Source organism: Saccostrea echinata, unplaced genomic scaffold (genome assembly GCF_033153115.1).
Source record: "Saccostrea echinata isolate AGI-Se365-2 ecotype Australia unplaced genomic scaffold, CSIRO_AGI_Sech_v1 ptg000022l, whole genome shotgun sequence".
Classification (NCBI taxonomy): Eukaryota; Metazoa; Mollusca; class Bivalvia; order Ostreida; family Ostreidae; genus Saccostrea; species Saccostrea echinata.
The window spans coordinates 10,424,604-10,496,692 of NW_026889771.1; the positions used below are offsets into that span (position 1 = coordinate 10,424,604).

Sequence of the window (72,089 nt, forward strand, 5' to 3'; positions counted from 1 at the left end):
ACTTGAAATATGGTGGAATACAAGACTGGATCCTTTTGTGATTAAGAATATTACTTATATTAACCGCGTCAATTTCTTTGTTGGCATATTGAAGTTTAAGGAAAAAACGGACTGTTTTAGCTGCTTCTTCTTCAGTAAAACGTGGGGGTTTAAAAAGCCTATGATTTGCAATATCCATAATCACAGATCCGAGCCTATATTCTGGTGTCGAGGAATAAAAAAAATGGACTTTCCTTGACCTTTTCAAGAAGACTATGTAAAAGTTTCAAAGGGACAGAGTAAAGTTTGGTGCGAATATGATGCAGACCTAACTGTTGATTTACGTAATGAATCAAAAGAGACATCGTATATTAAAGGTTTATTGTAAGACCGATGTCCATGACTACGCTTACGTCTCTGTGTATGGTTAAAAAGTCCCATCACATTTACATTGTTACACTGTGGACTGGAAAGATTTCCAACACTTTCGACATTGTCATTACATCCATAGGGAAAGGCTGTCCCTAGTTTTCTAATCCAAAATTATTCTCGTTGTCTACGGAAAGGTGTACCGCGAAGCGGTTTATAAAAAAGCGTAAACTGTCCCAAGTTATGTTATATCGTATAACATAGGTTAAAATAAGCTTTTTTTGTTTGTTTGTTGTTTAACGTCCATCTCGAGAATTTTTCACTCATATGGAGACGCCACCACTTGCCGGTGGAGAGCTGCAAATTTTGTCCTATGCTCGGCACTTACGGCCATTGAGCAGTGAGGGGTCTTTTTCGTGCCAACACCTACTGCGACACGGGACCTCGGTTTATACGGTCTCATCCGAACGACCGGTCTCCACGTCCCACAGTGGGATTCGAACCCGCGACGTAAGGATCAACTCCTTACCTCGCGACTCTAGAACAGACGCTCTAACCACTGCGCCACGCGGGCGACTTTAAAATAAGCTTCATAACTTATAATTTAATTTCAGTGTAGACAATGAGACATTTTTCCTCCAATAATGGCTTCAAATTGAGCATATTTTAAAAGTAACGTCGAGCGGAGTAATACGTTTTTGACTTAACTCATTGTGACGTAGGCAACTTATGTTATATGGTATAAACGAAATCTTTTATCCAATCAAATGACGTGTTACAACTAAAATTAAATTATTTTGATTTAATAATGAATTCCTTTGTAGCAACTTGGATTAATTTCTACCTATGAGAATAACTTTTAACTTTACAAACTACTTATTTCCTCAAATAGAAAAAGGAACGAGCTTTATATTTTTAATGTTTTTTTTTAAATATATATATATTCTCTTGTCGATGATTTTAATCTATACACAATTGTTATGGAGAGAAGGAGTCTACGTTATACATGTAGTTATCAAACATCCTCAAATCACATTATGTGCCTACCAATTAAATGGGAATATTTTAACTGAAAACCTTGCATAAAGACATGTTCCTTGTATACTTTTTTTTTTACTTTTAGAAGATATTATCCTTATACACCACATGAGACTTCGAACAGTTGTTTTGACCCCAAACCGTTTTCTAAAATGAAAAGATATGAAACTTTTCAAGATATTTTTTTGTATTATCTCACAGTTCATTTTGTTTAATGGTCCGGTGTCAGTTTTTGTTTAGTATCATATCACAGAATTTAGCGAAAGTATATATATACAAGTTACATTTCAGCTTTTAGAAAAGTATCATAAATGGATTGCTCATGATTCATCTGCTTAAAAAAATATCCATTTCACAATATATATATATATATATATATATATATATATATATATATATATATATATATATATATATATATATATATATATATATATATATATATATATATCCAAAATTGAAATAAAGTCTCAGTAATCGGATTACAATATTAAACAAATATAAAAAGAAAACACAAGAATCCTCCGTAAAGCTTTAGCGCTTTCATTAAAAATCTTCAGAAGCTTTACATTATATATACTTATATATATATAATCTTTATATATATATATATATATATATATATATATATATATATATATATATATATATATATATATATATATATATATATATATATATATATATATATATATATAAGCTTTACATTATATATACTTATATATTATAAGTATTATATAGTATTATTATATATTATATATACTTATATATATATATGTAATCCGTATCTGTAACTTCATTTTTGGAAATGATATAGAGTTGCCTAAATAAAAATCGCTAAATTTAAAACTTTTTGTTTTCACTTAGTTACACCACAGGTATGATCATTAAAGTATCGTACGTGATGCCTTAGATGGATATGTGGTTTATCTGTGAAGATACTCATTCATTTGTCAATATTTGATAAAGGCATTTACTTGTGTACTTTAAATATTATTTTTCGCTGATTAAGAAAATATTACATGTACAATAACAATTCATTCCAAGATTCACCGATGTTGACTTTTTATGCGAGTTGTCCTTCTTTACTTACGATCAGATAGACGGCTATCAACAACAAGGAATATGACTTTCTCTTTTAGCAAGGTGGGTCTTGTAGTTTTATTAAGTTTTTTTTTACTTAAGTAAAATAACTTATGTAATGGAAGGTCAGAATCACACTTGATGACCGATGTGGACATTTATTTTTTTCCAGTACATTGTTGATGGAAAAAAATATTTTTGTTTTTTTAACATAACAATACATGTTTTCATTGTTAGAATCTAACTCCAATGTTCTCTCTACACTTCAGGATATTTTTTTTCTTTGGGTTGACTTAACATTAAAATTGGAACTATCTGATTATTTAATTAAATACCTACAAAATAAAACGAAAGTAGACTGAACTATATTTTATAATCCAGGTGTTATGACAGTATGGCTTCTTCCTCCATTTCAAAGTTGAACACCCCGTCAAAGCCCCAGCACTTGTTCGTTGCAGCTATTGACTTTGGGACGACATACTCGGGGTATGCGTTCTCTTCAACGGCTGAATGGGAGAAGGTACATACAAATAGATGGAGGGGAGATAAATTAACGTCTCCTAAAGCCCCAACAGTTGTTCTCTTAAACCCAGACCAATCCTTCAACTCATTCGGATACACTGCAGAGAAAGCCTATAGTGAACTTGTCAACGAAGGACCAGAAGATCCAGAAAAACCAACATACAAGGATTATTATTATTTTCAGAACTTTAAAATGAAGCTTCACAATACAAAAGTAAGTTCTTGATTCTAACCATTGAATAAATATTGAAGCCCCTTAAGTGAGAAGAAAAATTTTTTAACATGCAATAATTATGTATACCCTTTTACCTTCGTATAATGAAATATGGAGATAACGAACAGTAATCAAGCTCAAAAGTCCATTGAAACAACACAAACCGGGAGCAGAGCAGACACTGACCCCCCCCCCCCCCCCACACACACACACACACCAGAGGCAGGATCAGGTGACATGGAGTGTATTAGCATCCTCTGTCGACCGGTCACTCCCGCCGTGTGCTCCTTGTCATGATCGAGCAAACGAAAAAATCCGAAGACAATTCAGTGTGTAAATAATGGCCTTACATAAGTATGAAAATCGTCAGTCAACACTCGACTCATTGATAGATTGTATTTGCAGACAAAGTCAATGTATTGACTATAAAACTTGCAAAATGATGACATTAAACAAGACTGTTGATATCCTTGTTTCGTCAACTTGTTTGTCAATAGTTTGCCTCGTATTGGAAATTGTTTGTTCATGCTCTTGCATATCTAATCAACTGGGAGACATAAACCCAATGTGCTGGTGATAAAGGTATATTGCTACATAAGTAAAGGAAGTTGACGATAGAAAAGTTGAAGTCATCACGTTTATCATAAAGTTTTATTGTTATGTTACCATTATTTTTATCTAGTAAAATATCCAAATATGAAACAGATGTGTCAGACTGAGGTATCTTTTATTTCATGTTCACTGGGATATATCAAGTTGACATATCAATGGAAGTAAATATTGTTAATTGATAATACGTCGTCGATACATCTAAATGTCGAGTTGAAGGCCACGGCAAGTGTTTCTTTTTCTTATGTTTAAGTTGCTGAATAAATTCTGCTTCATATGAATACAAAATAGGTCTGCTAATACTGGGGCGCAAGTGGTACCCATGGGTATTCCGACAGATTATAACTGTTATTAAAGCTGGTGTTGTAAAATTGTACATTTTTCTCCATTCAGCTTTATGAGGGTCACGCTTTATGGAGATGACTACAATGTAGTATAAATGGAAGAATTTTGCAAATTGTAATTAACTCAGACAATTCAATCATACTGTTCTTTTAGAACGTGACTGAAGGTACAATTATTGAGGACATTAGAGGGAAACCTATGCAAGCATTAATTATATTTGCTTACGCCATACGTGAACTGAAAAACAATTTGTTGGAACAATTACGGAACGCTATCACCGATGCCAAGGAAAAAGATATTTTGTATGTTTTGACTGTTCCTGCAATTTGGGACGAAAGGGCCAAATTGTTTATGCGAAAGGCAGCAATGAAGGTACATGTTACTTACTTTATACACGTATTAGGATTTACAGTCAGGTTCATTTGATTTATCGGTAATAATATTTTTACAATTCAGTCAAATTCAGTCTGTTGCTGTTTTGGGGTCAAATTATAATAATGAATACGCTGTATTGTATTCGTAATTCAACGAAGAAATTAATAAATTTATCTTGATTTATCTTGAAAAAAAAGGCAGGTATAGATGAAGAAATGCTGTTTATAGCACTTGAGCCAGAGGCGGCGTCCGTATTTTGTCAAACACTTCCCTTCCACGTTGAAGATGTTGGCCAAAAGCAACTGGTAAAACCAGGCACTCAGTACATGGTAGCTGATTTAGGAGGTAATGACTTATTTGAAGAAAAATTGTTAAGGCCGTCATTTAACCAACAAATTTATATAGCAAATCACATTGCTTGAATCACATAAACTTTAAAAAAAAATTGAATAAAGTTTCTTTACAAAGAAGAAGGTACGGTTTGGGCTTTATTGTGCCTATTATTATTTTGAAAATTATCATTGTTATTGTTTTGATAAAGTTGTGAAATTGGCTTAAATAAGAGTTGAGTAGATGAATTAGATAAATCATGAAAGAATATATATGGCTTAAAGGAAGACCATTATGGAAATATGACGTCATTAATTTGTTACATTTCTAAGTTTTAAACAGAAAAAGCCTCAAAATGACTCATTTCTGGGGTTATTTTCCTTAAGGAAATGGTGTCCACAGCCGTCGCCCACTTCAAATTTTGGATAATGATTATGTTTGTATATTATCCTTTAAAAGAATCACATTTATCAAAATCTTGGTGGACGATGCAAGTGCTCAATATTATTTTATAGAAAATTCCACTAAAAATTGATGTCTTCTGCTACTTTGTAAGAAAATACGGAAAAATGCACAAGTTCATGACGTCACAATTAGCATTTAGGAGGTCATATGAGAAAAACGATTTGTATGTTCTTTCTGCATGGAATTTCAATAATTTAGAAAGTATGCATTTTAATTTCTTGCACTACTTTCATATTTTAGAAAAATACTGGGTCAGATTTGTATTGAAACCGTGCCTTGTTCTTAATACAAAAAAAAATAATTTTGAACTTCGACTGCATAAAAAATCTTAGATCAAGAAAAAAATATTGGGAATATGTAACTTAATACGCACACCCTTGAACGCATACAGTAGCATTACTCTCTGTCTATCTATCTGACTTTCAAATTCATTTTGAACGATTCTTTACCAGAAAATAAATTAAAAAATATAAAATACTGAAACATAAAATTTAATCATTTAAGGAGGAACTGCTGATTTAACAGTTCACAAAAGAACAGAGAATGGTAAACTAAGAGAACTATGGAGAGCGTCTGGGGGTCCGTGGGGAGGGAAAAATGTAAATGAAAATTTTCTTCAGTGCATCACAACCATTGTCACTCCCAAAGCAATGGAGAAGCTCAGGAAAACAGAAATGGACGATTACTTGGATCTATTGCAGGAGATTGAAAGTAAAAAGAAACACGTCAATGTTAAGAAAAAGTCTTTGATCATCATTGTGCCGTTATCTCTCATTGACTGTACTAGTGAAGAGACAAATTACAAGACTTTAGAAGAAGCAGTCGCAGCTTCCATGTATGCTTCTTCCATAACAGTTAAGAAAAATAAGTTGACATTCAAGAAAAATGTATTAAATGAGCTCTTTGAGCCCATTGTTGAAGAAATTATAAACAAAATGATGAATGTTTTCAGTCATATTACATCGGATATCCCGTACATTCTTTTGGTAGGTGGGTTTTCTGAATGTGACATTGTAAGAGAAAAAATACGGGAACAGTTTCCTTCAAAGACGGTCATAGCTCCCTTGGAGTCGGGGCTTATTGTCTTGAAGGGCGCGGTGTATTATGGTCATCTTCCTGAGCCGATCTCCGTCCGCTGTGCTCCCTATACGTATGGCATCCAATCATGGCCTCCGTTTGACCCCCTCCAACATCCAAGAAACAAAAGGGTCATCATTAACGGCGAGGAACGTTGCAAAGACGTCTTTTTCAAATTTGTTACCATAGGAGACGCCATAGAACCAGGATGCACTAAATCTCAGAATTTTCAGATTTTGGACACGAAGCAGACATCCCTGGAATGCATTGTTTATGTTTCAGAAGAGGAAGATCCAGAATTTGTAGATACGTGTACACCCCTACTAAAATTAAGTATACCTTTGAAAGATTTCAGAGGCAGAGGAATTGTAGAAATAGAAGAGGCGTTGATCTTTGGTGAGACTGAACTGAGAATAAAAGCAAGAGACCACTGGTCAGGAGTGGAATATGCAGTTTCCAAGGAATTGGCCACGAGAGTCTAAAAGATGTATACATTTCAAACTATGTTCAATAAAATCAGGAATTATTTCAGTTTTCAATGCACAGTATATTCTGTTGTTATTTATTTATGATCCATTACACTTGAAATTATTAAGTTCTGTCATTAATTATAACCAAACAAAAACATTGTACAGATGCAAAGCAATACTTGCTTTCTTCAATGTGTTTTTGTTATCTTTAGCATGTATGAAAGTGCATAAAAGCATGATTTTATTTAAAATTTTACAAATTAAAAACACTCTTTGATTCAGTCCTTTTTTATTGGCTGTTTTCAATATCAAGACGATATGTTTGTGAATCAATCCTTGCTTTTCTAAAGGAGCGAGAATATTTAGTGTAGCTTTCTCTTCTGGCAGTTTCTTTTGCCTGTCCTCTAGTAATTTTCTTTATTCTTTTATCTCCGTCCAAAAACTCACTGAAAAGGTTGGATAAGTATGGATTATAATATTTCTGAATATTATGTAATCAAATCTTAATATATTTTGTAAAACATTGTTAAATATGATTAGAATTAAATTTCACCTTAAATCAATATTTCCATCTTTGTTTTTATCCAGGAAGTCTATTATTTTATCCAGAACTAGCTGGGATACTGGAATACCGGCTTTCTACAGAGAAAATATATACTAGCATATTCTAGTTTTAAAACATGTGCATAGTAAAGTAGTATACAATGAATTCCAACAACTTATAGTAGAAAAATCTAATTTAGTTTATGATCAATACAGATTACTTCACGAAAACAATATTTAAAGCTGAAAATCCTATGTTGGCTAACTTATACATCACGTTTGTCCCCCTACCCCATTTTTTAAAGGATGTCTTATATAGTGTCATTATGCTTATATTTGTGATTTTTTTCCATTTTAATAAAGATCTTATTTGACCATAACTGCTTGTAATGCTTCAGTCTTTCTGCACATCTTTATATATTTTCATTTAATTTTATTTCTCCAACAAGTGAAACATATTTGTTAACTTGCCTTGAAGAGCTCTCTGAATTCCTGATAAGACAAAACATCATCCCCGTCCCTATTAATCTTGTTGAAGAAGTCTTGGGCTCTGTTTTTTTCCTTTAACATGAACAGAAGGTTTAGTGGGTCAAGGTTAAACAGCCAGGGCGCTCTGACCTCTTCAGACATTGTTTGCTGATCTAAAGAGGGAACGGAGAGACACCTTTCGTACTCCACGTGGACATGCCTTGTCTTCTGGACGCTTCTTACAATGTCCAAAAAATCATCATTTACAACTATTCTCTAAAATGGAAACATATCTGTGATATTATTTTGTTCTTTTTCAATCATGTTAATATTAAAACAATTGCTGGTCATTGTTAAAAGATATTTTCTACGTATATACTTTATTCAGTTTATTTGTCATAATATCAGAATTCGAACAGCCATGTCAGCACACACACACACACACACACACACTTAGAAACAAATGAAACTGTAAAATAACGTTATCTTGTACCTTTAATATCAGTTCCTGGATAGACGAATTCTTTAAGACACTGCCCAGAAGGAAGCACGTGTAAGATACAGGAATTGGATTCATGCTCAACTTGTACAAAAGTAAATAGTAATTTTAAAAAAATGTATTATTCTTAAAGCTATGCCGCTATGTTATCAACAAATTTCAGAGCAATAGTATCACGATTTATCAAAAAAAGAATCCATTTGAACAACAATGGATTTTATATATCAACTTGATGTGAAGACAACTCTAATAATGTATTCAAATAGTATTTGCTGTAAATAATGTGTATTAATTAATATTCTGGGACATCACAATTGTGAGAAAAAAGCTTATGCATACGTTCAGTACTTTTAGGGCACTATTTCTTGTTATTCCGCGGATGAGTGCTATAAGTGCTGGCGGATGAATCCTGTTGTTTGTAAGGTCAAGCTCTGTCAGTACATTGTTTGCTTCTAACATTTCCGAAAGTGCAACACATCCTTCAAACCCAAAACCATTCCATGATAAATTCAGCCTTCGCAAGTTTGTGTTTCGCTGTAAAGGGATTGAAAAATAATTGTATTTAAAGCAAAAGGGTATCCATAGTAAATATGATGTTTCACATTGTTATCATGATCCAAAATCTTACCGAGATTCCTCTGGCTATTTCTATGGCTCCTGTAAAGCGGATACGATTCCATGACAGATCCAGCATTTCCAGTCGACTCTTCGCTGTTCAGAACAGCGATTTGAGAACAAAAAAAAAAAAACAAGACATACGTGTATGTAAACTCAAGTGGTGTATCCGTTGCACGGGGACTAACGTTAAGATATTATTAGTAAAATCTGTCATTATGATATAAATTATCCTATCTTGATATAAAAACTGCGGCTTAAAATGTTTTAAATTCCAGAAAAAAAAAGCACTGATATTCGGAAATCGCTTTAACAAACAAATTGAGGTTTTGTTTAGAAAAAAAGTCTTCCTCACCTAAAGAAATTCCTACGTGTCTTAAATTTCTTGTTTCTAGTCTGTTGTGGCTTAAATAAAGTTCTTTTAATGTTTTCGTGGTCTGAAATAAAATAATTACTAGTGTTTTGAGGAATTCGAAATACGTCCATATATGTTAAAAGAAGCAGTAACCATGTTGCTTGATAAAATGTATATAAGATGAGAGCTTACCAGTAATTTGGACAACGTTTCACAATCGCTATCATTTACGCCATTATCTGGAGAGAAAGAGAAAAAATACATTCTACTACAATGGCATTAAAGATTGATCATTCCATGTTAATTCCTTGGAAATTATATTAATCTGAAAGACGTTTTTTAAATTATTGGTAAAACTTTTGTCACATTTCAGTATACAACTTACTTCCTAAATCCAGGAACTCAACTTTGGACGTCTGTAGACTTGCTGTTAAAGCGTGTAAGATTTCTCCTTGAATGAAACAATTTCGGAGCTTCTGTGAAAAATAAATAAATTTAAAAAAAAAACAATCGGTGTTAATTATAAATGTCTTGAATTATGTCTTGAATTACGAATTATTTTCTGATTGAATTTTACATGTTTTTTAAAAGAATACTAAAACGCGGGAAAATACGTTTGAGACGGTACACAGTGTCGTCCTGTTCATATTGTCATCGGCTACACAGCTACCTCACTGAACATTCTGTCGTCCATTGGCACATACTGTCGCCGACTGAAAAATTATACATGTACATACTGTCGCCGGCGACAATATGCGCCTACCCCACTACATATATAGTTGCCCCACAATCTGGGTTGCTTACGGTTTTTTAAAATACTTTTATGAATGTAATTGGTGTGTAAAAACAGAAATTTGTCAGGTAGATTTATTTCGTAAAGCATGATATTGCGCAAAAGTCTGAGTTTCCCTGTATAAATTGATATGAGTGAGTTAACACAAAAATTATATTCATTTCGAAAATTATATTTTCAGTTATCTTGAGGTTGCATGTTCAATGTTTTGAACACGCGAATTTCATATATAGTATATTCATGATACTGAAATGAAATACTATATTTTTATTCAAAAAATACAAGATGCACTTTAAGGAGGGAAAATAGTGGAATTAACATGTAACCAAGTACCAAAAATCTCTCTCAATCTCCCCCTCTCTCTCCCCGACCCAAGTAAAACATTCTGCAAGCAATGCTTTTGGCGACAAAATATGCACTTCTTCGCACCATACATCGTTGCCGACCATAATATGTGCCAATATATGAGGAACACTTTGTCGCTCATTCTGCAGGGGAAAAAAGCTCATCTTGGCACATATTGTTGCCGGTGTCTATACCGATGGACGACAGAATTTGATAGATAACACACCCAGACCAACATTACCAGGATTGATAAAGAGCGGTTATTTCTCAGGAATTTGCAGAGATGTTTGTAGGACTTGACACACATTGTTGATCCAGATAGATCCAGATGTCCCACTTTGTGGTCAGACTGAAATTAAGAACTTTAATCAATCTCCTCTGCAACACATATTTCAAAATTTAAAAAAAAAGATAACTTAATCCACTTGTATTTATCATTTGGAATTAATTGCATTACAAAAATTTCTGTTGCAATTACTTTCAAATCGCTGGGCATTTGTACCGTAGGTGTTGAAATAATAGTTATTATAGTTATGTTTTCTTTTAATTTCATAATGTATCCTTACCCCTTTCTGACAATGAAAATACCTTGACTGTGTTGAGTATAGTTAAAAGCTCCAGACTGTTAAGGCATGCATTAGACATATCAATGTCGGAAGTTCCAATCTGGCGACTAAATCGAGAAAGACAGGAAACTCCATTTTGATGACAATCCTCCTCATAAGTCTGAATCCTCCTTTCCTTCTCTGTCTTTTTCTCGAGTTCTCAGATTTCAAACAAGAGAAAAATAATTAAAAATGAATACTTTATCACCTATATTCTTGATACGTATACATTTTTGTTTCCAGTATATTGGAATTATAAATTAAATCAGTAAAATGAGCAATATTGATAATACAAAATAAAGATTTCACTGTATGAATGGTAGAATCTTACCTTCTTTATTGGGTTGATTCTTCTGTTGATGAAGGTACAAAAGGTACGCAGTGTCACTTCGAAACAGCCGACATCCTTTCCTCTCCATCTTGATACCATATTGTTGTAGTACCGATTTTTCTTACCTTGAGATTTTTGGTGTATTGATTTTGAATTACCGATAGATATTTCTACCAAATGTCATCCGATTAGTACAAATATTAATTTGGCTTCTGACACGGAATGAAATGCTGAAGTGACAAGTTTAGCCGATTACCGTACGAAAATAGTATTAGCCTAGTTATTCTTCTTTGCATTCCTACATTCCAGTTGATAAATCTTCATCTGTGAATAGCATTTAACGTTGATATTAAACAAGTAAAAGAATAATTTGAGAGAAAATATAGTATAAAACAATGTAAATTCCTTACGTTTGTATTGAGCATACACTATTGTAAAACTGAATTCTCCTTACATTTGTATTTTCTTTACGTTGATAAATCAAGACAACAGATATATCTGAAACAACTAGTAGAATTAAGTAATCAGTGGGGCCACGATATGGCTTAAAGTTTTTTTCATAAAAATATTAGTAAGGTCGTTAAATTTTATTCGAAAGAATAAATGCAATAAGGCCACAGTTTGAAGAAGAAGCTTCGTCAGTGTACATTCGTTTTTTAAAAATCATGGCTCCTGACATAAAAAGGGGCCAGAATTGGAGGTCAAAAGTTTTTCAATGTAATTTCTGAGCTCCACAGTTACTGTTGTATAAAGGAATGAGGGGAAAGAAACCCCAATAGCATGTCTCAGATTAGAAAAAAGTTGCCATATGAGATACATAGGTGACAAAGAAACTCTATAGAAATACAAGAAGGTATAGATATATAGAAGTTGATGTCTTCTGTAATCAGAACTTATCTTTATATTAATAAACACGTGTGTGCCTCACTTACCGAAAACTTCCCTTCCAGATTTCCAGATATATATATATATATATATATATATATATATATATATATATAAAGCACTAAAAATGACCAACGACACGAACAATAGAAATTGTCAAATTTTCGGGACGCCCTGTCCCTTCCTTAGGATAAAGAAAAAAGTTGAGAAGTCATAAAAACAAAGGAAATAGAAAAACATGAATTTGGAAAAAGTAGTCAAACTATAGCTGTGGATGAAAGGGGTCATATATATATAGCTGTGGATGAAAGGGGTCATATATATATATAAAGCACTAAAAATGACCAACGACACGAACAATAGAAATTGTCAAATTTTCGGGACACCCTGTCCCTTCCTTAGAACAAAGAAAAAAGTTGAGAAGTCATAAAAACAAAGGAAATAGAAAAACAAAAACGGCTAGCACTACTACTAAACTACCAAACACTATTTATTTACAATGTTACATGTTGAATTTGAATTTTATAATCAGTTGTAAAGAAATAAATCCGGACCGCTATGAAATACGTCCGGTCTCTCGGGTGTACTCTGGTGAAGTCGGACCTTGTATCTATTTAGTAGATCCGACATTTAGGATATACAGTGTTGTTGGTTTTTGTAGTGCTTTCTCTCTCTCTCTATATATATATATATATAAATTATATATATATATATATATATATATATATATATATATATATATATATATATATGACCCCTTTCATCCACAGCTATATATATATGACCCCTTTCATCCACAGCTATAGTTTGACTACTTTTTTCCAAATTCATCGCTCCATCAGTTCTAAATAGAAACTAACCCTTATTTTGGAATCAACCAGCTTGTTTTATATAGTTGCTTCGATTAAAAAAACAACCTTTATTTTTCATATGTTAAATATAATTATATGTTCAGTTTACATGAATTAGTACAAAAACATATTATAAATACCTGATTTTAATATTCATGGAGTAATAAATACATGCACATAATATGAATTTCAGGCCCTCGCCTTTTCAGAATAATTTTTTTCATCGAAAGTTTGTCTGGTAATCAAATGCCTCTTTGACTTCATTAATCTACCTCCTCCACCTTTGGTCCGCCTGCGGCACCTTCTCCTTTCTGACCGACATGGAGTTTTGTCATAATCGGACTACAAGTATCTTGCATCATTTTCAATTTACCTTCGAATTCCGACTTTTCTGAGTTTGCGTTTAGATCAAGCCATTTTAGGGCCTCCTCGCATGCATTCAACGCTTCTGTTTTTTCTGAGGGCTGAAGTTTTTCCTTTTCCTCCTCCACTGCATTACGAACACTGTACACGTAGTTTTCCAGTTGGTTCTTGCTTTGTACACAATCCCTCTGCTTTTCGTCCTCTTCCCTGTATTTTTCTGCGTCTGAAACCATTTTGTCAATATCAGCCTTACTTAATCGACCTTTGTCGTTTGTAATGGTCACCTTATTCGTTTGACCAGTGCTTTTGTCCACTGCAGAAACATTCAAAATGCAGTTGGCATCTAAATCAAATTCAACATCGATTTGCGGGATACCTCTAGGCGCAGGTGGAATACCAGCGAGGTCAAAGTTTCCAAGTTTGTGATTGTCCTTCGTCATGGCACGCTCTCCTTCGAAAACCTGGATATGGACACTTGGTTGATTATCGGAGTATGTCGTAAATGTTTTACTTGTCTTGCACGGAATTCGGCTGTTTCTTTCAATGAGATTCGTCATAACACCGCCTGCTGTCTCTATTCCAAGTGAAAGCGGTGCAACATCGATGAGAAGCACGTCTTTGATGGCATCACTCGAATCGCCAGACAAAACAGCAGCCTGAACGGCAGCTCCGTACGCTACCGCCTCGTCCGGATTGATAGAACGATTTAGTTCTTTTCCTCCCATAAAATCTGTGAGCAGTTTTTGAATCTTTGGTATTCGTGTTGATCCACCAACCAGAACTATGTCGTGGATTTTAGACTTGTCTAATTTGGCATCCTTTAATGCTCTTTCGACAGGTTCCATTGTGCTCTTGAATAAGTCGGAGCACAGTTCCTCGAATCTTGCTCGCGTTATTTTAGTATAGAAATCTACTCCGTCGCATAGGGAATCTATTTCTATACTAGCTTCTGTGCTGCTGGACAAAGTTCTTTTGGCTCTCTCACATGCCGTTCTTAGTCTTCGAAGAGCCCGATTGTTTGATGTAATATTCCTTTGATATTTCCTTTTGAATTCCTTGACGAAATGATCCACCATTCTGTTGTCAAAATCTTCACCTCCCAGATGAGTGTCACCCGCTGTAGACTGAACCTCAAAGATAGATCCCTCATCAATTGTAAGTATGGATACATCGAATGTACCCCCGCCTAAGTCGTAGATTAGGACATTCTTTTCGCCAGATAGATTTTTGTCGAGACCATAAGCTAAGGCAGCAGCTGTAGGCTCATTTATTATTCGTAACACGTCTAATCCTGCTATGATGCCTGCATCTTTCGTTGCTTGGCGCTGAGAGTCGTTGAAGTATGCCGGAACTGTGATTACTGCCTGAGTAACTTTCTCTCCTAGAAACGCTTCCGCCGTCTCGCGCATTTTGGTCAGCACCATTGAACTAATCTCCTCGGGACTAAATGTTTTCATTTCATTTTTGTATTCCACTTGTATCATCGGTTTTCCTTGCTTGTTAATAACCTTAAATGGCCAATGTTTCATGTCACTTTGCACCGATGGCTCGTCAAACTTCCTTCCGATGAGTCTTTTGGCGTCAAAAATAGTATTTTTCGGATTCATTGCGACTTGATTTTTGGCAGAATCGCCAATCATTCGTTCGGTTTCTGTAAAAGCAACGTAACTTGGCGTCGTCCTGTTACCTTGGTCGTTCGCGATTATTTCGACTTTTCCATGCTGGAAAACGCCCACACATGAATAAGTTGTTCCGAGATCGATTCCAATTACAGGAACTTTCATCCTGAGAGAAGTGAGAGTTTTGAGATTTTTTGCTTGTGCTTTTCCGTGTATATATTTCAATGTGTATTAACGATGGTATTTATAAATGTTTTGGCTTGCAGATGAAAAACCCTGTCTTGTCATTTTCACGTGCATCGCCTATGCCCCAGGGGACAACTCATAAAGGGTTTCAATTGTGTGGACTTTTGCCAGAAATCCATTCATCTTGCATCTATGCCTGGAGTAATTAGTAGTATTATGAAGCGTAAAAAATTTGTGTTGACAAAGAATAACAGAATATAATAATGAATAGATTATATGATAATATTTAATACACAAAGACTAAATCTTTCCTTCAGATTACGTGTATTATGGTTGATTCGAGGGTATTAATCGAAAATAATTTGTGCTAAACTTAAATGTGGATGATTTGTTTTTAACAAATATATTTGTATATATTTGAAAGTCTTTTTTTAATGTTATACATGTCTATAATTATGTTAAAAAAAACGTAGACAAACAGGAAAATTAATTACAAAGAGAAATTTTCAAGATATTTTCAAAATCGAGTTGTATGTATATGTATTGTTTCTGCTAAGTTTGTATTCTAATCCAGAGTACACATCTTATTGATGTGTGCATATATCTATGTGTCTATAATATTACTTTAATTTAAAGTTAATTAATGAAGGGAGCATTTTGTGTTTACTTAATGTCTCGGGAATTAGTGCTCAGTCTGAACTTGTACACTTGCAGGGACTACTGTGTGTAGATTTTTAAAATCTTTTAGGCTGTTCTTTTTTTTTTTTTTTAAATAATTAAACGATTATACAGTAAATTGCGGGAAAAAAATATTGTGAATTATTTCAATACATAGGTAATGCAAGAAATACAATTCGTAGGGGGGGGGGGGGCAAAGGCCGAGGAAACTAAAAGAAATTTTTACCTGGAACGTATCTTATTCCAGTTTTAATTCTTGTCTCACTTATAATATATTAATTGTTCTGTTTATTGTTCAGTCAGTTATGAAAAGAAACAAAATATTCAAAGCTTGAAGTCTTCGTTTTAAGCTGTGAACAGTTTGGAAATAAAAAAAAATATTTATAATCAATGTTTCATGTGAATGTAACACTTATTTTATTCTCAACGTTTAAATTTACTACTCACTCCCTAATAAGCGTTTAACATTTAAACAAATTGCAGAAATTCACAAACTTTAGCCTACTTAAACTTACAAGTCAACGTTGTTCCGGTTGTTATTGATTGGAAAGAAGAATTAAATTCTCCTTCACTATCTATTTACAAAACGTCGATAATAAACTAACTTTGATAAAGTAAATTGACGCTTAAACATATTACAAACTTGTCCAAAATTATGTGTTCCTTGCGTTCTTGTGGGAGATTCTTGTCATTATTAGCTCATCTGAGCTGAAAGCTCGTGAACTTTTCTGATCACTTTTTTTCTGGCGTCCGATTTCACATTTTTATTCTTGCCAGAAAGCATCCTTGAATGAACTTCATACTATCAAGGATTTGAGTTAAAACGGCATAGAAAGAAAATTCCTTTAATCTATCATTTACGAATGTTTTACATTCATTTTGCAAAATAATTCGTTACTGTCCTCCACTGAGCATTTTCTTAAACTTCTACTTTTTGCATGAAAAGCACATTTTTAAGCATATGCCTGTACGTATACTCCATTCTATTAACACCTCAACAAATAACTTCTCTTTTTCTGCTTGTCATTGAATCTTCAGACATATTAGATCGCCGAAAATGAAATACAGTACAGCCAAATCAGTGTAAAACCCCATCGGGCCTGATAACTAGCTAAAGTACATCGAGAGTATTGACCCCCCCCCTCCATACATAGTCACCTTTTTTGAATTTGGGTTAATTACAACTTACCGCTTTCTCTTACGGATCTTAAGAGCATACTCTCTCATTTATTATTATTAATAGATTTCATCGATTACCTTTACTCGACGACCTTTTCTCATTTCCGGGGAAAATATGTTTAACAGAAACGGTTTTAATTATTACAGTGCAAAACACCGGAAGTAAACAACTGCATGTGGAAACCTGTGGCTGTGTAAACAGAACTAAAATATTACAAAGCATCTTAGTTTTGCTCTTATTTCCATTATTCATAGTTTGGGAAACTTTGTGTGAAACCATCGAAGGTAAGTAAATTTCTTTTTCTCGTATATAATAACTTTTAAATTAGTTTTTTTTTTTAGATTTGGTATTTATGTATGTTTTAATTTAGGTACTATCAACTGACTATAACAGGGTTGGTTCCAGAGCATAATGGAATTCACAGCTGATCAAATTAACTCTTTGGCACAGATGCTAAAACCACCAGATGAAGACAGCGATTCTGATTGTGAACTAGATGAAAGGGTAACTGATATAATGACAAATGTGTAATTTTACCAAAGGCAAAGGGTGACTGTCCTACAGGTACACAAATGTGTACACGTTTAAGAGAATTGCATTTTTTTAAATTTTTTTTTTTTGATAATTCAGTAACAGGTGTCCAGTAATCAATCATTAAATCAGATTGATGTGTGATAATAAAAGATTTTTTCATCATATGATATTATTTTGATGCACTAATACCTACTAAATTTTATTATTAAGCCCTCAACTTATGGTAAACTGGGACCAGGTCAGATTGGCCCTGCATCTAAAACAGACCAGAAATCTGAGAAAGGTATTTTTTCAAAATAAGGCATAATTGAACCAAACATTCTTAACTGAAAATTGGAGCATTTATTCTGAAAGATATCGAGTGAATGCTATATTGGATTTTTGATTTTGATGTTGATTGACATATGAAAGGAAAAGCCTCTTACCAAATCACATATACATGTACATAAATTTTGATTATTCACCCTTTATAGAGATTGTGTGATTGTAATGAATCTCCCATTCTATGCTTTGGTGTAATTGCTGAGGTGATGAAATACATAATAATTAACTTTATTTAGTACCCGCATCAAAGGGAAATTCCAAAGATATATGGGAAGAAAATGAGGTGCCCGAGGGATCAGAATTTGACACAACATTTGACCCACGACCTCAACCAGAGTATGTATAGTAGATAATTTAGGGTCCTATATATTCATCAGGTTCTTGATTCAATGAAATTATGGTCAATACAATGCTCTCATTCAAATATGATAACATTTACTTATTTGTATATAGTTACACAGTCAGATGAAATTTACTTTGATAATAATTCTTAAATGAACATGTTTCTGCAATATTCATTTCTATTAAATATTGACATCCCCACTCAACCATGTGGCTATAAAATGAATTCCACAGTCGCAGATTAAGGTGTAAAAGCCCAAGTGTGTCTGTGAGTGTTTAAGTAACAAAACTGAGTACCCAGTCTTTAATCTCCCAGTCTCATACAAAACCTTGCTGATGAGATATGAATTGTGTAATAGGGAAGAAAATCATATGTTACAAAAAAAAAAACAACAAGAAACAAAGTATGAAAAAATTTTGTGAACTTTTAGAAGCACTTGTGAAATTCAATCAATCTTGGAAAACATTACATGTATAAGCCTTGCCAACCCCTTGAAAATTTAAGCATTTCCCCTTCTGTTTAATACAGATTTTTTTTAAAAAGAAAAAAAACAAAACAAAACAAAAAAAAAACAAAACAAAACAAAACAAAAAAAAACTAAAACAAAAAATGTTTCAATGCAGTAGGAATTTATGCAGAATTTGCACTCTCAAAGAAGTAGTATACAGGAAGTAGTATATAAATGGGTTAGCTGCAATAATGTAGCCCTCTCCGATTTTTTTATGCCCCGCCATGAATATGGCCGGGGCATATAGTGTTTGTCATGTCTGTCTTCCGTCCTTCCGTCCTTCTGTCCTTCCGTCCTTCCGTCTGTCCTTCCGTCACACTTTGCGTTTAGCTCTGTTCAAAGCTCAGTTTCAAAGAAACTATCCAAGATATTTTTATCAAACTTCATATGCTGATAGATATTGATGAGGGCTATGCAACTGCATCAACATTTTTTGACCTTTCCTTTGACCTTGACCTCACTTTTCTTAAATTAGTGTTTAGCTCAGTTTTAAAGATACCATTCAAGATAGTGTAATGAAACTTCATATGTTGATACCTACTGACGTAAGCTATTCAACTGCATCAACATTTTTTGACCTTGACCTTTCTTTTGACCTTGACCTCACTTTTCATAAATTAGTGTTTAGCTCATTTTTAAAGATACCATTCAAGAAAGTGTAATCAAACTTCATATGTTGATACATACTGATGTAAGCTATTCAACTGCATCAACAATTTTTGACCTTGACCTTACTTTTGACCTTGACCTCACTTTTCTTAAATTGGTGTTTAGCTCAGTTTTAAAGATACCATTCAAGATAGTGTAATCAAACTTCATATGTTGATACATACTGATGTATGCTATTCAATTGCCTCAACATTTTTTTGACCTTGACCTTTCTTTTGACCTTGACCTCACTTTCCTTAAATTAGTGTTAAGCTCAGTTTTAATGAAACCATTCAAGATATTTTTTAACAAACTTCATATCCTGATACATACTGATGTAACCTTTTCAACTGCATCAACATTTTTTGACCTTGACCTTTCCTCTGACCTTGACCTCACTTTTCTTAAATTAGTGTCAAACTTCATATGCTGATACATACCGATAAGAGCTATTCAACTGCATCAATATATTTTGACCTTGACCTTTTCTTTGACCTTGACCTCACTTTTCTTAAGTAAGTGTTTAGCTCATTTTTAAAGAAACCATTCATTATATTTTCATCAAACTTCATATGCTAATACATACTGATGTAACCTTTTCAACTGCATCAACATTTTTTGACCTTGACCTTTCCTTTGACCTTGACCTCACTTTTTCTCAATTTGTGGTAAAATGTTGCATTACTAATATACCCTCGGCGGGGCATTCATGTCCTATGAACATATTTCTAGTTTTTTTTTTTTTTTGGGGGGGGGGGGAGGTCTCCTGAAAATATCAGATTAAAAAAATCGGAGAGGGCTACATTATTGCAGCTAATAAATGGGTATGTAAATTGTATGTAAAGTGTATATGAAGGATATAACATTATACATATGGTATTGTTATAATAATATAGCTAAAGCAAAAAAAGGTACCTATTGGCAAAGAAAGCTGAGCTTATTTATCATATTTTTAGATATGACATGGTATTTAAACAAGCAGTATCTTCAGAGGACATGTTTCTACAGATGGGCAATAAAACCCCATCCACTGCTAGCTGTGAAGACATGGTGGTATGTTGTATGTTATAACCTTTTCTTATCCTCTTGCCTACATATAGAGAACAGGACCTCAGACCCCCCCACCCCACCCCCCACCCCCACCCCCCCCCCCCCCCCACCCCCACCCTTTCCCATATCTCAAGTGCTTTTTGAATATTTTTTGTTATCTGATGACATCTGTAAAAGATTGAGTACTGTGGGTTTTTTTTTTTTTTTTTTTTGGCATATTTTGGTTGAATACTAATTTTCATTGTTTTCATGGTTTTGCAGAACTACAATGTACATGTAGATGTCTATGATTTTCCTTGTAAATGAAATGGTGTTTTTTTTCTAATTATGTAAAATAACAATATTTTTCCCCATGAAAATTAATAAATCCACTGTATGATTACATTTTTCATGAGTTAAGTTTTGCATACAATGAAATTTATTAAAAAGTTTCACTCATTTTTAAAGTAACATAAAGCTTGAAATCAAACTGGACCAAATTTTATCGCATTATTGATGGGGAAACTCTATTATTCTATTGCAGAAAGCATAATTTTTATTGTCTGATCTGAATCATATTCTGGTACTCTCAACCATTTCATTGATTTTTGTATAAATCATGTATATTTTTTTTTTTAATTTTTCCATGATTTACTCTACATCCCTATCAACTCAGTTGATCATCTCAATTTACAAATTCCTTTAGATTTGCACTAGTAAAGAAAGGCTTCAAAATAAAAAAAAAATAGCCCTCATCAATCATGTTGGGTTCAAATGGTTAATGTTATTTTATTTTTTTTTTTTTAATTTAAATTTTTTTTCTTCTATGTAAAGATATAATTTTGTCCTCTTTTCACTGTAGGTAAAAATCAAGTTACCTGGAACAAAAGCAGCTGATCTCACTTTAGATGTCAAATCTAAATTTCTAGATCTCAGGACACCAAAATAGTAAGTGGTTGATAAACTACAGTGTATCAGAACAAATTAAATCCTAGATTTAGGATGCTGTAAACATCTACTAAACATGGTATTAGGGGACAATGTAAAATGAATATAACACCACCCTAGTGTATGCATTGTATTAGAATATCTGAAAATCAAATTCTGCTTGAAGTAAACTTCATTTAATTATCATAACTGTATATACAAGACCAAACAATTAGTACATCTACTTTGAAAAGGAGGATATTTTCACGAATAGTCTGGATGTTGCTGACAAACAATGAAATAAACATAACTTCTTGGTTGTAGAAAGTGATATATGCACCAATCAAACTTAGAAAAATTTACCCAAATCTAAGCAAAAATTTGCTTTGATGCAGAGTACTATCACTGGTGCATTATGATTTGATTTGTGCTTAAACATGTCATTGCCTATAAAAAATCCAGACTATGAATGAATCTATTATACACATGTGTATAAAATTCTTCTTTTATTTTCACTCAAAAATTAAATAATTATCCTTCAATTGGGAAGTTGACTAATTTTATTTAAGTCAATGACATGCAGCACACACAATATTCATTTAATTTGATAGTGATATACATGTATGTAAGATTTTTAAAAAAATTATTTTTCAGCAAACTTGGTCTTCACTTACCCCACCCTGTAGATCACAAATCTGGAAAGGCTCAGTGGGATGGAGACAAAGAAATTCTTAATGTCACTCTACGCATGCAGAGGGAATATGACTTTATGAACTTCTAAATCCATTTTTTTCTTCTTTGATGCATATACATGTATGTGTTCATATTGTTATTTTTCACTTGTTTCCGTCCAGAAAATGACCTTTTAATATAAACGATTTGAAATAACTTAAATTGTTTGTTTGATTTTATGGAATATGTGTAGAAAGGGCATAGAAAATTAAGTGATTTTCTCTATTGCAGTGAATCAAAAGACTGAATCCCATTATAGAAAACTTTTTTAATCATTCACTTTTTGGTGAAGTGAGGTGAAAGAACTGGGTTTTCAATTAAAAACTCAACAGAAGTGGAAGTTGGTGACATTTAGGGAGTGAGACCCTCTGTCATGAATCACTGTTATCACATGATCTATTCAAAAATATATAATACATGTATGTAAGACAATACGAAAATTATACCCAAACCTTACTAGACACAAATCAAATATGAGAAAAACTAGCAAAGAAGTAAAGAATATTGAATTTATTATTTTTTTTTTTAAAAACTGTAAGCTAAATACTAATTTTGTTTAAAATTAATTGAGTTTAACTATGCTTTTTGAATTGCGAACTTCTGAACTTTTGAAGGACTTTCAGAAAGGAGTAAACACAAGTAATATTTTATAGAAGAGAGGTGGTCAGTTCCATTAGAGATAGCCACAAGGACTTTGGAAAAATAACGGAGACCTTTTATATATTTTGCTTGTTTCCTTGATCATTCTCTTCAAGAAAATTTATGGTGGGACTTGACGCAGACTAAATATGAGTACATTTTTTATGAAAAAAATAGTGTCTTTATTCAAGCATTGTTAAAGTTTTTATTTAATTTCTAATCTCATTGCGATGTTCCTTGAAATATCTGTCGTAAAAATCCACTACTGTCGATAAATATTATTAGTTGTCATTAAAATTATTTTTTCTTACCTTTAGGAAATGGCTCTTCAATTTCTTTGCTAAAATGAGTTCAAAAATCACCTTTTATTTTAAAATTAGTAGCAAATAAAGAAGTTATTTTCAATGCAATTCGATTTATTGAAATTGTTTATTACGATATCAAAATAACACATTTCCAGTTTACGAAATACTCATAACAAATGCAGTGGTATGACATTTATATTCTTAACATTTTGCATAATGTTTATCTCTAATCATTGAAAATACTTAATGGAATTCTGGAAATGACAACAATCATTTTTTATGATGTCATTAAAAAAACTTCTCTCGATCATAAAAATCTATAACGGTATGATTAACTTCTTTAGTATACTGGAGAAATAATTTTTACCTAATTGCACGGGGCCACGCATATACATGTGTTATTTTGCTGTGCTTTACTAGGAATATTTTCTTCAGGAAATTACTTGTTCCATTATTTCTGCCATTTTACCTTTGTTTAGAAATATATTTTACTATAAAGGACTATATTGCCTTCTTGGGTTATTTTTTTAAATACAACTCATCAAAATGGCTCGATTTTCATTTTTAGCTCACCTCAACGAAGTTGGGGGAGCTTATGTAATACCCTCGGCGTCGGTGTCGGCGTCGGCGTCCCAGGTTAAGGTTTTTGGAGCAGTTTTCTTTTCAAGTACTTCTATGGCCTATATTAGTCAGAGATGCATGGAGGATGCTTCTAGTGTGTTTCATTGTACCAGTCAAGGTTTCAGATGCTGCAATTTCAGCTAAAGAATGACCAGGTTAAAGTTTTTGGAGCAGGTTAAAGTTTTTGGAGCAGGTCTCATTTCCATGTAACTATAAGCCCTATATTGACCAAACTTGCATGGATGATACATCTAAGGATGCACACTACTGAACTTGCTTCGGATGCTGGATCTGACCTACATTTTCTGGATGAGTGACTAGGTTAAGGTTTTTGGAGTAGATCTCATTTCCAAGTAACTAAAAGTCCTATATTGACCAAACTTGCATGGATGATACATCTAAGGATGCACACTACTGGACTTGCTTCAGATGCTGAATCTGACCTATATTTTCTGGATGAGTGACCAGGTTAAAGTTTTTGGAGCAGATCTCATTTCCAAGTATCTATAAACCCTATATTGACCAAACTTGCATGGATGATACACATAAGGATGTACACTACTGGACTTGCTTCGGATGCTGGATCTGACCTACATTTTCCGGATGAGTAACCAGGTTAAAGTTTTTGGAGCAGATCTCATTTCCAAGTAACTATAAACCCTATATTGACCAAACTTGCATGGATGATACATCTAAGGATTCACACTACTAGACTTGCTTCGGATGCTGGATCTGACCTACATTTTGCGGATGAGTAACCAGATTAAATTTTTTGGAGCAGATCTCATTTCCAAGTAACTATAAGGCCTATCTGAACCAAACTTGCATGGATGATGCATCAAGGGACGAACAATCTCAAAACTTGCTTCGGATGCTGGATTTGACTTACATTTTCTGAATGAGTGACTAGTTTTAAGTTTTCAGATAAGTCTATTCCCAAGTAACTGCAAGCCCTATCAGATCAAAATTGCATAAATGTTGCATCTAGGGATGCACACTCCTAGATTATTAGTTTAGTGTGGGACTTTGCCTTACTTAAAGACAACATTCGTTGAGGTGAGCTCTGTAATCTCTGATTACCTATGTTTTTAAATTAGTAATCAATAATACCTTGTTTTTCAACATTATCCAGATATAATTTGCTTTATTAAGCATGTACTTAGTAAACAAGAGGCCCAAGGGCCTTAACGGTCACCTGAGTATAATGCAACAATTTAGAGGATCCATACAGTATAAAATGAACTGAAAGGTGAAGCTTTGTTGCCCAAAAGCAAGAAAAATAGGGTGATCAGGATCAACAAAATAATTAGTCTAGTGTTCATTAACAGTTCATAAATTAGGTTCTGATCTGTTCCCCATTTATCACTAACACCATATAGTATATTAACAAATTATCAGTGCTTCTGTACTATTTTAATTCTTTGTTGAAATCTCTTACATTGGACTCTCTTGGTCTTTGATGAGCATTGAATATGACAAGTTATTTTTGTCTCATTTTTATCTATCTATTACTTTCAAGTCTTACAAGTCTACCTGATCATAAAAACTATGAAAGTACTTTTTGTATTATACGATAAAAAATCTTGCATAATTCTCTTATTCTATTAACCTTTCAAGTACATTATTTACAGTGACTAATTATCAAAAGTAAATGGCAAAGGGGAATAACTCCTCTCAGTAGAATACAAATTAATAGAGCCCTGGCCAGGACCAGAACACTTGACAAAATGGTCCAGATGTTCAAAAATCTATATTAAAACTTTTACTCTTTTTACTACAGATTCACTATATTATCAATAGAGCCCCCCCCCCCCCCCGTTCCCACCGAGAAACACCAGAGCCTCTCACCCTGGGACCAGAGGTTTGCTCATCATACATGTAAGTAATCACTTTGTTTATCTGATAAACACTAAGGAGCAGTCAGGATTATGTAACAGAATTAATGCATTTTCACTATATAATCAATAGAGCCCCGTCCTAACACCAGAACCCCTGAACCTGGGGCCATGAAATTCACAATTTTAGAAAAGGCACTCTTGCTCATTATAACTATGTACTTACTTAGTTTATTTAATACCCAGAAATAGAGAAGAAGATTTTCAAAGAATTGATGCATTTTTACAATATAATCAATAGAGCCCCCCCCCCCTTTCACCAGAACCCCTGACCCTGGGGCCATGAAATTCACAATTTTGGAAGAGGCACTCTTGCTCATTATAACTATATACTTAGTTACTTTATTTAATACCCAGGAGCAGAGAAGAAGATTTTCAAAGAATTAATGCACTTTCACTATATGATCTATATAGCCCCGCCCTAACACAAAAACCCCTGACCCTGACCATCAATTTCACAATTCTGGAAGAGGCACTCTTGCTCGTCATAACTATATACTTGGCTAGTTTATTTAATACCCAGGAACAGAGAAGAAGATTTTCAAAGAATTACTGCATTTTCACAATATAATCAATAGAGCCCCCCACCCCCTTTTCATCAGAACCCTTTACCCTGGGGCCATGAAAATCAAAATTTTAGAAGAGGCAATCTTGCGTATCATAACAATGTACTTAGTTTGTTTAAATAATACCCAGGGGCAGAGAAGAAGATTTTCAAAGAATTAATGCATTTTCATTATATAATCAATAGAGCCCCGTCCTAACACCAGAACCCCTGACCCTGGGGCCATGAAATTCACAATTTTAGAAGAGGCACTCTTGCTCATTATAACTATGTACTTACTTAGTTTATTTAATACCCAGGAGCAGAGAAGAAGATTTTTAAAGAATTAATGCATTTTCACTATATAATCAATAGAGCCCCCCCCCCCTCTTTTCACCAGAACCCCTGACCCTGGGGTCATGAAATTCACAATTCTGGAAGAGGCACTCTTGCTCATCATAACTATGTACTTAGTTACTTTATTTTATACCCAGGAGCAGAGAAGAAGATTTTCAAAGAATTAATGCATTTTCACTATATAATCAATAGAGCCCCGCCGTAACACCAGAACCCCTGACCCTGGGGCCATCAATTTCACAATTTTGGAAGAGACACTCTTGCTCATCATAACTATATACTTGGTAAGTTTATTTAATACACAGGAACAGAGAAGAAGATTTTCAAAGAATTTATGCATTTTCACTATATAATCAATAGAGCCCCCCCCCCCTTTCACCAGAACCCCTGACCCTGGGGCCATGAATTTCACAATTTTGGTAGAGGGCTCAATGCTTATTACAATCATGCCAACAGTTTGACTGCTTAATGTCCAGGAGTAAAGAAGAAGATTTTTAAAGATTGCATCAATTTTGGTGCTTTTAGCCCCACCCCTCAGGCCCCAGGGGGGCAGGGACCATGAAATTCACAATTTTTGTTCCCCTTTACCCATAGATGCTTTATGCCAAATTTGGTTGAAATTGGTTAAGCGGTTTCAGAGAAGAAGCTAAAAATGTTCAAAAGTTAACGCACGACGGACGACGCACGACGACGGACGAAAACGGATAGCAATAGGTCACCTGAGTGACTCAGGTAACCTAAAAATACAGATGATTACAAATGCAATACAGCTAAGTTTTCAGTAACCGTATCTGATTCCTGGGCTGACACAGGTCATGCATCCTCTTGCAATTTGAAAAAAAAACCATCGTAGCTGATTACACACCTATGTTTTCGTTTATATTCTCTGTAAAAATTGTAGTTGATTTAAAATTATTATTATTTGACTTATTAAAGTAGTTGATGACAATTGTTTTCGTTCAGGTTGATGTGTTTTGTAATTTATTACAAAACACGTTAATTAATATAATAATACGTACATGTATGTACGTACATAATATGTACATGTACCCTTTTCCATGAGCGTCCCTGTAGCCGCCCTCGACCATATAGGCATTCGGCCCTCTGATTGATTTTGGTGTCTAGAAATGATACTGTGTGATATTTAAAAAGGTATAAATTATTCTATATTTATCATATATGGTGTGATTTTGTGAGATTATTACGATATTCGATTGGCCGTTGTCTTGCGTCATCAATCGTCCACTAAGGACAAGATAGGCTAAAACCCCTTTTTGGCCCCTGTTTTGGAGTATTTCTTAGATCGATGCAGTACTTCATAATCAAAAACCTGCTGTCATCACTGTTATAAAGTGAGTGTTAATTTAAAGTGAAAGGATACACAAAGGTCACAGGAGGGCCACATAATTTGTCAATTTCCGAATTTTGTTGTCATTTTTATCTATTTTTCTCAATTTTAAAGCACATTTAGTTTCAGAAAACACAACAGAAGCTTGCCAATCTACCAAATTTATATATTTTATTTCTACAGACTGTATGCATAGCATTGGCGGATCCAGAGGGGGGGTTCCGGGGGTTGGAACCCCCCTTTATTTTTGCAGAGGGAGAGAGAGCGAGATTTCTGTAATATAGATAATTTAACGTCTAATATTTTGAATAAAATAAGTAGTTCAATCGCTGCCCTTTCTGCTCGCTAGATAAAGTGTCCCGTATTCCATCCTCCACGTACCTTCAGAACCTTGGCCCCCGGGCCCCGACCACCCACAAGTAACATGCAAGATTTCACTTTGATATCATTGGAAGATTCCAGCGAACTTCAGCTATGCCATTTTTGGACCATCTTCTGAAGTAATTAACTTTAAAAAGTATGAATAAAAAGTCATGAAAGGGAACATACATAAGAGACTATTATGATGATATTTTAATCTATGAAGAGAAAGGTGTAAAATGCCCTAGTAGTATGCGGGGGGAGTGGGTTCACTTTTTCTGAGAATAATCTTTTTGCTGTAGTTTTAATATGCAGGTTTTGATTTGGATGCTCCCCCATTTTGTTGCTGAAAGTTCAAAATACGCAATTCAAGCATTTGAAACCAAAAAAAATGCGGAAAAGTAAGAGGACCCCCCCCCCTACCCCGAAATAGGATGTAAGAATGTGGCGCACAGTTGTTGTTGTTTGTTTGTTTTTGTTTTTTTTTGTTTTTTTTTTTTTTTTGTTTTTTTTTTTTTTGTTTTTTTGTTTTGTTTTTTTTAGCTTGTCAACTCTGTTCGGAGGTTGGCCCTTTCGATAAACCATTGCTACGGACTTGAAGTGTCTGTGGCCTAATTCAATGCATGTTTCTCTTGCATGTCAAAAATATGAATGTTGGGGGCACCTACCTGGAACCCCCCCTTTCAAAAATTGCTGGATCCGCCCTGCATAGATATCGGATACATCATGTGCATAAAAATCTCAGACAGGCAAGCATGTACTCTGTGTTTCCCGAAGTGAAAAGTATCTCAAATTCTGAGAGTTTAGGAAATTCGGTAAAATGTTCTACTTGGTCACCTTCTTGTGCCCTCTGTAAAAAAATCAATGCTGGTTTTAAAACAAACATCATTTAAAGTCCTTTTTATGGTGGCATATTTCTCAGTGCCCCCTACATGTATATGCAAGTTATTGTTCTATGAATTATGTCATGCAACATATATATATATATATATATATATATATATATATATATATATATATATATATATATATATATATATATATGCAACATACAAGAAAAAAATGATAAGAAAAGAATTATAAAATACCGATTTCCAACATGCTAGATGCAACTTATGACGGCGTGATACTTATTTATGTTGACATGTGAGATAAATATATTGACTTGCAACTCATTTATGTCAACATGCAATTTATATATGTCAACAAGCAACTTATTTATGTCGACACGCAACGTATTTATGTCAACATACAACTTATTTATGTCGATATGCAACTTATCTCCCGTGTCAACATAAATAAGTTGCATGTAAACAAAAATGAGTTGCATGACAATATGTTTGTCTCGCATGCCAACATAGATAATTTGCATGTCGACATGATTAACTTGCATGTCGACATGTTTCTCTTGCATGTCAACATAAATAACTTGCTTGTTAACATAAAAGTTGCACCTAGCCTTTGGAAGTCTATATTAGAAAAAATTCCAATTTTTTTGTCTTATCACATTTTTCTTGCATGACGACATAATATATAGAAAAATAACTTGCATATAGGGGCAGAAATATGTCACTATACTCCATTAATTGCAGACTATTAAATTTTAACTGTGATTTTTATATCAAATAAGGGGTCATATTCGGCCTTTACAATGCACTACAGTGTTGTTTAAAACGTCATCAACTCTACCAAATTCATTTTAAAGCTGTCAATGATATTTAATGTTTACAATCGAATGGTAGTACACACTTTTCCTCTGGTTGCAAGTGGGATCATAGCTCTCTTGTCAAACCCTTCAGTTTTGATGAGAGAGCTATTCCACAGACATCAATCAAGATTAAGAATCCCCATGCACATTGTATGGTTGAGGCTGAATATATACAAGTCAAAGATCAAATATATTAATTCTTGTTTTTAGAAGCAATATTCTCAAGCATGAATTAAATTTTGATTTTTATTATACTGAAAGTAAATTACATGTAATTTGTAAATTCATTTAGGAAATTCTTTCGTTTTTTGAAAAGTTCTCCAACAGGTTTGGCGTATTTCATCAGGTGTGTTAGCGAATGAAATTTCCAGCCGTGTATGAAAATCATGCTAATATTTATGGTTATAACGATAGTATGCTAATAATTCAAGTTTATTTTATGATTTTTCCCCAGATATCAACCAATCATCATTCAGAGACTATGGTTTTTATATGCATGTATACAAGCATACATTTGCAAAAAAAAAAAAATGCATTAAAATATGGAATAATGCAAAAAAAAATTCAATTAAAAAATTGTAGAGACTAAAAGTAGGTGCTTTCCCAGATGGGAATTTTTATCAGGGTTAAACCGCAAATTGACCTTATACAATGCGAGGAGTGTTTACATTATAAGTATCAGGTAATTTTTCCGTACTTATGCATGCATAGAAATAATTTTTATATAACAGGATACACTCTAATGAAAGAATTAAAAGGGAATTTTGTAAATAAAGTAGAGTAATGAGCAATAAAATTTAGGATCATATTGTGTAGCATTAATTTACTTTCGTTTTCCCGTTCCCGCCTATACCAGGTTTTATTTAAAGATTTACGTCATTTATCAATTAAGTAAATAATAAATACAATGATAGGCATTTGTTTAATTTACATTTGAGCGTTGTATTTAAAAAAAATCATCGGCAGCCAATTCTCTCTAAGCAGGAAAGTAACTCAAAATACACCAGACTCTATTACAGTTAGCTAGAGTTGGTTTAAAAAGATGACCTTTAGGTATATTTTTCAGAATGAGCTTGGAAGGTCGACTAAAATAGTGTTTTCATATTTGCAAATTAGACAATCTTGATGAAAAGGGTGTTTTACAATAGCTGATTGTAATCGTATGTCATTGTTTCTCTTCCAGAACCAAGATATTTATCTATATATATATATATATTTATATTTATATTTGTTTGAGAACCACCTAATATCTTGCTTTTATCTAACACTGCCACGCCAATCGACAAAAATCAAAAACCAAGATATCTAAACAATGCATCGATATTCCAAAATTAAACGCTGTCCCGCCTGAAATTGTTTCTAAGAAAATACACACTCGCTTTTGTAACAAAATTCCAAGAATTGAATTTCTTTCATAATTCGGTTGATTTATACACCTGTATCGACGTCTTTTTACGGCTTCAAAAATATCATTTTTGACGGAATCTGATGATCTTTTACATAAACTTTCGTATTTTGTAGTCTTCCAAAACTGCTTACGGAATCTTTATTGCAGTTTAATAGTTCTTATCGGCAGGAGAACACTGGTTTCACTTTATTTTTACTTAAAATCCTGGGCGACCTCCCCTCATATTTTAAGATACAATTTTAAAATTCTATGCCATATTATTATTTTTTTTTAATTTAAGAGCTTCTTCCCAGAGTTTAATTATCTGAATCAAAAAATCAATAGTAAAATGAAAAGTTTTCAAAAAATGTAAAGTTTATAATATCAATATTATATGTAAGAGAGTAGGATAGTTGAATCAATTATAACATAATCAATATTTTCAATATTTATAATATATTTATTATATATATAAATGTCACTGCAAAATTATACCGATTTGAATTCACCGCATGTTATTTCGTCACATTGAAAAAAATGAGTGTTCAATTGATACCAAAATATTGCTTAATTTTTTATTCAAACCGAATGATAATTTTATTTACCTTAAAAATTACATTACTACCCTTATACTACCTTATCTGTTTCTTTGTACATAATCGATCATATTTGTTGAAAATGAAAATGAAAAGTTTAAAAGCAGCATGAGCTGGCGTTTAAAATATACTTTAAATGTACATTTTATAGCTGATAGTTGTATTCTTGGTCTTAGAGCTTCAGCATGCAAATGCATTGTTTGCAAAAAGAAAACGACGAAGAATTAAGCCAGGCCGTCTATGAGAGCTATCAAACAAAAAGCTGTTTGCCTTTGTTGAAAGAGGAACTGAAGTGTAAAATTCAGTGCAGGAGATTGTCGAGAGGTGAAGGAGAATTGAAAGTACAATTCGAGGAACAGAAAGTGTATAAGGTAAAAAGCTTAAAAATGTAAAAGGTCTAGTATTCCTATATCATGCCCCCCAATATAACAATACTGAGGTGCATGTAATAGGGACCATGTCGGACATTTTACATATATATTTTGATGCATTTGGACTGATCAACTTAACAGCTTGATTTTCAGCAACTTCTAACACAATAAAAATCTAATGTGTAGAGCATAAGGACACTATTTTTAAAACATGAAAACTTGTTTTTCTTAGAAAAAAATGTCGAACGAACGACTACACATGTATTTAATGTGTTCTGTCTTTTTTCTTTTTCTTTCTTTCTTTCTTTTTTTTTTTTTTTTTGAAATCGCTCGTGTAAAGAAGGTTTGTTTATTCTTAGTTGACGGATGATGAGGTACAAAAACGAAACAGACGTCTCCTACAAAATCGACTATCAGCTTCAAAAAGACGAATTAAAGACAAAGAATACGAAGAATCTTTATTGGCGGTAATTCTTTATATATATATATATATATATATATATATATATATATATATATATATATATATATATATATATATAATTTGAGGTCAGAGAAGATTATGAAATTTTTGCTTTTCCTCTTGTCCATCTGAAATGAAAATGTCACGTGAATTTTAGATATTTTTATTGTATGATCGTTCACAATCTGTTATATTTATATTAAACGTGCACATTTTAATGCAACGGACATTACTGTTTTCTTCATATACCAAACACCTTTAATGTCATACTTATGTAAATAATTTCAACTTTGTATCGATTTTGTCAGCTTTTACTCACATAAATTTCATATATTATATTGAAAACATTGAAATCTAAAAAAAAAAAAAAAAAAAAAAAAAAAAAAAAAAAAAAAAAGAGAGAAACATATATTACTAATTTTTAGTTAAGATATCGGGGTCGTTAAGCAAACGGAGTTATTCATTTTTGTCTGCTCACTGAGGTCTGAAGCACATTGAAATTTAGAAAACTGTTCATTGTAAATTTTGAATTTGGATATATATAGGCATATCAATCTTTTTTGTTTTCAAAGTTGGTATACAAAACCTTAAGAGTTGATGTTTCTATCAGATTTTCAATATATACCTACTGCCGTTGATGAATTATGATGAAATATGTGTACTCTTGTCAAATAACTGTCGATAACTGTTCTCAGTCCTTACAGATTGTCAAATAATTGTTTTCATTTTGGACAATATGTTATATACCAGAGCTGTGATTTTTTTTTCCGATAAACGGATTATATATGAATGCCATATTTATATGTTACTGATATTAGATATTATACTTTTGATTATCGCTGAAAAACAAAGTGCATGCTCATCGAAATCAGGTTTTGCGTACATGTATGTACTTTATATTGGGAATATCAAATAAATTGGATTATGATTCACAATGGGGAAAAGGGTAAAGAAATTTAAAAAAAAAAAGCGAACTTGTCTGCGGTGGGTTTTCTTGGAATCAGACGTTTGTCTTTCAACTTAACTGCTGTCAAAATTGGTGCACTTTCTGTACGTTTAGTATAATGCAGATGCAGCGTTTAATTTGCTTGGCGTTAATTATATGTTATTTCATTGAGATTGGGAAAAATAGCATGTCGGAAGGACAAGCAGTGATCAATATGGATTTATTTTATATTATGTTTTTGTTTTAAAATTAAAGTTTCTTAGATCTAATACACACTTATAAGATTTTAAATATTGTCGTATTATTGATGAAATATGGGGATAACGAACAGTATTCAAGTTCATTAAAACAATACAAATTGATATTAAATTTAAATCGTTGTTACATTCAATTTCATTAATGTTGGACCTGAACATCTGACTGTAACAGCCTTGTTAAGTGTACAAAACACACAGATATTTATGTACAGAATGAGAGCTGTTTCAATCTGGTTTTTTCTTCCTTAATTAACAGAAGAACAAGTAGTCTAACTTAAGTTTTGCAAAAGTTTCGGCACTATTAGATTGTAATTGATAGAACGCAACCTGCTTCTTAACAAGCCAAAATTGCAAAAATTACATCATTTTTTCTCCAAGATTAGATTTGTTGATCAATGCAGTCTTTGTCTTTAGCGTAACTTTAATTTTAAATTGCTACGGTGTTGAAAACAAAATTGTTTGCAATGTCCATGTATATTTTCAGATGCCAATAAAGAAACCATAGAAGAAATGATAATGCATTTAGGCACTTTGATATTTATGCTGAGATTTTTTTTCTTTTTTTTTTTTTTGTGAATATTTTTTTCAGCGATTATACATGTATTAAAACAAAGGCAATACAAATTTAAAGAATATTTATAAATGAACCTTTTCTTTTAGAGAATCAAACGACTTGAAAAAGAAAATTTAAAGAAGGAGAAAGAAAAGAAACTTCTCGCCCATCAGAAATATGTTCTGTGCTGTATAATGTTGAAGCATAACTGCCGCCTAAAAGTAGGTTTAAGGCCGTCTACTAAGAAATTTGTATCTCTGCTGAAAAAGCCCAGTGCACAGGGTGTTTTAATAACCCAAGACTGACGCTAAACAAGAGGGGCAATTTATGTTTTATGAGCCTTGAATATGTTTAAAATAATCTTTTGGTAGTGCTTCAGTGATGATCAGAATGGCGTTATCTGGGAGAGATTATTTGCCCTGATATTTTTTTCATTGAATTATCATAGGCATTCGTGTGTAAGTCACGACTTCGAGGGAAAAAGATCATTTCTATAAATTATTTTCAAGGAAATTATACACATTTTATTCAGATTGACACTGAACAAGCCACGTGATTAATTTTTTGGATAGACATTTATTTGAGATTCGTATCACGTTTGCAATGTTTTGTAAATTATATGAAACAGTTTTTAAAATATCAATAGTATCGTGAATGATATTGGAAATCTTTTGAATTTGACCCATATACAATTTTAAAACTAATAAAAGGGGGAAAAAAATAATTTTCATGAAATGACATCGTTTATTAAAATGTCGAAATGTTAGAGATAAATGCAAATTTAACTAGAAATTGTATATTTGTTCATTTGATTTATGTTTAAATAGTTCAGCTTTATTTCTACTTTGTTGGACAAAATGATTTGCTTTTGCAATGTCAAATTTTGAAAAATTAAGTAAAATGTATTCAAGAATTTTGAAGATTTTTATTTTGGAATAAAGAGTGTCTTGTAGAAAGTCATCATATATTTACGTTTTATTAATTTATATTTTAAGCATACACTTGCAATATTTGGATCTGTTGGCATGACAAGTGTTGACTATCAAGAATTGAATTGAATCCCCCCCCCCTTTACTCTCCATAAATCGTGCGTTTTAAATTGCACTCTTGGACACGAGTTCAGGATATTCAAATAAATCACATATGAATACATTTATTTTTCAAAGAAGTAAGTGTATACAATAGTGCTTGAATATTAATATGTAAATGAAACTCTTATAAGTTTAAGATAGTAATTTATTTTTAAGGTTGAACCTGATTAGGCCAAAATAAAAAAATACCTTTGTTTCCCCTAACGCGACCGACCCACTTAAATCGCGCCGACTGAAAAAGTTTATATAATAATAAGATATTAATTCAAATTTTTTTTTATTGTTTATTAATTTTTTTTAAAAACACAATTTCATCAAAATCCATTTTTATCAGAACGTCTGCTTTTGTTCTACTCTGATGTTGGAAACAAAATGGCTCTTTGGAAACAAAATGGCTCTCACAACATGTGGTCAGGGAGGGCTACATAATGTAGTTCGAGTTATAAAAAAACGGCGACGTATCAGTCTTGTTATGTATATCTTTAACTTATTAGAATCCTACACTCTTGAAACATTTCGTTAATTTAATATACATGACTAGCTAAGTCTAAGGAGTGTTTCGATGGTATTTACAAATGTGTCTTCTTAAATTAACATACGTAGTAAGCATGGCAAAGCCTGTCTCATGAGCAGATGAGGGGCACAGCTTGTGTACATATCAATACATTTCACGGAATTTCATTTGTTTTGAGTGTCGATCTAATTATCAGTTCATGTATGATCCCATTTTTACTATCTGGGACCATAGGAGTTGTAATATGTCTTTGCATAATTATTTCATCCTGATAAATATAATTCAGACGTTGTTGCTTCATTCCTTTTATTCATAGGTTAAACTTCATGACTATACATATAACATTAGATATGGCATTTTAATCATTTTTAGATATGGTTTGGTTGAATTAAATATTGTTTAATATACAGAGGCACATGAACATAACTGTACATACACTCTTTCCAAATAGTTTTGAAATCTTATGCTTACGGTACGGCTTCCTGAGACGTCCAGTGTATTTTTCTTTAGTTAGGACCTTGAAAATAGGTTGTTTCCTTGCTTTCACATCCCTTTGAAAATGGTGGACCACACCATATGAACATTTGCCTGGTGGGGGGATCCAAATTTAGACTTCTACTTGGCGCTTATGACCATTGATCTGTAAGCCATCTTTTTCGTGCCAGCATCTACTGCGACACTGGATCTACGTTTTTACGGTCTCAATCGAATGACCGGTTTCCACATCCCACGTCGGAACCTGTGACTTAGTATAAGCTCCTAAATTATGTCGTTACTCCAAAACGAAACGCTCTAGAAGCATTGCGCCTTGAAAAATTACATTGCCTGTGTAAACCTGATGATGAAAATAGGTTGAATATTCGATTTCAATAGATTTACACTGGAGTGAGATATTTTACAAGTTCAGATGAATAATATTTGTGAATTAATATACCATACATGTTGCTTTTAAATTTCATTTGCATGACATTCGGCTTAAAAATTGGTTTCTTTTGTTCTTTCTTATTTATAAAGATATTATTTAATTTTTCAGAATGTATTTTCAAAACTGCTGTCAAAAAAAAATAATTTACCTACCTACCTACCCAACTTGAGATTTTAGGGTCGGGTTAGGGGAAACAAAGATATTTTTAATGGTGGCCTTATATTCTTTTCTTTTGCTAGAAAACATTATCAATAGATATTATACATTCCAAAGTAAAACAGAACATTGAAAGGCGATATAAGTATAAATCTTGGGTATTTTTATAATATGGGGAGCAAATGACATTGCATTTCTTTCTTTGAGGTTTGACGTATAGAATGATTCTTAACTTATTTTAATTTGTATCTTCTACTATTGAGCAAGTTTTTTTTATATTGCTTTTAAAAATTCTGTTGTTTTGATATGGTCTGAGAACTTAATTTTTATAATTGTGTTTATATATTCAAAAAGTTTATGATCGCTTGTTTACTTAGTAATATAATAATTTTTGTTATGTGGAAAAAACATGAACGCGTGAATATGTTAAAGACAACAAAGAAAGAGAAAATATTACAACTGTCTTCTATTTTAGACCAAAGATATAAAAGAGGAATGGTCTCTTTTACAACTTCTATAAAATATTTTGTGAAACTTGATTTATAAATACATAAACACAATTTAAAACATATACTTTTTATCATATCATCTAACCCCAGCATTTTCTTTTTATGATATTTGTGAAACTGTCTAAGAAACTGTGAAACGGTAATGCTCTTTGGTTACATGCATTAGCTTTTTCATTTGAAATGCTTTTTTGCATAAGATAAATGCCAATTTCAATTTTAAAAACAAAACTTTTACGTACGTTTTCCTACATTAATAACGCCAAGTGAGATTTAAGCAAAATTATTGTTATCATATATTCTAAACAACTGTCTCTGGCACTAAAACAATATCAAATTCAATTTAATATATCACAGATGAAGTTAATTTTCAAATAGAGGTACTTATACATCCTCTGATGCATGTCAAAATGGGATTTCGATGCATTGATGATGTAAGCAAACCTCATGATCAAGATACAATGTAAGATGTATAGTGATAAAAACTATTATTTTCATCATCACACGCCAATATCTCTACTTTCGCAGCATAGTGCAGTCGATAATGTTATCCAAAGGCAGTGCAATAAACAACATGCCGTTTTTACCTGTCTGCAAGAAGGCAGGCTTCTATCTCCCACGACTCGTATGTCGTTTCTTCATTCGTCCCCAAAAGCTTTCATTTTAAAAGCAATGTTCTACTCTGTTCAAGAGTTATTTTATTTAAAGATTTGAAATAAGTAGTTTTTACTACATTGTAATTGTAAAGATTTTCCTTGCATTGTTGTTCTATCTGATCACAGCACTCTTTACAGCTAGCAAGGTTCTAACAGATAGTGTGTTGCATGGTAGAAATTATAGCGATTTTAAATAGATGGTTTATTATTCTTTCTATATAAAAAAAATCAAATATTGCTTAAAATACATTAAATTTAGTTATTTTCATGTAATTCTTATCATTTAAAGACAAATGTTTGCAATTCCATTACAATAATAAATGTATTTCAAGTAATCATTGTTTTGATGATTTTCATATACTAGTATACTGAAGGATATTTTGAAATCAAATGGAACCCATATTTTTAAATATCTTTACTATTATAAAAACCGTAGAAGTTAATTAAAAAATTAATTAGGTTATCATTAGTTTTAAATGTAACAAGTTCCTACTTTCGTTTTATTGATGAAAAATGAAGACAATAATTGCATTCAATTCTCGTTGCGCTCTCTGCATATTTCAATCTACATGTATATCTTTTAACTGAAATGGTTCAAACTAGAACATCCTCTGTTGAACCAAATTAATCTTAATATATCAGCCCTAATTCTGACGTCTACTGAACCTCATTTCAAATTACCTTCCCTCCTGCCTGTTGATTCAAAAGTTTTTTGATTTACTTTTTTTTTAAATGTGGAAAAGATTAAAAATATTATTTTTCATCACAGTATCATTTAACATAGCTATTTATGATTGCTTTACATGCTTTTTAATCGCACGTTTAGGTGATATTACAGGGAAAATGATAGGTGGGACTCGCCCTTGTCAAGCTATGCAAACAATTTCATTCATCAATTGAATGCATTGCATGAAGTTCTATCCCCCACCTGTTTTTCCCTTAAAATGTATAAATACATATACACGTTGTAAGGGGTTTGCTCAATTCGTTATCAATATCGGTAAAAACGGATTTCGATTATCACGTAATAAAACCAACGAGTGAACGATAAGGTTGCTAAAATTTGATCTCATATGAAGTACAAAGAATTCTTGAAATTTTCAACACACCTGAAAAGAGATTTTGTTCTGCCCTTCACAATTCAGGTTTATCATAAATATCTGTGGATAAACAATGCTAATTTTATTGCCCACGCCTTTTTCCAATACATCAGATAGCAGAAAAGTCACCTTCAGTGTATTTTAACTTCTTTTTATCAGAGATTACTGTGAAATCACTAATTTTGGTGGGGGGTTAATTTTCGTTGTTTGGCGTGGTATGAAGAGCCCTACGAATTCATGTCCTCCACGAAATGTTGAAATTTCAAACTACAGTATTTTTGTCTTTTTCTTGAAACACGAAATCAAATCTCAGCGAACCAATATTATTCTCCAAACCACGAAATTTGACCCAACGAAAATAAATGATTTTTCAGTATACCGTTTACATTCCTGTAATTTTATTTTTCGTACGATCTATTTTTAAATGCATATTCACCATTGTTCTCCTTTTAAATTTTTTTTTAAAATTCTTTGTTGGAACGATTCTTTTTTTTTTTCAATAAGTGCTGCATTTCTTCTTGGATTATTATACAATATATAAGAATATAATCGCAACAAACAAGAAAAACAAGAATTTATTGAACAAATATCAGAATAAATCATTGATCAGATATAACAACGTTGAATATTCCTTTATGGAATCTACGTGTCTTTTATACAAAAACTTACATCGTGCTTTAGAACAAGATGTAGGTGGTCTTGGCAGAAGCGATTTAGTTTGTTTGATAAAATTCCTCTATGTTTAAAAGAGGCTGTTCATTCAAAGATCTTCTAAGAATGTTTCTGGTATAGGCGTGGTAAAGGGTGACGTTGCCCCTTCGAAATCTTTACTGCTCTTCGGCTGTGCAACCGTTTTTAAAAGGGAGTTGTGCATTGTACGATAAAAATATCAAAGAGAGGGTCACAATAGGGCGAGTTGCACAGGCCAGTTACACAGACAATTAATTTTCAACTGTTTTGACGCCCATCAAAGATCCGAATTCTTCGGCGAATGCAGATGCATGACTGTTAACATGTTCCTGATTAAGAGAGATAATTGCAAATGCATTCAGCAAAATCCGACTTAGGTGCTATTTTAAGACTTTGACATTCTTACTTATCAAGTCAGTTTTGTAGCATCATCGATAAATTTGGAAATGCACTGGTACTTCAGGTTTTATGTTCGTTATCCGTGCAAATGTACACGATAACAAAAAAAACGACGACTACCTGCGTCCAAATCCCTTTCCTCCCTTGTACCAAAAAGTATTCTGAATACTTTGGCGAAAAAAGTTGCTATAGAAGGAACGGATTGTGTCGTTCTCCTACTATCCCCAAGAATTCTCTGTTTGTTATCGACATCCACATTCCGTTACAACCATGCCATCGTACTTAGGTTTATAAGTCAAAACACCTGACTCGTCAAAATACAGAATGGATATGGAGTCTAACTTTGTTGGAACACAGCAGCTTTCTCGTGGGTACTTCTTCGGCATTGTTAGATGGAGCCGCGACTGGATGATAGCGTGTTTGGATGGAGATAGACGCTCATTTACAGGAAAATGACATTTACCGACACACTCATATGCCTGCAAATAAGAATGTTGAATATTATTAATTAAAAATTAACACACAAAAAATCAAATTGTATTCAGAATTTTCTTTTATTCTTCAATTTGATCATAGTGGTTAGGCCTTCATGAAATTTCTTGTTAAATAGGTGGTTTCTTTCGAAGACTGTTTTACCGTTTGGTGAGATATCCTTTCTACAAAACATCTATTTACCATTTTCATACGTTTTGTGGTCTGATGCAGTTATTCATTTGGCTTTCTTTATGGAAGCCTTTATTTGTTTCAAGAAACAGTGTCATTTCTTTGGTGGTACGTGCCGAATATCAGATGGGGAAACATTGTTATCTAGATAATGTTTAGAATGTTATAGTTCTGACGTAATAAAATTTGTATTTCTTTAATTGCTGTAAAACATCTCTTGTCATCCGCCACTTATAAATGACTTTTTGCTATTCCGCTTATAAAAATCGTGAATGGGTTAACATGTGGGTTTCTTTTTATCATTATTTCTAAAAGAAGAGGTTTAACTTCTCATGCCACTTTTTAAAATTCATTTTGAGTTTAATTTGCATGAAGAGATTACATCCAAATTTTTAGGGTACAAACCTATTCAAAACTAATTTAATCTCGAACTTTTGTCAATAAACTTAAATTTACCTAAAATGTTCCTCTAAAACCCTATAAAACTGTGATTTATAATAATCATATCAAAAATATTTTGTTTCCTTGACACATGTTTAAAAAATTGGATTTTGACCGAATTAACAACTTCTATGTAAAAAATAAACGTAAGGCGTTTGCCTTGTATCTTCAAACTGTCCGTATTAAAGCAATGGGTCATTGAAATGAAAGTATAGTTTGTTATCTTAATGTTCATTAAGATACAATTGCACTTGAAAACGACAATTGAAGAGGATTGAAGAGGGCAAAAAGCTGATTAAGCGTTGTTTTTATCGGAAGAAAGCAAAAAAAAGTTTTTAAAGTGCATTGTAAAAAAGGTTATTCCTATGTGATCTCAATGCAAAAACAGTTCTTATTTTTTAATGTTAACAAACGTTTAAGGTTAATTTTTCTCTCTGGAAGTATCAAACTTCGAGGTGGAGATTAATATCTTGCATTTATAACACTTTTTGATCAGTCGACGAGATAGAATAAAGAGGTTATCTAGCTTACAAATGATATTTATTGACATTGTGGAATGTATTCGTTTTCCTGAAGAAATAGATTTATGACGTCATTTGAAAAATGATACTCACAAAGAGTTTCAACAGAGAAACTGATCAGTTTTGTGTAAAATGATATAAATAATTAAATAATGTTATCAGACAAGTAGTTTAAACAAAAATGATATTAATACAATTATAATCGATAAATTTTTGTCTATTTTTGTCTTCATTACACATCCTGCTGAAACTTTTTTAATGGAATATATATATATATATATATATATATATATATATATATATATATATATATATATATATATATATATATATATATATATATATATATAATGAAAAAACAAGCATAATGAAATAAATGTGTACATATGTACTGTTTATAACATACGTCTCCAAGTATTATTGCAATGCCATTCTCTTTCAATATTTCAAATGAATATTTCTCGCTTCATATTAGAGAGTAAATGCAGCAAAAACAGCTAAATCATACATGTATTTTTTTGTGCTGACAGATGTTTTCCTGATGTAATACAATTTGAAGCTGAAACGTTGCTTCCATCAACATACAAAAAGCATTTTATATTTCTAGAATGATATAGGGAGACAAAAACTTTTATAAGAATTTTTTTTCTAAAACATGAAATATGAAGATATCGAACAGTAATCAAGCTCAAAAGTCCTATGAAACTATAAAAATTTGGAGCAGAGCAAACATGGTCCTCTGAAAGCATCAGAGGTGGGATCAGATGCCATGGAGGAGTTTGCATCACCTGTCGACCGGTCACACCCGCCGTGTGCTCACTGTCACCATGATCGGAAACGGAAATATCCGTATACAATTCAGTGTGAAAATAATGATCTAACAATTTGTATGAAAAATGTCAGTCAACATTCGACTTATGATAGATTGTATTTGCCGACAAGGTCATTGTATCAACCACAAAATTTGAGAAATGTTGCCTTTAGACGGTACTGTTGATTTTTTGTTTCATCAACTTATTTGTCAATTGTATGCATCGTTTAAGAAATTGTTTGTTCGTTTAGCATGCTCTTGCGTATCGAATCAACTTGGAGACATAAACCGCCTATGCAGGTGATAAGGGTATATTGCTACATAAGTAAGGGAAGTTGACGATAGAAAAGTTGAAGTCATTACGTTTATCATAAAGTTTTGTTGTTAGCTTACCATTAACTTTTGTTTTTAGAAAAATATCCAAATATGAAACAGATGTGTCAGATTCTGTGGTATCTTTTATTTCGAGTTTAAAGGGATATATCGAATCATCGTATGGATGAAAATGAATATTAATATTGTTAATAGATAAAACGTCGTTGATATATCTAAAAGTTGAATTGAAGCCCACAGCAAGAGACTTCTTTTCATGTAGCAGTTTTTGAATAGATTCTACTTCATATGAATACAAAATTAGGTCTGTTAATTACGGGGCGCAATTATTACCCATGGGAATTCCGACAGATTGTTGAAAGACTAGATCTCCAAAAACTACATCAAGCATCTTTTTATTATCGAATTCTGAGTACCTGTGTGTACAATCATAATGTTTTTTTAACAAATAATTTTGCAAATGACCAATGACAAGGTGAGTAAATTTACGAGTTCCATTTTAATTGCAGGTGTCAAAAAGCCTTGACTTTAATTTATCTTGGGGAATGATTGTATAAAGTGTTGAAAAGTCGTACGTTTTGATTTTATTGATATTGGTAAAATTTTGTGATTTCCAATTTTCTAAAATTTCCTTGGAATTTTAATGAATGACAATTATTATTTTAAGATCAGAAGCTCGCAAACGTAGTAACTAAGTACTTAAATAGCACAATTTAGCGATAAACTAAGCTTTTTAAAATTCAATATTTAAAAAGACACACAGCAACTTTTTTAAGGGGAACAATATAGAACATGATTGAAATATTTACTGCTGAAGTATGAATTGATTAAAATGTAAATTATTTTGATATGTATGTATAAGTAACATATCCTATCCTCATGTACAACTTTATTTTAGCTTCAAATACAAGGCAAATATAAATATAGGAGAAAAAAACACTGAATACATATCTTTTTAAATTTTGAACAAAATAACTAACCTTTTGAATAGAAAAGGATTTGTTCATTAATTTTCCATGATTACATCATTCAGCACTACGAGTATATTGTTATCTTCCACTGCTTTAATGCATTTTGATTTGTTTAAGATATGTGTTCTTATTCTGTCAAAATGTTTATTTTTTGCTCTTTTTAATTATTTTATGCAGTCTGGTGTTTAAATTGGGCAGAATAGGGATATTCATGGTGAAACACGCTCAAAGTTCTGGTAAAAATGCTTATCTGTTATATGTGAGTTGAATGATTTTATTTGGAGAAGAAATTACCCTTTGTTAAATTATCTTCAATTTTAACATCTAACCGCCACGATATGAAGCAGGTTAATAGCTAATAGATAGAGCATATCGTTGGCTCTATAACATGGATAGTTTCAATCCGTTTAGAAATTTGACTCTGAAATGATTTTTCTGATTATTTTATGACATCAATTTAGCCTTTAAACGATTAACTTTAACATACTTCATAAGAAGCTGGAGCTAATATCCAAGTGTCCCACTGGATATCTGCAAAGTTGACCGTCATTGGTTTCCTCCTACACATGCTCCGTCGTCCCCTTCTTTTCACTCGATTGTGAAATTCGTATTCACTTGAGTTAGTGTTACTAGAATTATCTATATTTCCTGACAAAGATAATGGAGATTGAAAATTGTATGCATTGTCTTCACGAGCAATTAACTCATGTCTCTCAGTCTTATGTAGTTGTATTTTTTGTTTGTCAGTAGAAAATACCACTAATAAAGGTTCATTTTTATGTTGTGGTGTTGTAAAAACATCTAAATCACCACTTGCAACACTATGAAAGACACTTTCTATTCTTATTTCTAAAATCTGAATGGAACTTGGTTTGGTCACCCAACGCCTCACAGCGGAAGTGACGTCAAATGTTTCCCATCCACTGTCTCTTCCATATATGTGTTGTGTGTCTATAAGGTGATATCCGACATTATCGTCTGTGACTTCATAGACCGACACTTTTCTGTCGACCCCTATGTACATATATCTGTCTCTCTCCACAAGGGTAAATAATCTCAGCTCAGCTAAGTCGACTTGTTCTTCCACTGAAATACTGGTGATATTGAACACCATTGTATGTAGTCTAGTTGTCTTTTCACCGTTGGAAGCAGGAGTTGTTGTCACACCTATTATATATAAAGCATGAATAAATAAATAAAATAACTTCTTAGCTTCTTAATGTATTTGATGCTATCGATATATTCGATATATGCTATCAAGTAACAACAAAATTAGATTGTTTTTTGATTATAGTTTGGCAGTTTCTGTTTATCTTTTATACATTTTATTTTAATTTGGATTCGTACAAAGATCATATAAACTTTTCCATCATATAGAAAAGAAACGTTAAGAATAAGAGAAATAATATTTCGGTTGAAAAGTGCCAATTTTGGGGGGCGAGACTAGACCAAGGATGTTAACCAAAGTGATAAACTTAAAAGCCCAGACAGAACAGATGTAGAAGGAGGACGAAACTAAGAGGACATACTGAACCCCTCCCATCTCTTTTATTTCACTTAGCATGAAAATAAACTTAAGATTCATAATGTGGAAAATTGAATAAATGCGGTAAGTAAGAAACATTAATCTTCAACATCATTTCTCCAAGACAATAAGCAAATGGTCCATCAACTCTCTTCCTTTCTCAATACAATTCAAAATGCAAAGATCTTTATGGTTGAAAACCACTTCAAATAAGAAAATGGTGTAAACATTTTAATGATGCAATGAATTCTGCAATTAACCATCGTTCGATGCATTATCTTAGCTTCGTTACACCAAATGCAATCACTGCACATACTCAAGAGCATTTGAGAGCACTTAATAGCTTATCTAGGGAGTCTATTTTCAAGGCATGTTTTACGATACACGAACAACCTGGCTCATTACATAATTGTCATGAATCAAGTATTCCACCAGATAACCGAATGTTATAGAGGTAAACACTTTCCAGTGTAACTTATTTTATGAATGAACAGGGAAAAAGACTTGAGAATTTCTCGTTGCAACTAATTGCCGACAATAACGAAACAAAACCGTACATTTTATATTACTTAAAAAGTAAGTTAATTATGTCAAATTCAAGCATATTAACGAATTCTTCATTTATCTTTCTCATTTAAATACATTTTCTATAAGTATGTAGACGATTGTGATTGAAATGATGTTTTAAAAAGTGATATGTAATATTTGAAATTGAAGTACATTTGTTTTCCCCAATATTAAAGAACTTTCAGTAATCAAAGAGTATACATGGCATATTGAATTAGTCACACACTCACAGACAATTGAAAATTAGCAATTGATGAAAAAAAATATTTACTGTAAAGAATTTTTAAACTATGATTTAAGTAAATGATTTTGAGATCTTCTTTGTATAAAAATAGATGCATTCAATACATTCAACCCGTAATGTGAACTTTTCACTTTTGCATTGTAAGTTATTTGTTAATCTTTTTTCCCAGCTTGAGTACTTTGGATACAGGTCACACCTAGAGTTTTATTTCAGTTCGTTCCAGATAACTTAACACCGATTGTCCGAGAAACATCAAAGGTTCGGAAAAAACAAGGTGGTAATAAGTATGAGATCAATTTCCGCACTTGACAGTAGATAGATATTGGAAAATAATGGACACATGCCGAATGCAGAATCTTTGAAGGCTAAAAATATGATAACATTATAAAAAGCAAGGTTGAGTACAGGCTTTAAATGCTATAGTTATTATCAGTTCTCTTAGTTTTATGAATAGCCAATATGTAAAGAAATTATATAGCTTTATAATTATGGACATCTTTCTTATTTTAAGAGGCTTAATTCAGTTTGGATAATATCTAAGACTGATCAAATCATAAACAAGGCATATAAATCCATACAATCAGATTTAAATTATTGTAGTATCAAAATGGTAATAAAAAATTCTCAAATTAATAATGTTGGCATTGGTATTTTCTGTAGCTTGTTCAACTTCGAAGAAACAAAAGCTGCAGTTAGAGTATATGAAACATCAAACCTTAACTATACAAAATAAGCCATGTACTTATCTTTTTTGATGCGGTAATTTTATCTATTAGCTTGTGTCGTATACCATGGTAAATATGCATTTCGTATCTCTAGACATGGATTTCAGCAAGTTTTATTTTGTGTTCCATTTCAAAAATATCTAGTTTTTGATCTACTCAACTCGTAAAAATATCACGATATAATCTTTAACGTAAAATCATCTTTTGCTTAGATACTGGAAACACGTCCTACATAGTACTCATCTTTTTTATCTTAACACAACCAAGCTGATAATGATTTTCTAATGATGGATCATTTTGTACGGGGTTAAAAACATTTTTAAAATTCTATTTTACAAAAAAAAAATCCACTCCTTTCATTAGAATGGATAAAATTAAGAATAATGAAAATCAAGAGATCACTCACCTCCAATATTAATATTTGTGAAGCTTCGGACAATGTCAGATGATGGACGTGAGGCCTTTTTTTCTGAATAGGTTTTGTAAAGGTCCATCATATATTCAGGAGCATATTTTGGCGAATCTCGCAGAAGCTGAATATTATTCCTGACACTAGACGATACTGGCAAATCAGGTGGCAGAAGGCTTTTCTGCAAAAGTTCATTTCTGCTCTCCAGTATTTCAAGTTCTAAATCATTATAATAATCATCGTAATCGTTATCTAAGAACTCTCTCTTGGATCTTTGAAGAGTGGCCATAATATCAATTTTCGAAGTAGAGTTCGATGTGGGTCTACCAAATATTGTCCTCATATATGAAGTGAATAAGAGCGCATAAAATGCTACGAGAATCTTCATCCTCAGTATACAAGATTCGGAGGTCTCGGCATACAAGAACTGCAATGGTTCTTCTCTTCCAGTCATGGAATGTCATAAGTGTTCAATGATATATATTGAACACCCTTAAATACAATCGTGTGAGTTTCCAGGCAGTTCAGTTCTCAATGAAATGCAACAACCACGCCAGATTTCTCCTTACGTCTCTGTCTGTTTCGGACGTAACACGTTCTGGTATTTCTCTATCCATTTTTATCATTGGAACCAAAAAAATATCCGGCGCAATTGTGAGTCTGGGGGAGACAACGCGACTTGTTAACTACCTGATAAAGAATACGTATTTGGGTTAGGTTGTTTTCCCCTTTATTTTTATTTTTTACGTTAGCATGTGGCATGGGGTTACGCCCCTTTCTTGAAATATATGACTTCCTATACGATATAACGGATGAGAAAATCTATATCTATTTTCATAATATACCTCAACGCATAATTTGGCACGTATGAAATCCTCATAGTATTGGCGGAAAAGTGGCAAATCTTTCGCCCACAATTGGATGCAACAAGCCTATCTGCACATCCTCCGTGAAATCTGACCAAAGGTTCACCCTTTTACATATAATATCCCGGTATCATAAAAGCCTGCAATTAAAAAAATATGATCTTCTTCACTTTAAAAATTCTTCATACACCCTGCTTCCAGTGATTCATAAAACTTCGAAGAAAAATGATACAGGCATGCAGAAAATTAAATTATAAATAAGTGTGGTGTTTGAAACTTAAAGTTCACGACAGTTCTATCAATCAGTAAAAAAAAGCGCACGAAATTTCACTCTCGGCGTGATTGTGAGATAATAATGTCTTGTTCATTCATTCCTATACAGTAATCCTACCATGTGTGTTAAGCTATATCCTAAACAATTGATAATAAAACTCTTTAGGTCTGTATAGCATCAAATCTTACTGAAATAATGAAATCATAAAATACCCCCGTATAAAAAGGACAAAGGGTTAACGTTCGAAACTATGTTCCTTCGCACTGGTTTAAGAATCAAGCCCCCATATGTACCATTCTCTCAAAGTCTATAAAATCTTTACCTTCGTATAAAAAACACAGATGCAATCTCCAATCATATCTACTGATAACTGCTCTTAACAACTTTAAATAAAAGAAACAACGGTCTTTATCTTTTTTATTTGTTTCTTGTTTCCCAACATTGTCTTAATGCATTTTTATAGGTTTGGAATTGGAAATTTTTGCCAGATCAAAATTCTTGTATTCTTGTGATATTGTAAATTCCTTGCTAAAATGGTTTCTTTTTTAATGATATGATCTGACTTCAGTGAATACGTGGACTTCTTAAGATATTTTTATTCACACTTAAACTGATTTTTAAAAGAAGTTCCAGGGAATGCATGTGTGTTCTTAGATTTTGCCAGCAGTCAAACAACGGTACAGAATAGGGGAAATGGGCCTTCATTATGCATGTATAATAAATGATTTATCTTCTTTAGAACTGTTCTGTAATACAGGAGATATTAAATTATTCCTGATTAAGAATTATAAATTTTGATTTTTGAAGGATACACTTGATGTTATATTTAAGTAAAGGCGAACAGGTTTGTTTACTTCGACTAAAATTCAAGGCCGAAAGCAAAAACAATTGCTTATATATAATGTTCAGAAAGAACTTGCTGTAGATGTTATTTCAAAATACATGTAAAAACATGGTAAATTGAGAAAAATTAAAGGAAAAAATCTTTATCAGCATACTTATAATGTGTCTGAATATCAAGCTTTAACAACAAGCATTCTGAGAGTATTGCATTAGCAATACTAGTCCCCTACCGGCAAGTGTAATCTGGTTCCCGTTAAGAATTGAAAATGTCATAATTCCGTCAAAAATTAATGAAGTGGGACGAAATGCAAACTTGATCTATAACTAATCAAGGTAAAGCCACATACCAAAAATCAGCTCAATATCTACAAGCGTTTTGAAGAAAATTGCGGAAAACCCTAAAAAATTGAAAAGGCCGTAATTCCGTCAAAAATCAATGAAGCGGAACGAAATGCAAACTTGATCTGTAACTCATCAAGATACACTCACATACCAAAAATCAGCTCAATATCTGCAAGCGTTTAAGAAAAAAGTTCGGAAAACCAAGTGGGACAGACTGACAGAGGGACAGACAGACAGCTAGACAGATGGACAGACAGACAGACAGACAGCTAGACAGACGGACAGACAGACAGACGGACGGACAGGCTCAGAGGAATCCTATAGTCCCCTCCGGTTTCACCGGTAGGGGACTAATAACGAATAACTTCTCTATAACATGTTACTTTTCTCTTTATCTCATCTTTCTTAATCAGAATCCACCATTACTCGTGTTTTACTTTCATTCCTCTAAACCAAAGAAGCGCTAAGGTGTACTACTCTGATACGTCTCTGACACACCTACAAATGTATTGTCTTTTTCGACCGTGAGAAATATAGAAAATAGGTATTTCTGCATATACACAATACCTTTTAAAAAATATAATTTTTATTAATGTCCGTAACCTCATGGCCTTGAATGTGACCTTTAACTTTCATTAAAACAAATCAGCTTTCCATAACTTTGATATTAGGTTTATAAATTTTATTTTAGCATATTGCTTGTCAAAAGACTATGTATAACCTTAGTAACCAGATTTCTTTACTTGTAATGCAGAAGTTGGCCTTTGATGCTTTGATGTACTTAAGAGTGTACAACATCTTTTAAACCGTTAGAGATGTGTCTTTGCTGTTAGCATGTATTTTTTTTCTTGTCGCTTAACCTTCAAAAGTCAAAGATGTTCTTTGCTTGTCACCAACATCACTTATTATTAACATTTGTCAATATCTTATCAATGAAAATCATACCATTAAAAACTAAATCGTGATTATACGTTTATAACCGAATGACATCTTGCGTGACCTAAATTATTGGCTAATGTCTCGAAAAGAAAAAAAAAAAGATAGAGGCTAGTATTTAAGTATTTGTGAAAAATTGAACCAAATATCATTCACAACTATTAAAATTTCTTTTTAAAAATAATTTAATGATTCTTATCAGAAAAATGATTTCCTAGCAAAACTCCTAGGTATTTCAAACATTTAACATTATTTCTCGTGGTTCCATGATCTACTTACATTCCAATCCACGCGACCACAAATAATCACTCATTTCCAGGCATGCAATATGAAAACCAAAGATACTTATTTAATTTCATAACTCCGTGAATTTAAAATAAGTCTACATTTTAATCTCAGACAATTATATCATTCTAGACTATTTTTAAGAAGGCGTGAAGCATATCAAGCTGTGGTGCATGTCCTTGTATTACGCAAACGTTAAGAATGAGAGCAGTTTTTGAAACATATTAAACAGTTATTTTAATAGAATAAAAAATACTTCTAGTTCCCTAGTTTTCATATCTATCTATATTTTTTTATGATTTGTATGCATGAAATAATTTGTAGTTTTGATATCGGCTTATATTTGCCTTTGATATAGAATTAGCTCAATGCTTTCCAATAGAGAAGTGATTATTTGCAATTTACTTTATTTCGGATACTAGTATGTGATAGATAAAAAAAAATTTTGATATTTTCCTTTAGGTCAGATTGTTATATATCATTTCAAAGAGGAATGTGCACAAGGAGCAGGCAACAAGAGGCTTAACTTCTTTTTTAAAATATGGTCGAGAGAATAATCGTTCGATTGATAAAATAAATAAATAAATAATAAAATAATGAATTTAAAAAAGTGTGATTATCTAATGATAAAAATATTTCCAACAGCATTATAATTATCTGATACTGTAGATTCCTAAAATATACACGAGGAATTAATTATCGCGGAAGTTCGCGAGAAGCACTACTCGCGAAATAAAATTACACGCTTTTATTTTTATGGTGCTGAAATCAATGTAAAATCTCTTGATCAACCGTCCACTTGCGAGTTATTGTTCTCGCGATTTGACGTTAAAGAGCCATTTCGCGATAACAAGTACTCGCGAAAAATAAGGAATCTACGGTATTCCGACAGAGGCACGTGAACACATTGTTCTCCTATACTAGCCGACCTGTTTTTGTATTCCTATGAAAGCAGAGATATTCAAAAACTTCTACATGAGAAAAAAAAATTGCTATGTCCTTCGACGATTCGACATTTAGATTGTCGTCGACGTTTTCTTCACTTTTTTATGTAGACTCAATTTATCCAAGTGAACTCGAGAAAAAAGTCACCAGAATATTTACCTCTTTTACCTCTCATGATTGGATTTCCCGAATTTTGACGTTATATGGAAAATTATCAACTTACTGTATAAAAAACGGGATGACTTCAGCTTTTCAATCGTCATTTTCCTTTATTTATGTAGTGATATTCCATTATCACGTGCATATGGTATTTATGTCCCCCAACTAATTCAGTATGCAAGAACATATTCTGAGTACGATCAATTTTGAAACCGAGGAAAAGCTACTGACAAATAAGTTGATGTCACAAGGATTTCAACAACCCCTTTTAAAGTCAGCTTTTCGCAAATTCTAAGGTCATTTTAATGGCCTTGTTTGTAAATACATCCTAATCATTGGGTCGTATTTTGTCTGACATATAGCCTGACCATAGCAAGCCTTAGATTTACTGCATGTCAAAATTATCGATTTCTACAGCCTTAAATACTTATCTGAACTCTGTGTGCACTGATTCCTGTCGCATGTGAACTGACTGAATACATTGCAGGGGGATCGCTTTTGAATTTCTTTTTGTCACTTTTTGAATTTCTTTTTGTCACTTTTAAATTTCTTTTCGTCAATTTTGAAAAAAAAGAATAAATAGCAGAACTTAGCTCTAGGATTGCGTACAATTATATAATTATGCATGATTCATAAAACGTACTAAAAATGTTATACTTCCTCTTTCTGGCAAAGATATGAATTCGCAAAAATTAGAAACGTAAAAATTACGTAGATTTTGCCCCCAATTCACAAAAAAATAAAACAACTTTAAAATTTCCAAATTTACGGGGTTTTTTTTAGACGAACGGTGTTGTCATGGTTTCTAAAAATACTTCTCAAATTTCTCAAATGGTTTCTAAAAATAATACTAAAAACTTCGTTCTTTAAAAATTATAATTACAATTAGTTACATAATTCTGAATATCCCTTTTGATTTAGATGTCTTTGGTATGGTTACTAAAAATAGAAATTGTCATATTTCTTTTCAAAACATTACTCAATTATATTTTGATTTCCATGAGAAAGCGGCTTTGCCTATGGAAATAGACTCTTTTTGGGAACCGGAATCTTACTGATGCCCTCGATGATACACTTTATAAGTATCATACTGTCTCTCTTTCACTTTGCACTCTATATCCTACTCCTTTCCCAACTCTTTCCTCTCTCTCTCCTTCCTAACCCCCTCTCAACTTTCTCCCTCTCAACTATTATTCCTTTCTCATTCTACCCACTCTCCTCTTACCCAAATTCCCCTCCTTTCTGCTCCTTTCACTCTTCTCTCCCTCACGAGTGTTACTACTCTCATATCTCTCTTTCTCTCTCCCCATGTCATAACTGCAACATGGGGAGGGGGGGGGGCATTGATTTGAAAGCTCTTGCTGATGGCATGGCATGCAGCAAAGTCTTTGGATTTAGCATCTTAAAATTCCTGTCTGGTTATAACATTGAAGAAGAAAATTTAAATCCACACTGTACTCCTTAAAGGTTAATTTAGAAATTTTCAATTTCATCTCAAGTTTAAAAGATGATAAGCAATTTGTTTGCTATATCCAAATATCCAGTGTTGGCTATGTCTTAGGAAACTTGGCTTAAAACTTCATATGCATGTAGGATGACTATGATATGTACATTACTAATTAATTCAAAGGATGAAAGAAGGTGGGCATAGATTTTTTTGTCTCCACCATTTGCACTCTCTCTCTCAGTTCCACTCCTCTCTCTCTCTCCCACTCTCGATCTCTCTCCCCCACTCCTTTCTCTCCCCACTTTGACCCACCCTCTCCCCCACTCCCACTACCTCTCTTACTCATATTTCCCCAACTCTTACTTCTTTCTCTTTATAGTCTTTCCTCACTCTCTAACTCTTTTCTTTCTCTCTCCTCATTCTCACTCCTTTCCTCCGCTCTCCTCACTGTTACTCTTATTCCTCTCTCCCTCTCCCCTCTTCTCCCATCCACCCTTCTCTTTCTCTCACTTCTCCCTCCCCATCCTTTCTCTCTCCCCACTCTCATCCCGCTGCTTCCTCCTCATTCTCACTCCTTTCCTCTTCTCTCCCCATTGTAACTCTTATTCCTTTCTCCCTCCTCACTCTCAACCCTCTCCTACCTCCAATCCTTTTCTCTCTCACTTCTTTTGTCTACTCATTTCCCCCTCCTCTCTCTCTCTTCCTCCATCCCACTCTCGCCCTTTTTCTTACTGATCTCTCTCCCCATATTCACTGCTCTCTCCCTTCCCACCTCTCTCCCACTCCCTGTCTCTCCGCCACTCTCATTCCTCCCTCTCTCTCCCCACTCCTTCTATCTCCCCACTCTCATTCCTCCCTCTCCCTCTCACCCAACTCTCACTCTCTCTCACTCCCCACTCTCACTCCTCTCTCACTCTTTCTTCCTACCCTCTCTTACTCTTTCTCTCCCCCTACTCTTACACCTAAAGGGGGAGCTTTTGTACAGTTTTTTATGACTGATTACACACACTCCTTATTCCCCTAAAAAACATATATATTAAAGATTATTTAATAAGTTGTAGTGTTTTATTTCTGTGAATTACTTAATCGCCAAAATTTACAATAATTGTCGAAAAAATTTCAAATTTAATCACAACTACTGATTTTTATCATTATTATGTACATTCTTGAATAATCAATTTGCAAAAATTTATATATCTGTATATTAATTGGCGAGATAAATTATACAAACGCCTAACGTATATGCAACGTTTACGGCAAGAACTACCGACAGTATTTTCCCTCACAACTTCATCTTCGTACATTTACGTCCGCTTCACATTGTAAATAAAAATTAACTCTTAGAATTCATTATTAAAGACTTTGGACTTGCTCTAATCACAAATAGAAAGAAAATTTAACTTCCTTTACTGTACTTTAATTACAATAAATACATGAACTACATGGGGTTTATTAGTTTTAAAAATCTGGGTTTCATTGTTAGTGTATATGATTCTATAGATACTTTTATTGTATTTATACTCCTGTTCAACCAGGATCTGATATACATGTAACATTATTTGTTGCATGGCTGTACTCTACAACGAATCTCCACTCAGTGACCTGTGGTGTGTGTAAATTGATTAATCATTGGACCAATCAACTTTTATAAATTCTTAACCTCGAGCCATTTTGATTACTACTGAAGTTTTTGAGAAGTTAAAACTGTTTTATAGGATATTTTGGGGGAAGAAGCGAGAAGGGGACATATTTATTTTCTTTTTATAAGAGTTTAATACATTTTTTTCTCACTGTAAATATCAACGAGGGAGGTAGGGTTATATATATATATATATATATATATATATATATATATATATATATATATATATATATATATATATATATATATATATATATATACATGTATATATTTTTACATGTAAGTTACCTCATGGCATATTACCTTCAAACAGTATGATATACATTTACCAGCACAAAAAAATTTACAAAAAGAAATATATTTATATATGTTATAAGTTGTACTGTTTTATGTCTGTGTATTACTGAGTCGGGTTTGTAATCCAAGTACATGTAAAGAAGTTGTCGCTAAAGAACGTCAATCGAAGTCAAGATTAGAATCTTTAATTTTAGAGTTACGAATAAGACGGATTGTTGAATTTACCGCATATAAATAAACAAATTTACCACATATATATAAATAAATTTGCACATATATCCAAGTGCTCTTATGATGTACACTAAACTGTTATGGAAGGAAGACAAAATGCTGCTCACTTATTTAAATACTTCGCAGATAGTGAGTATATGTGCAACCGTGTTCAACGATGTATACGTTTTAAATTTTTTAAGTGTTTCTTATAAATGTATTTTCTAGTAAGTGTTACACACTTTTTGTTTTGATGCTGCAAACAACAACAAATTTCATAACGAATTGAGTAAAGAAATATCTTTTTGAGAGAAAAAAATCTCTAGACAACCTTTTTATATTTATACATATATACTGTACATTATCTACAATTCCATGGTATTTTAATGCAGTCACAGTGATCTACCTTAAATTAAAATGAATTAAAATCCACAATGCTTTTTCTCAGTTTGAAAAGATATAAAAATAAATGAAGATTAATTGAACCCATTATTTGCACGTATTTTCCTTTTCTAATAAATAAACATGATTTCTGTTCATAAATACTTCACTGTATTTCAATTTTTTTCTTGGGATATAGGGATCAATGTCTTCTTTAATTTTCGCCTACAGTTTTGGTTCCAAAGGATACAGTCATTTACAACCCTGTATACATGAAAAGCAAATTCAGAGGTTTGGATGGGAAGTACAAACCTTTCCTTGTGATGTCATTTGTGAAATTCTGAGAAGTTTGAGGTTTTCCTTTCTTGACTACAACAGTATAATAATTAAAATGGACAAAGAACAATTCGTTGATCTGGAATAGTTTACGCCTACGCCGATAAGTTAAGAAACCCAAATTCAAAGTCGGTTATACTGAATTAGATGTTATTTATTCTAATATAATACCCATAAAACTGAACATGTATCCTTTGAATATTTCTACTTATAATATCAATAATTCTTTTAATTCTCTGATGTCTAAAGTTATCTGCGAATGTTATAGAATTTTTTTTAAATTGTATTATAACTTTTTTTACATCTGATAAATAAGTGAGATGTTGCAAAAGGCGTACTTCTTGTCCGGATCATAACTCAAGATATAGACGATTAACCTAGAATAAATCATGCTTGATATGCACACTGGAATTAAGCATCATATCGAATCGATTTGTCAACGTTGAAAACGTTGCGTTCCAAATATTTTTTTTCGAAATTGATTAAGATAACTAAATCGTTGCCTACATTAATCATCACGGAGTTTTCTCATAGCTGCCATTTCTTAAGTTTTTTTCATACTTTACAAAATAATCTTCTGTTGATCCTAATTTTACATATACAATAATTTTTTTTTTAAATCGTTGAAAGAAAGTCGATTTGGATTATTTGCAGTGTCTTTTAAAGTAATGTGTATATTAAAGGAAACATTCATATTGCATATTGATTCAAACCTTCGATTGAAGACCATTTAACTGAACAAATCTTGTAATCCATGACCAAAGACGAAACATTGCTGCCTCTTATTGGAAAATTTCTGCCAAAACATTGTTTGATATGTTGGATTGTGATATATGTAAAAATAAAACGTAGGAGTAAAAAAAACTAAACAACTATGATACTATAAAATAGAAAATAATTAATGCTACTTGTTTATTTTGAAATAATTTAATTCTGATTGTAAGACGCTATTTCATTGGATAAAAAAATAGTTTATATCGTATAACCTGTGTTGCCTGCATCACAGTGACTTACGTCAAAAACATATCAATCCACTTGACGTTGCATTTAAAATTTGAAGAAATTTAAGGCCTTATTGAAGGGAAAATTGTCTTATTTTTTACACTTAATGATAGAAAATTAAATTATAAGGAATAAATTTAATATATATAGCTACCCAAGTTATGCTTGTACAGCCTGGGTTGGAACAGTTTACGTTTTTTTATAAACCGCTTCGCGGTTTATAAAGTGTAAACTGCCCCAACCCAGCTTATACAAGTATAACTTGGGTAGCTATTAATTTAATTCCTTAAATATCAACAGCAAAGTACTAGTATTAAAAAAATGCTACTACTATAGAATAGTTTGTAAGCATAAAATTTAACAGAGGAATCAGTATTTATATATAAATGCAAAACTAGTTTCGGATATTTTCGAGAAATTGACATGTTTTACAATTAAGTACTAGAAAATGTACACTTTAATATTACATAAACATGTTATCTACTTTGCTAGCAGTGATGAATAAATAACTATGTACATATAAAATACATACCTTTTTTCATATTCAAAAAAAAATTACGCAATTCATCTTCAATGTTCATGCTTAAAACAGTTGCATTTCACTTTTTCTTGGTTTCAGTCCCCAACAAACGTTTATTCTAAGTGATAAGGTAAAAATCTGCACTTTTAATATACATGTATAATAATGGGGGGAAAGGTTCTAAAATTTGTCTTATGTCCTAAATCATATATTACAAATTACGTAATTTTGAAAACTGATAACACATTCTCGCACTTTCATGCCACTTTCAAATGTCAAGTAAGAAGGTCCAGATACTTAAGGTGCATATGTGTATATTTTTGATTGATAGTTATAAACTAAATATAAAATCCAACTTATCAACAGGTGAATTTTGTACCTCCTACATAGTACGTAAAAAAATCCATTGAAACTTCTGTTTGATATTAAAGCAGTGAAACAGAATTGTGTACTTACACTTTACAGCAGCAAGGCCTTGGAAACTTTGATGAAAATATTGATTTTGATGACTGATAGAATCAAACAAAGAAAGACAACTGCAAACGTTATAATACTAAAGTGATTATAGTTCATTAATTTTATTTCCTTCCTAAATATGATTTAATCTCTTCACCTCTCTCTCTCTCTCTCCCTTTCTGAACAAATCGTGGTCGGAAAGAAACCTTCGTTGTAATTTTTTTTTATCCATAATTTTAAAATAAATCCATAGAACTTGACGTTCTTCCGAGTATCATGAGTTTCTAAAACTGACCAACTCAAAGTTTTACTCAAAACCTTAAAATTTTAACTTTTAACATGCATTCTCTGTAAGCACCAAAAAATCTTGGAAACGACATCTCTCCGATTTTGATGAAATTTGCACCACAGGTGCAGCTTGGCACAAAACTAGTAAATATGGTGTTAGAAGTTTCACACGTGCACCCGGTTGCCATGGAGATGGATCCATTGAATTTGGCCATGTTTGGCCCTTTTTGACCAAATAAAAACATGAAAATTGAGGAAATGTAAATGCATTTTTATCTTTATGTAGTAAACTCAAACATAAATCATTGTATCATAAGAAAACATCAACTTTTAAGGTATACAGGGCATATAATCGGTTATTCCAGAATTATTCCCACTCTAAGAAAAAGGTCCTGTAAAATGACCTAGTTTCTGAAAATGTGTAAAATGGGAAATTTGGTATTTTTTGAGAACTTTAAGGTTAAATAAAAAAAATTGTCTATGGAAAATTTTCAAATCTTATGTGTGTTTTCATACTTCAGAATTAGGAGTGTCACCTCATGAAAAAATTGGAGTGGGATCCCAATACTATTTTTAGTAACATGTATCTATAAATAGACATATTTCAGAAAAATCTAAAAAATCAAATTTGGGCAGAGTTTAAGATGCCATTGTTAGGTATTTAAGAAATATACTGTAAAAGTCAATATGTTAATGACAGAAACTGGACACCAATAACTACTATGCATATTATTTGAAGGGAGTTCCGTTTTCTATTTATAGCTTCAAATGCCGTAAAATAGACATGTCTCATAATATGTGTAAAAATGACTATTTTCTATCATTTAGAAGCTCCACTAAAACATAAGTGATAAACATACTGCTCTCACCAATATTTCAACAATTAGAACAAGGGATAATACAATAACTCACACATTATTGAGGATAGGCTCTCATTTCTATAAATAGTACAAATGTCTAAAAATAGACACATGGGAAATTAATGACGAAATGTAGATTTTTGCACTATTTCTCACATTAGAGATGAACAATTTGCATACTCACTGTCATTAACTGTAACTGACATAATGTGACTGACAAGTACAGGAGAGCATTAACTGAAATGCAGAATAATAAGCGGAGGTTTCCATTTCTATTTATAGTAACAATTGTTTAAAAATAGACATTCTGCAAATTATCAAGAAAATGTAGAATTTTGCACTATTTTCTCACATTGGGGATGGACAATTTGCAGACAAACTGCTATTTAATTAACTTTTAATAACATAAGGGGAACAACAAGTACAAGAAAGCATTAACTGAAATGCAGAATAATAAGCGGAGGTTTCCATTTCTATTTATAGTAACAAATGTTTAAAAATAGACATACTGCAAATTATTAAAGAAATGTAGAATTTTGCACTGTTTCTCACATTAGGGATGGACAATTTGCATACTAACTGTTATTTACTGTTGTTGACATAAGGCTACTGACAAGAGCAGGACAGCATTAACTGAAATACAGTACATTCAGTGGAGGTTTCCATTTCTATTTATAGTAACAAATGTTTTAAAAATCATATCATAGAGGAAATGTAGAATTTTGCACTATTTCTCACATGAGGGATGGGAAATCTGCAGACTTATTGTTATAAAGGTTATGTATTCGACAAGAAAAACACAGCATTAACTGAAAAGTAGAATAATCGGTGGAGGTTTCCATTTTTAGCTCTTCTGAGCCAAAGGCTCAAAGAGCTAATGCTATGGCCATTTGTGCGGTGTGCGTAAACTTTATAGAATATGGGCCATAACTCAAGAACCCTTTTGCCAATTATTGTCAAATTTGTTACAGGGTATCCTTGGCCCAACAGCTCCCATTTTTACTAAAACTAGGGTTGTGACCCTTAAACAAGGGGAGATAATTAGGAAAATAGAAACAAAAGTACTGATTGCTAAAAAATCTTCTTCTCAAGAACCACTGGGCAGATTATTACCAAACTTACACAAAAGGATGAGAATATGTAGTTAATTAAAATTTGCACGGGGAATCACCCTGGGGCAAAGGGCATGATCTCAAGGTCACTTCAAAGTTGACCAAAAATTACATTATATTAAAATGTTGATATTTTGCTTACTATACGGACGTGGATCATCAAATCTTGTCAGTTGATGCATCTGAGGACCTCATATCATGTTGACTCAAAAGTAGGTCACGATGACCTACTTTTTAAATTTTGCGGCCATTCTTTTTCAAAATGATTTAGAGGCATATTTTAAACAATTTAAGGCCTATGATCATTAAACTTTGTCAGTTGATGTATCTTGGGTCCTCGGAGTATGTTGACTAAAAAGTAGGTCACCTTGACCTACTTTTTGAATTTTATGGCTAATCTCTTTCAAAACAATTAAGGTCATTAATTAGAATACTGAGAGGTTTAGAATCATTAAATTTTGCAAGATGATGCATCTTGGGGCCATAAAATATATTTATTAAAAAGGAGGTCACAGTGACCTACTTTTTGAACTTTGCAGGCATTCGATTTCAAAGCGTTTTAGAGGCATAATTTGGACATTTTAAGGCCTATGATCATAAAACTTTGTAAGTTGATGCATCTTGGGTCCTCGAAAAACGTCAACTGAAAAGTAGGTCACAATGACCTACTTTTCAATTTATATCACTCTAATTAAATATTTCGGGTACTAATTGGGTTAGCATCATCAAACTTTGTCAGATAATGTCTAAAATACTGAGCATGTTCATCTTTCAAAATATCACAATATGTCTATTTTAGACATGTTTCTATAAAAAGAATGGAGAACCCATTCTCAATAATGTGTGAAATATAGTGGAGATTGGTAGAACTGTAAAAAAAAATTTCTACGAATTTTCTAATTGATGTAAAATTGTCATTTTTAGCTTTATTGGGACTTACTTTTAAAACTAGGTAGCTATTAAATTCATTCCTTATTATGTAATTTTCCATCACCAAGTGTAATTGATTGATTGACTACTGTTTAATGCCAAGGCGACATTATTTCAGCCATATTTCAGCGGGCACTAAGTGTGAAAAAATAACAATTTCTCCTTCAAATTGTACATAATTAAAATGTAACATCAAGCGGTTCGATACGTTTTTGACTTAAGTCAGTGTGACCTAGGCAACACAGGTTATATGGTATAAACTAGTTTTTTATCCAATCAAATGACGAGTAAAAACCAAAATTAAATTATATACAAGTAGACTACACTGAGATACATCACTCTGCTTATCAGTTTTTGGTTTTGATGAATGGCATTGCTATGGTGACTAAAATTAAAAATTCCTGTCAAATTCTATCAGGAAGCTTCTTCTACAGCTTTGATCTGATTCCAAGAAGACTGCACTAAGACACATAATCCTGTACATCAGATTTTAGTTTTAGATAACAGTGTTGTCATGGTAACCAAAAAAAAAAGGAAATTTTGGTCAATTTTTTCAAAGGCTACTCCTATTACAGTTTTTGACCAACTGCAATTTTGACACAAAAAGAGGCTAAATAAGGATATTTTTTTTTATTTACTGTCAAGTCCAAGTGCTACTGCCTAGCTACTTTTCTCTTCCTTTGTTAAATAAATACCAGTAGAGCTACAGTCTCGTCAGAGACTTCTGGTTCCTTATATGCTGAGGGGTATGTTTTTGTTGATGTTTATTGCAATTAATATTGACTAGTTCTTGTAAGTCACAATATGATTATGACAGAAAATCTGCTAATTTTCCACTTCTTACGTTTGAAATAGTGCAAGAACCTACATTTTCTAAATTATTTGAGATACTGTAAAATCATTAAATTTTGTGGGTGTTTTATGGCATAGAGAGACCCACAAATATATGTCCTCCACGAAATGTAAAATTCAAATATATAACAACTTTTAAACAATATAAAAGCTTTTCTTCATTCACAAAGAAAATCCCCTTTACCAACTAATTTTTTCTTCAAACCACGAAAAAATTACCCCACGAAAAATAGGTGATCTTTCACATGTTTACCCCTTTATCCCGTGGATATCACTCATTGGATATATTTTTTTTTTTTTGATATCCCACAGATATGATGTCACAATGGGTTTTAGCGTGAGAGTGGAGAAGTAAAATGAAGTAGATTCCTATATAAAAACAGTGTAAAACATTGATTGTGATGTATAAAACATAGGATAAAAAGAATCTTCCATGATTTGTGGTTGGATATGAATTTTATCCAACTCGTTGTGAGTTTTTTATCCCCTCGCCAAGGCTCGGGAGTAAAAAAAACACACAACTGGTTGGATAAAAATCATATTCAAGCACAAACCATGGGAGTACCTATATATACATTACATATATTTTTAGTTTATTGTTACTGTAACAAGAGGCCCAAGGTCCTTAACGGTCACCTGAGTATAATACAACAATTTAGAAGTTAAATACACTGACAGATGAAGCTTTGTTGCTCTAAAGCAAGACAAGTAGGAAGATCAGGATCAACAAAATAATTAGTCTAGTATTCACTTAAGTTCTAATCTGTCCCCCACTTAATATTATCACCAAGCAGACTATTAACAAACTATTAGTGCTTCTGTACTATTTTTAAACCCATGTTAAGACCTCTAGCATTGACCTCTCTTATGGTCTTTGAAGAACTTTTAATAAGATAAGTTATTTTTGTCTCATTTTTATTTATCTATTACTTACAGGTCTGCCTGATTATTAAAACTAAGAAAGTACTTTTTGAATTATACGATAAACATTCTTGCATAATTATCTTATTCTATTAATCTTTCAAATACATTATTTACAGTGATTAATTATCAAAGGTGAATGGAAAAGGGGAATAACTTCTCTCAGTAGAATACAAATTAATAGAGCCTGTCCAGGACCAGAATGCTTAGACAAATTGTCCAGATGTTCAAAAATCTGGTAGAAATACGCTTACTTATATCATTTAAACTTTTACTCAGTTTGCTTTCGATATGCCCAGAAGCAGAGAAGAATTTCACAGGTACAATGCATTTTCAATACAGATTCAACAAAGCCTTACCCTAACACCAGAACCCAAGACCAAAGGTCAAGAAATTTACAAATTTGGAAGAGTTACCCTCATCATCATAACTATGGACTTCAAAGAATTAACACTTTTCCACTATATTATCAAAAGCCCCCCCCCCCCTTCCTCGTTATGCCAGAACCCCTGACCATAGGACCACAAGATTTAAAAATTCTGTTCGAAGCTCCCATCTTCATCATAGCTAAGCAATTTATTTATTAGCTCAACACTAAGGAGCAGACAGGATTAGTTAATGATTAATTAATAGAATTAATGCATTTTCACTATATAATCAATAGAGCCCCCCTCCCCCCCCCCCCTCCTCAAGAACCCCAAAAACTGAGGCCATGTATTTAAAAATTTTGGAAGAGGCATCCTTGCCTATCATAATCATGCACTTAGTTTGTTTAAATAATCTCCAGTAGCAAAGAAGAAGATTTTCATAGAATCAATGCATTTTCACTATATAATCAATAGAGCCCCACCCTAACACCGGACCCCCTGACCCTGGGGCCATGAAATTCACAATTTTTAAAAAGGCATCCTTATGCATCATAACCATGCACTTAGTTTGTTTACATAATCTCCAGTAGCAGAGAAGAAGATTTTCAAAGAATCAATGCATTTTCACTATATAATCAATAGAGCCCCACCCTAACACCAGAACCCCTGACCCTGGGGCCATGAAATTCACAATTTTGGTTGAGGCACTCTTGCTCATCATAACTATGTACTTAGTTACTTTATTTAATACCCAGGAGCAGAGAAGAAGATTTTCAAAGAATTAATGCATTTTCACTATATAATCAATAGAGCCCTGCCCTAACACCAGAACGCCTGACCCAGGGGCCATGGCTTTCACAATTCTGGAAGGGACCCACCTCCTCATCATAACTATGTACTTAGTTTCTCACCTTAATGCCCAGGAGCAGAGGAGAAGATTTTCAAAGAATTAATGCATTTTCACTATATAGTCGATAGAGCCCCGCCCTAACACCAGAACCCCTGACCCTGGGGCCATGAATTTCACAATTTTGGAAGAAGCACTCTTGCTCATCATAACTATGTACTTAGTTTGTTTACATAATCTCCAGTAGCAGAGAAGAAGATTTTCAAAGAATCAATGCATTTTCACTATATAATCAATAGAGCCCCACCCTAACACCAGAACCCCTGACCCTGGGGCCATGAATTTCACAATTTTGGAAGAGGCACTCTTGCTCATCATAACTATATACTTAGTTACTTTATTTAATACCCAGGAGCAGAGAAGAAGATTTTCAAAGAAATAATGCACTTTCACTATATGATCTATATAGCCCCACCCTGGGGCCAGAACCCCTGACCCTGGGGCCATGAATTTCACAATTTTGGAAGAAGCACTCTTGCTCATCATAACTATGTACTTAGTTTGTTTACATAATCTCCAGTAGCAGAGAAGAAGATTTTCAAAGAATCAATGCATTTTCACTATATAATCAATAGAGCCCCACCCTAACACCAGAACCCCTGACCCTGGGGCCATGAATTTCACAATTTGGGAAGAGGCACTCTTGCTCATCATAACTATGTACTTAGTTACCTTATTTAATACCCAGGAGCAGAGAAGAAGATTTTCAAAGAAATAATGCACTTTCACTATATGATCTATATAGCCCCACCCTGGGGCCAGAACCCCTGACCCTGGGGCCATGAATTTCACAATTTTGGTAGAGGGCTCAATGCTTATTACAATGATGCCAACAGTTTGACTGCTTGATGTCCAGGAGTAAAGAAGAAGATTTTTAAAGATTGCATTATTTTTGGTGGTTTTAGCCCCACCCCTCAGGCCCCAGGGGGGCAGGGACCATGAATTTCACAATTTTTGTTCCCCTTCACCGATAGATGCTATATGCCAAATTTGGTTGAAATTGGTTAAGCGATTTCAGAGAAGAAGCTAAAAATGTTCAAATGTAAACGCACGACGCACGCCGACGGACGAGAACGGATAGCAATAGGTCACCTGAGTGACTCAGGTGACCTAATAAAAAATGGAGACCCCATGCTCATTAATGTGTGAAGTGTTGTATGACCACATGTACTTGAAGATGGCATATTTTAGAGAGCAATGTTATTTTAAATATTTTTGTGAAGGTTGTAATTGGGGGAAATTTCATTTTTTTTCTCATATGCTGAGACATATGTATTTTTAAGTATTTGGTGTTATAAATAGAAATGGAAATAATCTCCGCAGATTATTTTGCATTTCAGCTAATGCTCTCTTGTTCTTGTCAGTCATTACATTAATAATAGTTAGTCTGCAAATTGAGCATTCCTTATGTTAGAAATAGGGCAAAAATCTATATTTCCTTGATTATTTCCAATATGTCTATTTTTAGACATACACGTATGTTGCTATAAATAGAAATCGAAACCTCCGCTGATTATTGTGCATTTCAGTAAATGCTTTCCTGTTCTTGTCATTCACCTTTTGTCAATAACAGTTAGTAAAAGTTAATCGGCAAAATGTCCATTCCTAGTGTGCGAAAATCTATATTCCCTTGATTTTTTGCAATTTGTCTATTTTTACACATGTGTTGCTATAAATAGAAATTGAAACCTCCACTGATTATTCTGCATTTCAGTTAATGCTCTCTTGTACTTGTCGGTCACCTGATGTCAATAACAGTAAATAGCAGTTAGTCTGCAAATTGTCCATCCCTAATGTGAGAAACAGTGCAAAATTCTACATTTTTTCAATAGTTATAAAACGTTTGTTACTATAAATAGAAATGGAAACCTCCGCTTATTATTCTGCATTTCAGTTAATGCTTTCTTGTACTTGTTGTTCCCCTTATGTTATTAACAGTTAATAGCAGTTTGTCTGCAAATTGTCCATCCCTAATGTGAGAAAATAGTGCAAAATTCTACATTTTCTTGATAATTTGTAGAATGTCTATTTTAAAACAATTGTTACTATAAATAGAAATGGAAACCTCCGCTTATTATTCTGCATTTCAGTTAATGCTCTCCTGTACTTGTCAGTCACATTATGTCAGTTACAGTTAATGACAGTGAGTATGCAAATTGTTCATCTCTTATGTGAGAAATAGTGCAAAAATCTACATTTCGTCATTAATTTCCCATGTGTCTATTTTTAGACATTTGTACTATTTATAGAAATGAGAGCCTATCCTCAATAATGTGTGAGTTATTGTATTATCCCTTGTTCTAATTGATGAAATATTGGTGAGAGCAGTATGTTTATCACTTATGTTTTAGTGGAGCTTCTAAATGATAGAAAATAGTCATTTTTACACATATTATGAGACATGTCTATTTTATGGCATTTGAAGCTATAAATAGAAAACGGAACTCCCTTCAAATAATATGCATAGTAGTTATTGGTGTCCAGTTTCTGTCATTAACATATTGACTTTTACAGTATATTTCTTAAATACCTAACAATGGCATCTTAAACTCTGCCCAAATTTGATTTTTTAGATTTTTCTGAAATATGTCTATTTATAGATACATGTTACTAAAAATAGTATTGGGATCCCACTCCAATTTTTTCATGAGGTGACACTCCTAATTCTGAAGTATGAAAACACACATAAGATTTGAAAATTTTCCATAGACAATTTTTTTTATTTAACCTTAAAGTTCTCAAAAAATACCAAATTTCCCATTTTACACATTTTCAGAAACTAGGTCATTTTACAGGACCTTTTTCTTAGAGTGGGAATAATTCTGGAATAACCGATTATATGCCCTGTATACCTTAAAAGTTGATGTTTTCTTATGATACAATGATTTATGTTTGAGTTTACTACGTAAAGATAAAAATTCATTTACATTTCCTCAATTTTCATGTTTTCATTTGGTCAAAAAGGGCCAAACATGGCCAAATTCAATGGATCCATCTCCATGGCAACCGGGTGCACGTGTGAAACTTCTAACACCATATTTGCTAGTTTTGTGCCAAGATGCACCTGTGGTGCAAATTTCATCAAAATCGGAGAGATGTCGTTTCCAAGCCCTATAGTAATTTTTTTGGTGCTTACAGAGAATGCATGTTAATTTGTAATGAAACTCGGAACCAAAAGGACAATCTGGTGGTGGATTATGTGTCTCCTTTATGCTCAAGAGTAAAGATTTTTTTAAAGATATAATTCAAATCAATATATCATAAACTTAGCCGCATCTATGGGTCTGAACCCCAGAAACATTGAATTACAGCTGTGCTCACGGGTTGTTGAGGGACTCTATAACAAAACACTGCATGTATCAAATGACTTGCTACATTTCTTTCTATAGTATATACCTTGCACATATTTTGGTCTATTAGGGATGAATTAAATTTGAGGGCATGCAACTTTTTATTTTGGCAATTTCGAAAATTTTCTGATCTGTACCAACAGCAACGATTATAACGTCTTTTAAAGCTCCCCCTCAACAACTTATCCATGTATTTTCTGGGATTTTTTTTCAGTCCTTGAAGTTCAGAGTTCCAAACTTCAGCAAATCAAATCGTTAACAGGGGTATAGCAGGGGCTTTCTGTTTTATACGCGGGAAAAGAGTGTCATGGACCACCAAAAAGCAGTTCTTGAAAATAGCAAAAGTATGAAACAGAGACCATATTAATGCTCCCTCATTGCAAACCAATTAAAATACAAAAATGAGAAAGTGTACCGGTATTTCGGGGCATTTCAGAGTTCAATATCAGACATTCGGTACATATGAAAAAAACTTCAAAGTATAAAAGAAAATGTTGATATATATATATATATATATATATATATATATATATATATATATATATATATATATATATATATATATATATATATATATATATATATATATATGCACACTGTGCCCATGGAAACTGCTCTTGTAGGTGTCTCAGAGAAAAATACAAAGATGACGCGAAGAGACTTCTCCTGGGTGATCATGTATCGCAAGACCATTCAAGATTGTTTGCAAATCGACGAGCTTTCATTTGTAGTTCAAAGGAATACAAATTAAAGACAACTGTATACTCTTCTTTCTCTAAGGCTCCGTATTAATTCCTAGGAACTTGTCAATGAAGTATTGCTATTCTAATAAGTTTTCACACCAAAAAATTGATGTACCTTACCAGACATTTTTGCAAGATACAGGAGGATGATATTTCTCATATTATACTAATGGAAATCGTTACCATTGCCAATATCACAATTTTTCGTGTATTTATTTTTAATACATTTTGAAAACACTTTAGAAATCCCAAGATAATGATAATTATGATTAATTTGTTGTGTATTACAAAGAGATTAAAAAAACAAGATGTGTTTGTGAAACACTGATGCCCCCGTATAGCAGCTTATGGTGAAGGTTAAAGTTTCTCAAACGCAAGTCAAAATCCAGGCCAAAAGATAAAAAATGTTAAATTTGAAAGCTCTAGCTGCAACTGTTCAAAAGTTATGGCGAAGGTTAAAGTTTTTTAAAAGTAAGTAAAACATCAAGATCAAGGTCAATGTTGTTGGTATCCAAAGGAAGGTCTTGTCACAAGGGTTACATATGTAAAGTATGAAAGCCCTAGCACCAACCATTCAAAAGTTATGGCCAAGGTTAAAGTTTTTCGAAAGTAGGTCAAACTCCTATGTCAAGGTCAAAGGGTCAAAGTGGTTGGTATCCAAAGGAAGGTCTTGTCACAAGGATTACATATGTGAAGTATGAAAGCCCTAGCATCAACCATTCAAAAATTATGGCCAAGGTTAAAGTTTTTCAAAAGTAGGTCAAACTCCTAGGTCAAGGTCAAAGGGTCAAAGAGGTTGATATCCAGAGGAAGGTCTTGTCACAAGGAATACACATGTGAAGTTTGAAACCCCAAGCACCAACTGTTCAGCAGTTATGGCCAAGGTTAAAGTCTCATATAATTTTGCAAAAGTGGGTCAAACTCCAAGGTCAAGGTCAAAAGGTCAAATATGATGGTACCCAAAGAAAGGTCTTGTCACAAGGAATATACGTGTGAAATATGAAAGTCATAGCTCCAACCAATCAAAAGTTATGGGCAAGGTTAAAGTTGACAACAGACAGACAGACAAACAGACAAACAGATAAACAGACATACAGATAAACAGACAAACAGACAGACAGGACAAAAACAATATACCCCCTGGATCTTTCGATCCGGGGGCATAAAAACAGGAAATTGAGGAACGTGTCCTAAGACCTTAAATACGCAGAAAAGGTTAACAATCTTTTTCACACCGTCAGCTTTTCTTTTTCATCAAAACTGCGTGGAAAAGAAAACAAACACGGTTACATGATTGAATAATTAATATTGTTTGGGGATGATTTCGCTTGAAATAGGGAGTAGTAATCTGTTGCTGTGGTTTATCTTGACTAAAGAATGTTGTAAATTTCGTCCTATCAGAATTGAAATTGATGACGTATATCAGCTTTATTACTTATAGATAACTTACGTGTTGTAAATTACACACAATCTGCACATGGACGACCACAAACAACTCATATACAACTACTAGTCTTATTACTTACAGATCTATGCATATACCTGGTTTGAATTTTAAAAAAATAACATTATTTTCGCTATGGGAATTTCCTGTGTGGATGTGGTTTTTATGTCACGTGACATGGTCATATAAATAGTAAGTGCGTGCTTGAAAAGTCATTCTACCGCTCTTATAAAACAAAGGATTAGTTCAGGAATGGAAAACAGTAAATTAGATGTACACGTATAATGTACTTTTTTTAATTATTATTTTATGATAAATGAAAGTCATAAGTAATTTGTTCAGATGTTGAAATTAAATGATATAATATATAACAATGTGTTGTAATAACGGTTCTGACGAGCAGCATTCCATATTCATAAGTTTGTTATCTTTTCAAACTTCCTTTTAAGTACAGCTTTAAGAGTATAATTAATTTATATTCGGACAAACGTAGTGAGGAAGAAGATAAGTACGCGTTTTTAAAGTTTGAAGTATTATACTACAGTATATCTATTGTATGAGACAAATTTTCATATATCTTTATATGCAAGTTATTCTTATATACATGTATTATTTACATGGTTAAATTCCATGAGAAACTTATTTTTAACGAATTTAAACCATATACATTTTTTAATTAAAACACATCTTCGGAATTACATAAAATCATGGACCCTATAACTTTGATATAAATTTAATCTGATTTTAATTTAAATATGAGAACATTTAGCTTTTTTCAGGGGGTATATTTATCACATTAGCATCAACTGACACTGAAAACCACACTGAAAGTTTCCTACAGAAAATCAAAGCCTTTTCGTATCTTTAACAATTTGTGCAAGATAGAATGAACAATAATATTGTTTTATGCAGAAACTTATCAGTAGAAATTCAGTTTGCTTACATCAACTGTACATCTTGACACCAATAAGCATCGACCTGTAAATTTTTGGTTGATAACCACCATAAATTTGTACTATAAATTTACATCCCCCAATCTTACTGTCATTTTATCGTAAAGGAACCCAATCCCCGTATCCGTTCAGCAGTCGAGATATCTATATGTATGACGTGTTAACTGGCATTACAAGACATAAACTGCCAGGAAAACATCCGTAAATTACATGTAATTATATTCCCTTTTCTGTGTCCTCAGATCTAGTCAATCTATGGCGCTTCACACAATTTGAGTGATGTTTTTGTCTAATATGGCCGTGTGAGTACTTTATCAAAATGTCCTCCGTATCAGCTTTGCTTAGGATTTCAGTCCTGAATTTCACTTTTCTTAAGATTTCAGTCCTTAATTTTAAAAGATGTTTCGTATGGAATTTAAAAAACATTTGGTAAAAATCTAAGCACTGATGCTCAGTCTATTTGTGGCAATAACATGAGATTCGCGCACTCAGTTTTATCTAATTCATATTTATGGCGCTTTTGGGTGAGAGTTGAGACATTCAATAACATTCTCTGAAGGAGTTAGAACCATCAAGTCATCGTCAA

The 72,089-nt window shown here is 32.7% G+C and overlaps 6 protein-coding genes across 7 annotated transcripts; 3 read left to right on the forward strand and 3 right to left on the reverse strand.

Moving 5' to 3' along the window:
- The first annotated feature begins 2,854 nt into the window (after window positions 1-2,854).
- Window positions 2,855-6,917, forward strand: LOC133190392 (heat shock 70 kDa protein 12A-like). The gene is made up of 4 exons (XM_061325997.1): window positions 2,855-3,205; window positions 4,313-4,531; window positions 4,732-4,879; window positions 5,834-6,917. The coding sequence occupies exons 1-4, from the start codon at window positions 2,864-2,866 to the stop codon at window positions 6,886-6,888; spliced, it is 1,764 nt and encodes a 587-aa protein (XP_061181981.1). The 5' UTR covers window positions 2,855-2,863; the 3' UTR covers window positions 6,889-6,917.
- A 248-nt stretch (window positions 6,918-7,165) lies between these two features.
- On the reverse strand, window positions 7,166-11,518 carry LOC133190704 (leucine-rich repeat-containing protein 74B-like). The gene is made up of 12 exons (XM_061326391.1): window positions 11,431-11,518; window positions 11,083-11,258; window positions 10,736-10,843; window positions 9,742-9,832; window positions 9,549-9,595; window positions 9,357-9,438; window positions 9,015-9,097; window positions 8,726-8,920; window positions 8,381-8,470; window positions 7,891-8,163; window positions 7,430-7,515; window positions 7,166-7,322 (listed from the first exon to the last, which is right to left on the reverse strand). The coding sequence occupies exons 1-12, from the start codon at window positions 11,516-11,518 to the stop codon at window positions 7,166-7,168; spliced, it is 1,476 nt and encodes a 491-aa protein (XP_061182375.1).
- A 1,905-nt stretch (window positions 11,519-13,423) lies between these two features.
- LOC133190393 (heat shock protein 70 A1-like) lies at window positions 13,424-15,322 on the reverse strand. Its single transcript, XM_061325998.1, has one exon. The coding sequence runs from the start codon at window positions 15,311-15,313 to the stop codon at window positions 13,430-13,432; it is 1,884 nt and encodes a 627-aa protein (XP_061181982.1). The 5' UTR covers window positions 15,314-15,322; the 3' UTR covers window positions 13,424-13,429.
- A 2,066-nt stretch (window positions 15,323-17,388) lies between these two features.
- Window positions 17,389-22,399, forward strand: LOC133190892 (dynein axonemal assembly factor 6-like). Its single transcript, XM_061326573.1, has 7 exons — window positions 17,389-17,476; window positions 17,563-17,696; window positions 17,937-18,009; window positions 18,287-18,386; window positions 20,506-20,602; window positions 21,441-21,526; window positions 22,160-22,399. Exons 2-7 carry the CDS (start codon window positions 17,604-17,606, stop codon window positions 22,284-22,286), a joined length of 576 nt encoding a protein of 191 aa, XP_061182557.1. The 5' UTR covers window positions 17,389-17,476; window positions 17,563-17,603; the 3' UTR covers window positions 22,287-22,399.
- An 8,240-nt stretch (window positions 22,400-30,639) lies between these two features.
- Window positions 30,640-35,213, forward strand: LOC133190893 (uncharacterized). Its single transcript, XM_061326574.1, has 4 exons — window positions 30,640-30,696; window positions 32,182-32,368; window positions 32,728-32,835; window positions 34,695-35,213. The coding sequence occupies exons 2-4, from the start codon at window positions 32,183-32,185 to the stop codon at window positions 34,890-34,892; spliced, it is 492 nt and encodes a 163-aa protein (XP_061182558.1). The 5' UTR covers window positions 30,640-30,696; window position 32,182; the 3' UTR covers window positions 34,893-35,213.
- Window positions 35,214-40,092: 4,879 nt separating this feature from the next.
- Window positions 40,093-48,806, reverse strand: LOC133190394 (bone morphogenetic protein 10-like). 2 transcript variants are annotated; one of them, XM_061326001.1, is made up of 4 exons: window positions 48,680-48,806; window positions 47,832-48,524; window positions 44,852-45,531; window positions 40,093-41,103 (listed from the first exon to the last, which is right to left on the reverse strand). In XM_061326001.1, the coding sequence occupies exons 2-4, from the start codon at window positions 48,286-48,288 to the stop codon at window positions 40,867-40,869; spliced, it is 1,374 nt and encodes a 457-aa protein (XP_061181985.1). In that variant the 5' UTR covers window positions 48,289-48,524; window positions 48,680-48,806; the 3' UTR covers window positions 40,093-40,866. The 2 variants fall into 2 exon arrangements, with proteins under 2 accessions (XP_061181985.1, XP_061181984.1); XM_061326000.1 differs by having other exon boundaries at window positions 47,832-48,806.
- Between the last annotated feature and the right edge of the window lie 23,283 nt (window positions 48,807-72,089).

Excerpts from the sequence above, each read along its gene's own strand:
- LOC133190893 (XM_061326574.1), top strand. The coding sequence starts at position 32,183 with ATGCAAATGCATTGTTTGCAAAAAGAAAACGACGAAGAATTAAGCCAG. Across the intron at positions 32,369-32,727 it reads AGGAACAGAAAGTGTATAAG|TTGACGGATGATGAGGTACA; the intron begins GTAAAAAGCTTA and ends GTTTATTCTTAG. Across the intron at positions 32,836-34,694 it reads ACGAAGAATCTTTATTGGCG|AGAATCAAACGACTTGAAAA; the intron begins GTAATTCTTTAT and ends CTTTTCTTTTAG.
- LOC133190392 (XM_061325997.1), top strand. The coding sequence starts at position 2,864 with ATGGCTTCTTCCTCCATTTCAAAGTTGAACACCCCGTCAAAGCCCCAG. Across the intron at positions 3,206-4,312 it reads TGAAGCTTCACAATACAAAA|AACGTGACTGAAGGTACAAT; the intron begins GTAAGTTCTTGA and ends CTGTTCTTTTAG. Across the intron at positions 4,880-5,833 it reads CATGGTAGCTGATTTAGGAG|GAGGAACTGCTGATTTAACA; the intron begins GTAATGACTTAT and ends TAATCATTTAAG.
- LOC133190892 (XM_061326573.1), top strand. The coding sequence starts at position 17,604 with ATGGAATTCACAGCTGATCAAATTAACTCTTTGGCACAGATGCTAAAA. Across the intron at positions 18,010-18,286 it reads AGACCAGAAATCTGAGAAAG|TACCCGCATCAAAGGGAAAT; the intron begins GTATTTTTTCAA and ends AACTTTATTTAG. Across the intron at positions 20,603-21,440 it reads CTAGCTGTGAAGACATGGTG|GTAAAAATCAAGTTACCTGG; the intron begins GTATGTTGTATG and ends TTTTCACTGTAG.
- LOC133190704 (XM_061326391.1), bottom strand. The coding sequence starts at position 11,518 with ATGGAGAGGAAAGGATGTCGGCTGTTTCGAAGTGACACTGCGTACCTT. Across the intron at positions 7,516-7,890 it reads AATTCAGAGAGCTCTTCAAG|AAAGCCGGTATTCCAGTATC; the intron begins GCAAGTTAACAA and ends TTTTCTCTGTAG. Across the intron at positions 7,323-7,429 it reads GATGGAAATATTGATTTAAG|TGAGTTTTTGGACGGAGATA; the intron begins GTGAAATTTAAT and ends CAACCTTTTCAG.
- LOC133190394 (XM_061326001.1), bottom strand. The coding sequence starts at position 48,288 with ATGACTGGAAGAGAAGAACCATTGCAGTTCTTGTATGCCGAGACCTCC. Across the intron at positions 45,532-47,831 it reads CACAAATATTAATATTGGAG|GTGTGACAACAACTCCTGCT; the intron begins GTGAGTGATCTC and ends TATATATAATAG. Across the intron at positions 41,104-44,851 it reads TAGCTCCAGCTTCTTATGAA|GCATATGAGTGTGTCGGTAA; the intron begins GTATGTTAAAGT and ends TCTTATTTGCAG.
- LOC133190393 (XM_061325998.1), bottom strand. The coding sequence starts at position 15,313 with ATGAAAGTTCCTGTAATTGGAATCGATCTCGGAACAACTTATTCATGT.